The sequence below is a fragment of the Mchenga conophoros genome, linkage group LG23 (genome assembly GCF_057382185.1).
Source record: "Mchenga conophoros isolate Kocher_MC1m ecotype Shallow Benthic linkage group LG23, M_conophoros_male_GT1.1, whole genome shotgun sequence".
Lineage (NCBI taxonomy): Eukaryota > Metazoa > Chordata > Actinopteri > Cichliformes > Cichlidae > Mchenga > Mchenga conophoros.
In genome coordinates this window covers 14,735,033-14,807,121 of record NC_140547.1, presented here as the reverse complement: position 1 = coordinate 14,807,121, position 72,089 = coordinate 14,735,033, and the positions used below count along the sequence as shown (strand labels likewise).

Sequence of the window (72,089 nt, the reverse complement as noted above, 5' to 3'; positions counted from 1 at the left end):
TCATTTGAAGTTCAGGTTCGTCAAAATTTATTCCAAGTATAGAACTTTTTTTAAATGCTGGTAAAAAATGCTGGTAAAAATATATATATATATATATATATATATATATATATATATATATATATATATATATATATATATAAGAAAGAGGAGGGAGACGAGGAACCATCATGGAAGGACAGGCCCCTGCACGGTATGTACCACCGGCAGATAGAGGAGGTGGCTGATATCCAGAAATCCTACCAGTGGCTGGACAAAGCTGGACTGAAAGACAGCACAGAGGCACTAATCATGGCAGCACAAGAACAAGCTCTGAGCACAAGATCCATAGAGGCTGGGGTCTATCACACCAGGCAAGGCCCCGGGTGCAGGCTGTGTAAAGATGCCCCAGAGACAATCCAGCACATAACAGCAGGGTGCAAGATGCTAGCAGGCAAGGCATACATGGAACGCCATAACCAAGTGGCCGGCATAGTGTACAGGAACATCTGTGCCGAGTATAACCTGGAAGTCCCGAGGTCAAAATGGGAGATGCCCCCAAGGGTGGTGGAGAATGACCGAGCTAAGATCCTGTGGGACTTCCAGATACAGACGGACAAAATGGTGGTGGCTAACCAACCGGACATAGTGGTGGTAGACAAACAGAAGAAGACGGCCGTAGTGATCGATGTAGCGGTTCCGAATGACAGCAATATCAGGAAGAAGGAACACGAGAAGCTGGAGAAATACCAAGGGCTCAGAGAAGAGCTCGAGAGGATGTGGAGGGTGAAGGTAACGGTGGTCCCCGTGGTAATCGGAGCACTAGGTGCGGTGACTCCCAAGATAGGCGAGTGGCTCCAGCAGATCCCGGGAACAACATCGGAGATCTCTGTCCAGAAGAGCGCAGTCCTGGGAACAGCTAAGATACTGCGCAGGACCCTCAAGCTCCCAGGCCTCTGGTAGAGGACCCGAGCTTGAAGGATAAACCGCCCGCAGGGGCGTGCTGGGTGTTTTATATATAATGCCAGTTTGCATCCATTACAAGTTGGTTTGTCAAGGTAGCGAGCTTTTGGTGCTTAAAATGGTTAAGAAGAATAGGATATAGGAAGACATAGTCATTAGAAGAGCAGTAATTTTACAAAGAATGGAAATGTGATGGAAATGTTGGATTTGTGATGGTTTCTTGTTTCAGTCTGCTGCTATATTTTGTCTTCCAGGTGAAACAGATTACAAGAAATCCATATATCCACGAATTTACAAATGCGTATAAAAACACATATGTATACATATATACATGCCCATATTTATGCTGCAGACCCTACCATATCTATCAGCTAAGGTCCTTAAATGCAACACGAACCCTGGTTACAGGTAATTGATTCATATTTGGAATTTGTTCTTAATGATGCTCCTGTGCTAATGTGACGAGAATTAATCAAAGACGATGTGTTTGTCATCTGATCTTTAGCTTAACAGCCAATTAATAGTTGATATATTTATATCAGTAGGAGAACTTTACTCTCTGATGAATGAGTAGATCATAATTATTGGAGCCTTACATTTGTCCTGTGTGTATGCCAGCATGTGGTTGCATCCCCCTTCCCTTCATGGTGCAACGTTTGGGAGACAGATGGAAGACGGTCTCAGCAAAGGGAATACTAAAGATCTGAAAGCGTTTTAGGAACAATTAAAATCTTTGATGGTTTAATCTGTTCACATCAAAAGCACCAATCCCTCTGTTTGATTTTCTTTTGATGACACAGTATAAAACTGATTAAGCCAACGGTTAGCAAACACTTTTGTCAACCACAGACTGAGAAGAGAAATGCTATACAGTATACAACCATGGCGCAAACTAAACCATGTTGTAATCTGAAAAAAAAGATCATTTAATAGACAATAGATGCTTAAAACTAGAATTCCTTTAGCAATTTTCAAGTAGAAAGTCAACTTAAAGTACAGCACCATGGACTTAAAGTGATGTAAGTGTTTTCTTTTTTTTATTATGGATGCGTGGATGATCTTTTGGTTAAATGTTTGGCTTCACCGGACGGGTGGAAGAATTTTGAATGTTCACAACATCAGAGGATAAGGATCAGGAGCCTTATCAAACTGCCTAAGAAGCATTATTCTGACCTATTTCATTGCTGTCTTTGTGCATGTTCATTAGACAGTTAATCACAGGAGGGAGTACTTCATAGGCAAAGGGATTAGTTGAGTCAGGGAGGCTTTTTGACTTTCTGACAGAGCTCCACCAGGTCACACCTCCTCACTTTCCTCCAGAAACTTAGCCTTATTTGTTCCCGTGATACCCTCTCAATTTAACATTCTCCAGAAAAAGAATTCATTTACTCATTTCTAAATGAACAAGGCAGTCATTCTATACAGATATGAATGTGTCATTTTCTCCATGCGTGGATGCCGGTTTCAATGCAATCACATCGCTGTCATCAAATTACAGTCCAGTAAGAACTGTCAAACCAAAAGTGTTTTCACAGCTATTGTTTTGCGAATTTACTTTTCATAAAACATGTCTTTTCCTTTGTAATTTACACATTCTTTAGTTGAAGTCATATCAGATTCCTGCTTGTCTGCGTCAGATGACCTTAGACCACTGAGATTTGCACTTGTGCATTGCATGCGGTATGTTTACATTTGTCTAAAAGCAGTGTAAATTGAATTCTGCTGTATGTTCCCGACACTGACTACAAGTGTAAAGTGGTGTGTACAGAGATGTACATACCACTCCTCTGGGGCCCAACCCTCCCTCATTGTTCCATCAAGGCTCAGGATGATGGCTCTGAGAGCAGGAGGAAAATAATCAATAACTCACATGGCATCCTGCATCCAGGAAGACTCTGCTGTAAATTAACTTGACAACGGGGATGAAAAAGGAGAGAAAGCTCCTCTGGATATCTGTTTGTCTGCTCTCTTCCTCACAAGCGGCGGGGAAAGAACTACCAAACGGGGAGCAATTGAATGCAAAGTGCTCGTTTTCTCGCCGACTTTTCTGCAAGCGCAGCCTACCCCCCGACCCCTTGAGGCGAGACCAGCAGAAACCCGCATCAGATCAGAAGGTGACATATCAAAAACCATGTCACAAAAAAAGTCAGTAATGGTTGCCAAAGATGTGGCAGCAGTTCTAGTTTTCCACTGGGCTCTTTCTATTGCTCCCCTGTCTATTGGGGTTGTATGGTATCAGAGGGAAACGCACTCTCAGGCCTGCCATGTAGAAGCGGGATTTGATCTTGATGGCTTTGTGACAGTTTGGGATGAGGGATAGCGGTTAGTGCTGAACAAGAGACTCTGAGCTGATCAATGGGACTTTTCAGACAGGCCTATGTGCAGAGAAGTTATGGGATGGTACCTCTGTGCTGCTAGAAAGCTCCCTTTTCCACTTTCTCACTTGTTAATAACCACTCTATCTCTCTTCCTTCAGTTTTTAAGAGCACAAGAAGGCAACATACACAGGCAGCAAGTGACCTACTGTCCGCTTCTATTAAAAATTAAAAATAGGAAGCTTATGTTAATGACAGATGTAAAATAAAAGATCCTATCATTTAAAGAAGTAACATAGAGATATTAGTTGCATCATTATAAGAACAAAGGCTGTCACAGAAAGCATAGTTGGTCACGTTCAGTGGCTGGTGGTAGCTAGTAGCTAGCTGTAGTTTGGTTTAATTAGCTAACAGAAATTCAAACTGCTATGCTTCACAGTAGCATTTACCTGAAGCTTATTCGACAGTTGATAAATGATAACTTGATAAATATTTCCTGTTTTTAAGATTTCTTCCTAAATTTCATCAATACTTTACTGAAACAAACTGGTGCTTGGACACGTCTTTCACCCTCTGCTGGCAGTGGACAGATACAGTAGTGACCCTGTTTCATCCTCAACTGTGACTCATGAATAAATTACAATAGGAAGATGTTCTGTGACCAATAAATAAATGCATAAAAGTTCATATTTTCCATTTTTTTAATAAGATTGTGCCATCTTAGGAAATATTTGAAATAAAAAATGGGATATTCTTATTTTTAAGTCTACAACCAATTCTCTTGATATTAATTTTGCCACAAGGCAAAAAAAAAAAAAAAAGAAAAAAGAAAAAAATCAATTCTGCTAATATTTCTTTTTTGCCTGTAAGACAAAAAAAATGCTGTGACCAATGAAGTGCCATAGATAGATGACATATCAAATATGACACAATAAATCATGCTCATAAATTATTCAAATTTTCTATTTTCTCATAAACAGAAAAAAAAGAGTGTTCTGCCCTGTATGTGTCAGAGCACATACAGCGCTCTGTAAGTACCTGCATCATTTTACATTTTTTCATGAATTCTTTCATGCAACATACAGTGGGGCAAAAAAGTATTTAGTCAGCCACCGATTGTGCAAGTTCCCCCACTTAAAATGATGACAGAGGTCAGTAATTTGCACCAGAGGTACACTTCAACTGTGAGAGACAGAATGTGAAAAAAAAATCCATGAATCCACATGGTAGGATTTGTAAAGAATTTATTCGTAAATCAGGGTGGAAAATAAGTATTTGGTCACCTCAAACATGGAAAATCTCTGGCTCTCGCAGACCTGTAACGTCTTCTGTAAGAAGCTTTTCTGTCCCCCACTCGTTACCTGTATGAATGGCACCTGTTTGAACTCATCATCTGTATAAAAGACACCTGTCCACAGCCTCAAACAGTCAGGCTCCAAACTCCGCCATGGCCAAGACCAAAGAGCTTTCGAAGGACACCAGGAAAAGTATTGTAGACCTGCACCAGACTGGGAAGAGTGAATCTACAATAGGCAAGCAGCTTGGTGTGAAAAAATCAACTGTGGGAGCAATCATCAGAAAATGGAAGACATACAAGACCACTGATAATCTCCCTCGATCTGGGGCTCCACGCAAGATCTCATCCCGTGGGGTCAAAATGATCATGAGAACGGTGAGCAAAGATCCCAGAACCACACGGGGGGACCTGGTGAATGACCTGCAGAGAGCTGGGACCAAAGTAACAAAGGTCACCATCAGTAACACACTACAACGGCAGGGAATCAAATCCCGCAGTGCCAGACGTGTTCCGCTGCTGAAGCCAGTGCATGTCCAGGCCCGTCTGAAGTTTGCCAGAGAGCACATGGATGATACAGCAGAGGATTGGGAGAATGTCATGTGGTCAGATGGAACCAAAGTAGAACTTTTTGGTATAAACTCAACTCGTCGTGTTTGGAGGAAGAAGAATACTGAGTTGTATCCCAAGAACACCATACCTACTGTGAAGCATGGGGGTGGAAACATCATGCTATGGGGCTGTTTTTCTGCCAAGGGGACAGGACGACTGATCCGTGTTAAGGACAGAATGAATGGGGCCATGTATCGTGAGATTTTGAGCCACAACCTCCTTCCATCAGTGAGAACTTTGAAGATGAAACGAGGCTGGGTCTTCCAACATGACAATGATCCAAAACACACCGCCCGGGCAACAAAGGAGTGGCTCCGTAAGAAGCATTTGAAAGTCCTGGAGTGGCCTAGCCAGTCTCCAGACCTCAACCCCATAGAAAATCTGTGGCGGGAGTTGAAAGTCCGTGTTGCTCGGCGACAGCCCCAAAACATCACTGCTCTCGAGAAGATCTGCATGGAGGAATGGGCCAAAATACCAGCTACTGTGTGTGCAAACCTGGTAAAGACCTATAGTAAACGTTTGACCTCTGTTATTGCCAACAAAGGTTATGTTACAAAGTATTGAGTTGTATTTTTGTTATTGACCAAATACTTATTTTCCACCCTGATTTACGAATAAATTCTTTACAAATCCTACCATGTGGATTCATGGATTTTTTTTTCACATTCTGTCTCTCACAGTTGAAGTGTACCTCTGGTGCAAATTACTGACCTCTGTCATCATTTTAAGTGGGGGAACTTGCACAATCGGTGGCTGACTAAATACTTTTTTGCCCCACTGTACAGAATAACACAAATACCAATCTGCAGTTATGGAATTATGATCATATAAAATGACTGTTAGTACAAAAAATTATTTATTTCCATTGAAATGATGGCACCACCAGCAGGTGAAATTTCTGTATTCTGTTTACGTGGGAGAAGGTACTCTTTGAATTACGGCAAGGTTAGTCTTCCACATTAAGGTCACAGGCTTGCTCCTCAGAGATGAGGTGGTCTTAAAGGTCCCTCCTACCTGTTCACAACACCTAATCAAAGAGCCACAGACAAAGCCACAGATGAATGAACCACGTAGGGCACCCAACTCCAGTGCCATGAAGGCAGGTCAAAGAGGTGAATGGTCACCAAAAGAGAAAACGCGTTAAGGATCAAATGCCAGTGACCACGTGAAATCAAAGACAAAGACATACAGGAAGGCACCTTTTACCATTTAGAAGCATCTGCAGAGGAAGTGCAGGTTTCATTATGGATGTAATGGAGAGCGGGCCAAGGTCAGAAAGCAATCATCATTCTGACACCTCACCCAGCAGGCAGCGCTACTCCTCAGAGCACTGCCATGCAGCGCCGGGAGAGCCATCTTACACATAACAACAACAGACGATGGAGGCCAAAGGCAATGTCACAGGCCACCCTTCCATCGATAGCACTGCAAAGGACCCGTAAGAGAGCTTTCTCTTAGCAGAAAATAGAGTCTGTCAGCGTGCAAAATTCTGGGGCTTCGTGTCAGAGATCTCAGTCCAGTAAGTTATTTTAGGTGCAGATATTTGTTGGCTTGACATACTGTACATCTGAACTAGCTGAAGAAGCAGCGAGTCAAGAATAAGTGCCTCTTTTATATAACCACATCAGAGCTCGGCATATGGCAGGGCCTGTGGTGGTGTAAAGTGAAGACAGGAGGCAGAAGAGTGCAAGCCTTGTCCCAGGCATGAGCTGACATCCCTGTAGAGGAGCCCTGTAATTAGCAAGGCTAATGAAGAATAGGGCCGAGACTAATGTCCCCGCTGACCTCTGAGCCCTGTTGGCAGGGCGAGAGGGTGGACTTCAACAGAGAAGAACATGATACTATGCTATAGCCATTAACCCTGACCCAGCACTCCCCTCAGGCTTACATCTGGTGCAGGACTGGATCGGTACCAAGTCTCAGTGGGCAACAAGACTGAATACTTGGGTCCACAGGTAATGAATTGCCAGATAGGTCCTATTATATCTCATCTGCTCCAGTTCACTAACTGTAAATTCAACCTTTAGAAGACAGTGTGTTATTACCAGGTTGTGCTTTTCATGCCGCTGCTGTTGACTTAAAAACGCAATTCAAAAGTCCATCCGAGGCATCCTCAAGAGTGCTTGTTTAAAGTCTGCACACCGTGGGTATTCCATCATTATAAAAACTGCTGTTGTCTGTTTTGCACAGCATGGGTCCTCACACTGTGATTACATACTGGAGGAAGACACCTGTCACATGGAGCTGTTACTAGCTGTTACTAGCTGTCATGGCTTCTTACAGATTGGTTGCTGCTCATATGAATGCGTGGAGAAAAACTTACGACAAAGTGATTCTTGAAAAGTATTATTTTGTCTTTGTGAATCAGAAACAAAATGACAAATTCTAAAGAGGCAAAGCAATTACGGGGGTTTCACATCATCCCAAGTTTTTGGTTGAGGCTGTAATGTTGCTTGATTGATGATGAGATACAGAAGCTATACAATGCTGAATGAAAGGGCTGTCCTATATTATACATTCCCATTACATTAGTTGTGGTGATGCATTTAAACAACAGCAAAGCAACATGACTGACACCAGACACCATTACAAACAAAAGTCCCAGCTGATGTGTTTCAAGCTTTCCATCTAGAAGAAAGATAAACTTTGAACAGTGTAAAATAATTCTAGTAGGAAGCAGTATAAAGTCGTGATAGTTATTATGAGAACACCTACCATCGAAAAACATATGAAAAAGTTAATATTTTAATCTTACATAATGTTGCAATAGTCCATTTACTCCATGGAAAAACCTCTCATTTTGACCCCATCTTTAAAATTTTCGTTTTTTTCAAAGAAGAAGGTGATATTCACTCATTCCATGTTTTATTTTGGACTTCCCTTATACACATAGGACCTAAACATATTGGAGTTTTAATTTATCAATAATGCAGTAATAATCGTTTCTTATTGTGTAATAATGTCTGCACAGGCAATTGGCTGTGTGCACTGCCCATGTCTGTATAGATTCACTGCTAATTGGGTAACAGCAAAAGAAAGCAAAGTACTTTAAAAACTGTTGCCCACTTTTTCACACCATTGCACACAATTTCAAAGAAACCGTCTAAAAAGTTGCACAACATTTTCAGGTTTTAACATTCTCCAGATGTGTGCACATTCATATATATATATATATATATATATATATATATATATGGAGAGAGAGAGAGAGAGATACCAGACAAAAAATATCATGCTATGTTTAAAAAAAAAGGTTAATCTCTGATTTAATAAGGTTATTTGCTTTAAAATATTCTAACAAACAGTAAGAGAATTAAAAGAAAATGGTATTATTAAAATTGAGTTTAAAAGTGTGCACACTTTTCCCATTTTTAACCTTTTGCTATTGAATATAATGAATTTAAAGAGGTTTTTTGTGGTTATTGTTATAATTACAGCTGCACTTTAAAGTCTTTAAACAGCGGCATTATGGGAAAGAAAAAATATTGGAGGATAATGAAGTTTGAAATAGAAATACATATAATGTGAAATAAGGCTAAAAAACACACTAGCTTTGTCTGTATGTCTGATTGATTAGACCAAGTTGAAGAAAAGGACGGATAAATATTGTATAAACGAATTTATTGTGTAATGTGAGCAATCAAATTAATTAAGGGGTCCACAGCTGTTGGAGGCGAATAAGGCCATAAATTTTTCAGTGCTACCACTTCTCCCTAAGATTTTACAATAAATATTTCTGGAGGTCTTGGATGAATTTTTCATGGCTGAGTGGGGGAGATGAAAGGCGAATGAGGGATCCAGGGGACGGGAGCTCTCTGCTGCTGACACACCACAGAGAGGTGCATCGGCTCCAATCTTTATCAATGAAACCCAACCGGCAGTATTGCTTTAATTACCCTCCTTTGTCAAGCATTCCACTATCAATAAAGAAAGGCTGGGCCACGCGGACGGCTAAAGGAGGAGCAGGAGGGGGAGGAAGAGGATGAGAGGGGGTGATATCATGAGTTCCTCTTGTTTTCTTGCCCTCCCACTTTAAGAGAGGAAATGATGTAACTGAGCAGTGATTGAACAGATAAACCTAGACCACCTCATCATGCCACTGCAATACAACTGCAACCTTTTTGTTTTGGTGAGATTTCCTTGCGGTCATTTAAATCCCAGCAGTGTGGTGTCAAAAACAGCAGCAACAACTTTAATTCAAGTCACAATCATTTATTTATCTATGATATCTTTACAGGAGACAAATCAATAAAGCATGCAATTGCCATATATAGTATACTGCTGTATACTCACTGTATACTTTATACCATAAATGAGTAACAGATGCCATTGATTTTCATGCTGTTGTCTAGGCATGAGGTATAGCCTGGATGAATAAATCAGAACTGGGCACAACTTGTATCTTCCCCCTCATTTGGTATTCAGCGAGGCTCCAGAGGTAACTAATTCAGGGGAGACATCTGTTTGGTGGGCAATACACCAGCAATATTCCACCTGGAATCGCATCCATAAACAGCATCCTCATTTTCCCCCTGAACTAAAATACGCAGAGCAGCATGTGGCGGTAGTGGCAACAGTGTAGATTATATCCATGTATGCCCAGGGTATGACACTTATACCAGGTTTTTTAAAAAAACAACAAAAAAACCATAGATTTTGAACATCTTTATGTGGAAGTAAAGGGGATGTCTGGTATCCAAGAACAGCAATTGGTGTTATTTATTATCATAAGTAACTACATTACAAATAGTACAGTACCTGCTGGAAATATGTTAAATCTTGTAGACTTTAGGTCATGAATATTTTTTCATAGTTTGAGCTTGGTGTCTTAGTCCCTGTTATGGGAAACTGCATTATTTGCTTACTTGGGGCTAAGTACGTGTTAGCAAACAATAGCCCTTTGTATGAGGCTATCAAGGAGAGAAACGTTAGCATTTTTTAGAGGCAACTTGAGTGAAAGATTCTTCAGTTATCTAGACTGCATATAAAAGATAGACAGAGCTGCCATGATAGCACCCTTTCATTTGTGGACAACCATGAGGCTTGGTTAGCAAGGTTCATCCATAAACTCTATGGTCACATCAAACAGATATAGATAAGTGCTAATTAGTGCTAAAAGGGTAACATTCAGTGCTAGAATGATACAAGTTCTGTAATCAGAAGTGAAGTAAATGTTGGATGGGCTATCACGGTTAACCCCAGTGTGAGCCTTTTAATCGTAGGGCAAAAATAATACAAACAAGAGGTCCAGATTAGTGACTCTTTTCCCAAGGTGATGCACGTCAGATAGCTAGCAGTGCCTTCCTATTATTCAAAGCAACCATACCCCTCACTAATGTATAGCTTTGAGTCTCAATAAAATTTAACTAGGTGACCCAGGATATATGCATGTTGATTTGGTAAAGTTGGACATTTTAACATGGGAGACTATGGAGATTAACTCCTTTTTGGAGCAAGCCTCAAGCGGCCATAGCAGTAAATTAATGCTCTCTGTGTGAAGTTTGGATTTCCGAATACTTTCTAACACATACCAGTGTATGGAAATTATATGCCAATAAGGTGTTCTGTGTTCTACTTGCAATGGTGTTTTCTCTCCTATTAATAGAAAAGAAAGCAGGCTTACAGGCAGCTTCTTTCAGTAGCGAGGAGGACCGATTGTTTAATTCTGTTATATTCTCACCAATCAATGCATTCACTTCAAAGCGATGGGAAACACTTGCATCCAAAGTAGATTGATCAGTTCTAATACAAGTCATTAACATACAAGTTGTTAACAAGTGAGGCCTCTGTACTGTATCTAGGAATCAAGAGAGTCATCGATAAAGCCAATTTAAGACTTTTAGCGTCTTAAAAGCGTGAGTACGCACTCCTCCACTCCACAACAGGATCAACCACTGTTAAACCGTTTTCTTCCTCTCTCGCTCTCCGTTTTTCTGTCTGTCCTTCGCTCACTCACTCAGCCTCAGCCACTTAGCTTGAAGCCTGTACTACTGCATGAGACCACTGGTATACTTTACTGATGTTAAATTTATAAGCCAAACTGAGGGGAAAGTATTAAACAACCTTGTGAATAGCCGGGGTGTGCTTTAACCGAGGCGGCGTATCTTTTTCATCAACAAAAATAACTCTTCAAAGGCAGTAAAAGCATGCTTAGAAAGTAAAAGGCCATTTTAGCAGACGAGTCCAGCAGTGGGAGGAGTGAAAACAGAAACAATTTAGTTCCTGATAGCCCCCCACACCCCCACTCCAGTCCTCCCTCCACTCCCTGCCATCCACAAACCCTGACCGCAGCACTAGCAACGCGGCACATATCCCACCCCTTAAAAAGCTAAATCAAGGCTTTGAAAAACATACAGTGTCTTTAATAATTCAAGCATTGGTGGGTTTGAATAGCCTCTTTAGCATGGAAATATACAGACTCCTGATATAAGATCAGTCCCTCAGGGGGCTCCCTCACCATCTTACTGCATTGCGCCCTTTCTTAACTGCAACTACCTGTCTGATTACATTAAACAGAAAAATGTAAGATACGGGATTGTACGGAGTGTACCAGCAGTTTGAAAAATATATATTTTTAATGGGTGTACATAATTTTTTTTAAAGGAAAGCATTCTGAACTTGTATAACACTCTGAATGCATGAATCAAGCTCAAAGTTTTGCAGTAAGGCAATTATTGCAGTTGACTAGCATTTTTACTGGGGTTGTGGACTAACACAGGATTGTAAATATTTAACTATCTTTGCACCCAATGCACATTCATATTTCATCAGGTTTCTCTCAGTTTATTCTCAAAGCAAAGTGTTGGACTGCATAATTATTTCAGTTTAGCCATTTTTTTCAACCTATTACTTCTATAAATACAGGAATTTGAGTTAAAGCTCCTCAGAGGGCTAATTTAAGAAAAGCATGCATTAATTAATACAACCTAGATGGAAAGGAAGAAATCCCTAAGTAAGTAAGCTGTTGGCAGATATCAAGGATGAGTTTTGCCTTCAAAGGAAATGGGGATGGATTTGAGAGGATGCAGAGGTTTAATCAATACTGTTGACTCTGGAGGTTGGCAGGTGTGGTTGGTGTGTAACTCTCAACAGAAGCATTTCCATCATCCAGGAAGAAAAACTCAACGTGGCCACTGCGGAAATCTACTCCCAACTTCCTAAGCCCCTCGGATGCCATTCAAAGTGTTTAATCTTAGTGTTTAATTTTGCCATTTTGCTGTGCGAAAACACGGTAAACTTGTTTATTCATATTCATTTTTGTCTTTGTCTTTACTGCAGTCACGTCAGGGTACAGACGAGCATGTGACCTTAAACCTTTTGTTGCACGCTTCCATTTGTGTGTATGTCCATTCTCACATCCGATGTGTGGAATAATGAAATAAATATCGAACTCTTAAATATTTTAGTGCATTCTAGGAGTAAAGTGGAAGTGTTTTTCTGACAGACCTTGCCTGCATCCCCACGCCCCCTCCTCTCTATTTCTCTTCACAAATGCATTGTGTGCACCGGCCGGCCCAATCCATCATTCAGCGTCTGGCGGGAGAAAAAGCACTTTCCCAGGGTGGGTGTTTTCTAGTTCTGCCAGCGCTGCTGTTTCAGTGGGCACCCCTGAGACCTCGCTGATGGACACTCTGGTCATCACTGGCAGGGTGCTTTGGGACTCTCTTCAACCTCGCATCCCTCCCTCTGCTTTCCCCCCTAGTCCCCCTTCTCTCTCTACCTCAGCCTGTTCCACTCACCTCGTGTTTTCACCAGCACCTTCCTTTGTCCCAGCAGTGTTGTGCACTCCCTTTTTGACAATGATGACTATTGTACCTGTCTGAATTCTCTCTTGCAAAGTGGTTCGGCCTTCAGAGACCAGCCACACTTTGTTCGAGGGCTCGGGCCTCTCAGGATGAGATTTTGACCGCATGAAAACAAATAAGCTATAATAATGTTAGCGGGGAGGTAAAGAACCCCATTTCACCACGTAATTGAAGTACTGTTTAATCAATCATTGCGTTTAAGTAGATGGTTCCATTCTGGAGGGATTCTCAGTGGTACAGCCGAGGTTCTGTACTCAACATCTCTCTCTCAGTGTCTCCCGTTCAGCCTCATTTTGCATCACAACCAGGCAGAATGCATAAAAAGAAGGTTTTGTGCATGCATGTGCTCAGAACAATTATGTAGAAATAAATCTATTCAAATTGAAGTCTGCTCCAGTTTTACTCCGACAAACTGAGATTTGATTTCCAAAATGCTCACTCGTCTCTTCTACACAAAGAAGCCAGCGGGGAGAGGGTGCAATCGCTGGAGAAAAGTGGGCTGGAAGGCAAATCTAGGTGATGCGTATGTTAGAGTGCCCCTGGGTCTTCCATGGGTAGGTAGGATCTGACAAAAGAGATCTGTACAGCAAAAAAATCCTCCACTCTGCTAGAGCATGGGAAATTAAGCCCAGATAAAGATTCTCTCTTAAACATACTCCCTTCTCTCTTTTCATCCCTCTTTTTCCCCCCTCCCTCTGCAGTGGCAGAAGAAATTACCCATTGTACCATTAGATAAACCCAAACAGCCCTCTCCGTAAGACCTCCAGTTCCTTGTGCAGTCCCAGCTTGGCGTCCCTCGGGTGTTTGTTCAAAAGGAAAACTCCGCGGTGCCTCCGGGGGATGTTTAACTCATTGCAGTGGCAAGTATTTAGAGAAAACTCAACAAGTTTGAGGCTGTCAAAGCTAGAATCCAACTGTCAGGCTGAATTATGTCTCCAAGGCGTCTGATGTGAGGTAATGACCAATTGCATCATTTTGACAAACCCACCATCGATGAGAACTAGGGCAGACGGCGATTGCTTTTGCACAAGTGTTTCATTTGAATTTGAACTGCTGCTGCTAAGTGCATTAAATGATGCTGATTAACTAAGATTACGGCTGCAGCAGGGATGTGATTTCTGTTTTGATACGGAGCATAAATTGAGGCAGAGCAAACAGTTTTTTGAGTGGCTGATGAATAATTGAAAGTCAGCAGAGGGTACATCAATAAAGTGGTAATGAGGCGTATTTGTGTGAAATTTCTAATTCTCAAACTCTGTCCCTCTTCTAGCAGTCTAGTACTTCCATTATTACTGCTACTGTAACTGCTGCTACAGCAAATTATGACTGCTTATTGTTAGTGTTGTTATTAATTGCTACCTGTCTCTCGTGTCCGTGAGGTATTTTTAAAAAACATTCTATGTTTTCATATCTTTTCAAGACTAACCCAAAATAAATTGCAATAATTTAAATATCTTATGCAAGGTAGCTGTTTCTTCCATAATTAACTATCTCACATTTTCATTATCACAAATTAATTATTTCACCGTGCCATGGATATTATTCATCAAATGTAGGATATTTTGGACCTTAACCACTAATTCCCACTATTCCCAAACACTGTTTCATGCCCTGTGCCCATTTCTACCCCCCCAAAATAATGGTGCCGACTGTGGTTGCATACCTGCAATGATGCGTATCTATTTAAATAAATCCAAAATATATCCTGAATCCTACTTTGGTATCAGTTTTTCATCATATCGGTTGTCATGTCATGTTACTATCTCATCCTAAAACAGAATATTTCCAAACCCCAGCCTACACCCTCACCCCTATTGTTACTATCATTAATTGACACATGGTTCCTGTCGTGTCATGCAGCCATTTTATCCAGTGCTGAATTATTCTTGAACCTTGTCCTAGACTCTCTAACATATCCCTAAATCTGACAAGTGATGTCTCAGTAGAGGTATTTTTTCATGCCCAGTACCTGTTTCACCCCCAAATAGAAGAAATTTTAGTTCTTAACCAGGGTTAGTATTATGATTGTAATCATGATTTTTGTCATGTCATACACCCATTTTTTTTTTATCATGACTTCTCCCAGTCTTCTATCCTGTTATTATTAGTAATAATATTTTTTAAAGCTTATAACAGAGCTGTTTTGTCATGCCGTTTAACTATCTTAATCAAAAACAGAGCTGCCACATTGCTTCAGCTATTTGAGCTGAACTTGTGCCGATTCAGATGCATTTTGTCCTTTGATATTGTCCGGTATATAATTTGTGTTCATGTAATTTAAAAGCTAATCCAGGAGTGAGTATTGAAAGCTAGCCTAGGCAGTAAATGCTGCAGCATTTCTTGTTCATGCAACATAATTCTGTCAATAAAGATATTTTCTAAAATATATAAATTGCAGATATCTTATTTTCACATACACCAAAGCTATTTTGTTGTTATAGATTTCATTCAAAACAGATTCTATCCTAAACCCGGCCCATATTACTATATTTGTAGTAGCAATAATAGTAGCATCAGTACAATTAAACCTGTTTCTTTTTCAGTTTACACAACCATTTCATTCAGACTACATTTCTTTATTGTAACCCTAAGTCTGGCTTAAGGGTTAAGGAGCTATTACAAAATTAAAATAGACACTAACCTTTAGGTACACAAAGCACTTCAGATTCTCTGTGTTACGTCTGACTGGCAGGCTTTCAAAAAGTGAGCCTGTGGTGCCCTCTATCTTTGAGTGAAAGTAGAAAAGAAAGGATTACTGGTCAAATGGAAGCAATTATTTCTTGACAGTTTAATTCGGTTGCAGTCATTTGCACTTCACTTAAATTTTTATGACAAGCAGGCACTAATCTACGATTAATATTAAACCGAATAAGAGATTATTTTCCCCACAAAGAGGTTTCTATGTATAACTATGTATAACTGATGCTGAATAATTTGCTTTGAGAAAATGACAAAAGCAACACTTTGAATGTTTTTATTTACAACAGTGTCTACGGGTCACTTTCTTTGGAGTAAAACTGTTCCTTTGTTCTGCCTTTTTCTAACACAGTTGTGGCATGTTGTGTCCACCTGGAGTACTGTTGACCTTCTGCGAGGCAGCTAGCTAGTTAAAGAAGTCCATTTTCAAGGCTGTTCTTGCTCATATCAAAACTCCATTATAGATTTTACCTCCAGGGGAACCCAGGGCTCACAAGGTCCTTGGCAATTTTACCTGAGGAAGAAGCTAAAAGGATTTGAATCTCCAAGGATGGGTGAGGAGGAGGAGGGTGTGAGGACGAGAGTGAGGGTGGGATGCGCACCCCAGGACCCGAGCCCCTAATCTTTCTCTGCCAAGCAGGGAGCAAAGCAGAGCAAAAATGGAGATTTGGAGATGGTTCAGTGACACTGAACCCTGAACATCAGGGCCTCCAGAATTGGTGGAGGAGGCAGACAAACCTTGGAAAAACAAGAGGTGGAAAAGAAGAGCTGAGAGATTGTTGTCGAGGGATTGCCAGGGGAGCTGGTTTCTGCTCCCAGAAACAGAGCATCCAATACATTTAACATATATGAAAGAACAACAGCTCTCTCCTCACACCATCCTTAAGTATGTGTACTAACAAGACAGATGGAGGCCAAAGATGCAGACAGATCACATCAGGACATCTGTCACTTTATGGCAACAGCCTCCTTAATAAGTGACAAGGCTTCCTCACCCGTGGGCAGATGATGGGGGGAGGCGGGGGTTAGTGTCTGAGCAGTGGCTGTGCAAAGCAGCCGTCAAAGTCATGCAGTGCCCCCTTTTTTTTTAAACAACTTGTTCCAATTACAGCCAATCACATGCGATATGTGCCCTTGATTATCATCCTGGGCAATAGACATCAAAGCTGCCTTCTATGGGTGCTGACATGTGGCTGTGCAGTAATTAGTGGACTTCACTGGAGAGAGTTTCATCACCAAATGTTTTCAATATACTGAATGTCTTAATTTGCAGGGAGGAGGGGGGATAGAGGGGTGCATTCATGTTGGGAGAGAATAATGCCCCACAGAAATAATTAAAGCATAATTACAGCTCATCAGCTGTGCAAGTGCTCACAAAGTGCCGTCGCTGAAGATCTGCCGCTTTCCTCGGGCTATCAGACAAGGAGCAGGCCACATTCACATCCAAAACTCACAGCACAGCCCCAGTTGGACCAAATAGATCCTTGTGTCTTATTACCAGAAATACCACCAGGAAAATGACATAACAACCCAAATTCAAATTAATTTATCTTGCTGTTACACTGGTGCTTATTATCCTCAATAAACACCTGCTATTGCTGAGAATATGTTGTCTGCCAAGGACAAACCAGGCAGCATGCATCAAACCAGGAAGCCCAGAATGCATAGCAGGTCGTTAAAGCAATAACTTGTCTCCTCGGCTGACGTGTCAAACTCTATGCTCTGTGCAAGACGGAGATGCACAGATTGAGGAGCCAGTCAACCTTTTAAATTGACATCATGTTAGCTCTGTCCCCAGGATGAAGCATGGCTATGTCCCGTGATGACCACTTCATACAAATATGGCTGGCAGTGCAGTCATGTAAGGAGCAAAGTGCACGCTAAGTGTTTGTGACGAGTACTAAGGCCATTGCTTGATCCCAAGGAAGTAATGAAGGCGGGACTGTAGGCCATGTGTTTTCTCCATCCACCTGATGGCAGACTTATAACAACCCGGGTGTCAGGCCGACTTAAAGTCATGCATCCTCTCTCTGCTGCTGCGCTCAGAGTTATCGTGACATATGTTTACCCCTCCCAGCCCAGAGCTGAGGATCCAAATGGCACAATGGTTGCCTTCAAGTCTGCTCTGATGATGTTACCCGCCCTCTATGTAAATCTGTGTTCATGTGTGAGTGTGTTTGTTTGCATGTGTGCATGATCTGTACGAATGCCAGGATAAAAACAGATCGCCCTCTAGAGGTGAAATACATGCAGAATGAACCATAAAATCACCATAATGATGCTGCTTCAAAAAAGAACATAATGGTAAACTGAAACTCTGCTGTTAAAATGAAAATTTACATATAACACATAATATGTTGTAATAACATGTTTATTATACATTATTTACATACATTTTTAAGTTTTTAGTATATGCATCATAACATAATAAGTCGATGAGCACACCAAGAAACAGTTAAATCACAAATCACAACAATAGTCACCCCAAGAACCTTTATATTGTAAGGAAAATGCCCTACAATAATAAAGAGAGAACCCCAACATTCAGAAAACCCCCTATGAGCAAGCACTTGGTGACAGTGGAAAGGAAAAACTCAATTTTAACAGGAAGAAAACTCCAGCAGAACCAGGCTCAGGAAGGGGCGGCCATCTGCCATAATCGGTTGAGGGTGAGGCGAGTAAGACAGGACAAAAGACAAACTATGGTAGCGAGCAAGGAATGAATAATAACTAATGATTTAATGCAGAATGTGGTATTAACACAGAAGAAAAACTCATTGCGGCACACCATTAGAAGCAGCCGATGCCTTCTGTTTACTAAATCCAAATTAGGACGTGGTTCCACAGAAGTGGGGCCTGAAAGCTGAACTGAAAATATGTGTTAATTTACCTGTTATTGGTTTAGTTAAATAAATGCATTCAGCTTATATCTAATTACCTGTTATGGCATCAAACATTCAGGAACTTTTTGTAAAGAATGTTGTATAGTACATATATGACAAATGCAAGAAAAACAAAACGCCCCTTTGTCATCATGTAATAACCCCTTAGTGATTCACTATATCTATATTATATCATTCAAGAGCATGCTGTTAAACAGTGTCACCAGTTAGTAAAGGTATTAACTGGGACAGTGACCAGCTTTCAGCAAGAACCTGTGTTGTTTTCTGTTTCAATCAGTTTTGATTAGTGATACAATGCTTCACATTGGTATCGATATTAATACTGATATTGGTATCAGTCCATTACATGACAAAATTACAAGTTTGGATATCAGAAGTAAAACGGTATAATCAAACAAAGATCAGGGTAATCAAAGATAATCAAATAAACTTTGAATGCACTAATGGAAGCTGCATCTCAGGCACAGAATATAAATGATGCTTGGAGCACAGATGTCTAACTCATAAACCATAAATAAAAGCTGGATGTTACACAGAGAGATTTTCTGATTACTTGAAGCCTCAAAGACAGTATCTCTATCATTATGTTTTAAAGTCAGGTGTGATTAAATGGTAAATGGCCTGTATTTATATAGCGCTTTACTCAGTCCCTAAGGACCCCAAAGCGCTTTACACAACATTCAGTCATCCACCCATTCACACACACTGGTGATGGCAAGCTACATTGCAGCCACAGCTGCCCTGGGACGCACTGACAGAGGCGAGACTGCCGGACACTGGTGCCACCGGGCCCTCTGACCACCACCAGCAACAGGTGAAGTGTCTTGCCCAAGGACACGACGAAGGAGACTGTCGAAGCCGGGGCTCGAACCAGCAACCTTCCGATTACAAGACGAACTGCCAACTCTTTGAGGGCTTTGAGGGCCCCACTGCATGGTCATAGGCCTGCACTAAACCCTACTTTACCATCTTGGGAATCATAATTTACAAATTAAAAATAATGCTGGATTGAGTAAGAGTTGAAACTAGTGACTGAGACCATGAACTCATCAGGATACTATTTACTTTACTGTACAGTCAGCCTGTGTTGGTCATTAGAAAGAACATTTGTTTAGGGCACTTTCACGTTGCTATCACTTTTCAGACCCAAACGATGCAATCATGTTTATTTCTATTTTCACAGTCTATAGTTGTGTCCACACACAACTATATCAACAGCTTAGCTCTTTAAGGGAGGGGGGAAACAATGTATTGATTGTGTATTTGCATTTGCAGATGTTCAAGGTTGTGATATCAGTACCAACAGACATGAAAAGGGGGGTGTCGAGCCAGCTGTAGTATAAATAAACCTTCATATATCAACATATATCCACAATGGGATGCTTCCTCATCTGAAGGTTTTTTTTTTAATATTTTTAGTTATATTGTAGGAGGCTATATTTTTGGATTTATATTCCATATACTACCCTGTAGCATTGCCCTGCTTTCATGACTTTTTGGAACTGACACAAGTTGCACATCTTAAGTAGAAAGCAAAATTAGGCAATTAATTTTGTATGCCTTAAACATGAGAGTCGTGCCTTATTGGTGCTCTAGAAAGACAAGCTGAATGTCAGGAAAAATAAAACTTAAAAATATAACATGTATAAGATAAAACTGCATATTAATATAAAATAATAAAATGGGCATGGAGCATTGTCATCGTAGCACAATGATCTGTGGCAGTGTGACATGATATAGTTCTGTGATATAAGAAGGTCTGTTTAACAGAGATGCTGAACTCATTTAGCTGGACCACCTACAATCCTATTTAATTTCAACTGGACTGGACCAGGAAAATACTGAATGATGACTTCTAAAGTTTGTTTTTAACCCTCTTAATCAGGGGCGCCACTAAGGGGGGCCCAAAACATGCTGGCCCTACCAGTGCCGCCCAGTTACACAATTTAGAGATGATAAATGACACAGTTTTTGTTATTTATTAGTAAATTAAGTGCAAATCACTACAGTTTAATTTAACTGGTCCATGTTATTGTCTGATAAACATCTTAGAATAATAAGATAAGATGGATGTTTGAAAGCATATCCAATGTAGTAAATACTACTTGGAAAACAAAAACACACGTAGGAACAAATTATTTCCACAAGGGGGCAACACTACACAAGAAATGTATTATTATGTAGTTTCAGAAAGTCTTCCACATTTACAATGTTTCTTTATAGTATGAAGTGTATCACGTTTGACACCAAATTAAATATTACAGATAGATAGATAGATAGATAGATAGATAGATAGATAGATAGATAGATAGATAGATAGATAGATAGATAGATAGATAGATAGATCTATTTCATTACAGTTTTTTCTGAATGCTTAAACACTAACTGTGATTCCTGTAGCACAATCTCTAAAACTATTCAGACTTATAGCAAAACCACTCACTGAGTTTGCAAAACTAAAAGCACAAAAACTGCTTTGCACTCAGTTTGCAATTTTGTAACACACACTTTGCAAAACTGTAGGCACAATTCACTGCACAACACTCAATTACCAAATTTCCAACACACTCCTAGCAAAAGTATACACATGTATGGCTATCATTAACACTAATTTGCCAACTGTCTGGCACACTTTCACATGTGAAAACTTTTTTAGATAATTAGTTCACTTTGCAATCAGCCTAAGCACTATAATACAGGTAAGCTGTGTGTGCGGAGTACAATGGAGGGAGCAGAAAGAGTGAGAAGTAGAGGAGGCCGAGGAAGAGGACGTGGAGGTGAAGAAGTAGGCTGAAGAGGACGACAAGGACAAGGAGGAGCAAGAGGTTGACGAGGAGGGGGCAGAGGAAGATGAGGAGGGGGGAGAGGAAGGGTAGGAAGAGTAAGAAATAGAATTGCTGATGACATCAGAGCTACAATAGTGGACCATGTAATCAACCGTGGAATGACCCTGAGGGTAGCTGGCCAACGGGTCCAGCCTAACTCGAGCCGCTACACTGTAGCAAGTACCATAAGGACATCTTGAAATGAGAATCGGTTAGTACAGTCACTTCGCACAAAGATTTGTAGCACTGCCATATGCCAATGAGAAACACACCAATACCATTGATGTAAAAATACGGAAATTGTTATTTTACAGAATTGCTAGATGACCAGATGCTGGGGCAGAGGAAGCATGTTCACTGCAGACCAAGTAACCCATATAGTCATTATGGCGATTGCAAATAATCCTATACTTGGAAATGAACACTTGTGTTTGTTTTGATGTGTGTGAATAAACACCAGTACTTGAAGTTTGGATTCCTCTATGCTTATGGATCTATGACAGAAGTAGCTCAAACTGACATAGCCTACCTTGTGCACAGAGGAAGCAAAAGCCAGATGTGTTTTGTATTCATACCATCAGTGTGCAGTTGGCGCATTGTGTGCTTAGTAGATGATGGCTTGTGTGTACTGTTTGATACGGAAACACCATTTTTACGAAGGTGTGAAGAGTTAATCTAGCTGTGTTTGCTTTTGCAAGAGAACTACAATGTTTTGATGATTGGGTGACAGGTTTTCTTATTTGTGTGAAGAGTTTTGCAAAATTAGCCAATAGTTACAATAAATGTGCTTACAGTTTTTACCGAATGCCTAAACCCTAACTGTGATTCCTGTAGCACAATTTCTAAAACTAGTCAGACTTATAGCAAAACCACTCACTGAGTGTGCAAAACTAAAAGCACAAAAACTGCTTTGCACTCAGTTTGCAATTTTGTAACACACACTTTGCAAGACTGTAGGCACAATTCACTGCACAACACTCAATTTCCAAATTTCCAACACACTCCTAGCAAAAGTATACACATGTATGGCTATCATTAACACTAATTTGCCAACTGTCTGGCACACTTTCACATGTGAAAACTTTCTTAGATAATTAGTTCACTTTGCAATCAGCCTAAGCACTATAATACAGGTAAGCTGTGTGTGCGGAGTACAATGGAGGGAGCAGAAAGAGTGAGAAGTAGAGGAGGCCGAGGAAGAGGACGTGGAGGTGAAGAAGTAGGATGAAGAGGACGACAAGGACAAGGAGGAGCAAGAGGAAGACGAGGAGGGGGCAGAGGAAGCATGTTCACTGCAGACCACGTAACCCATATAGTCATTATGGCGATTGCAAATAATCCTATACTTGGAAATAAACACTTGTGTTTGTTTTGATGTGTTTGACTAAACACCAGTACTTGAAGTTTGGATCCCTCCATGCTTATGGATCTATGACAGAAGTATGAGCTCAAACTGACATAGCCTACCTTGTGCACAGGGAAGGCAAACGCCAGATGTGTTTTGTATTCATACCATCGGTGTGCAGTTGGCGCATTGTGTGCTTAGTAGATGATGGCTTGTGTGTACTGTTTGATACGGAAACACCACTTTTACGAAGGTGTGAAGAGTTAATCTAGCTGTGTTTGCTTTTGCAAGAGAACTACAATGTTTTGATGATTGGGTGACAGGTTTTCTTATTTGTGTGAAGAGTTTTGCAAAATTAGCCAATAGTTACAAAAAATGTGCTTAAGCAATCAGAAAAAACTGTAAGCAATCAGAAAAAACTGTAATTTCATCCTGGATAGCTTTGGCATGTTCTTCCTGTTATGAATCCTCTCCACCTTAGCTTCCTCCCACAGTCCAAAAATATGTCTATTAGGTTAAATGCTCATTCTAAATGGGCTGTAGGTATGAATTTGAATGTGTGAGACTCTTTCTGTGTTGACCCTGCAATAAACTGGTGATGAATGTAGTACAGGGGTGGCCAATTCCAGGCCTCGAGGGCCGGTGTCCTGCAGGTTTTAGTTCTCACCTTGTGTCAACACACCTGAATCACATGATTAGTTCGTTACCAGGCCTCTGGAGAACTTCAGGACATGTTGAGGAGCTAAATTAGCCATTTAAATCAGCTGTGTTGGTTCAAGGACACATATAAAACTTGCAGGGACACCGGCCCTCGAGGCCTGGAGTTGCCCACCCCTGATGTAGTACATAGGCATTACTGGTTTTAACAGAAACTCTGTTAAAAAGCAGAAGGTTGTCAGGTAAAATGTGACTGTTGCATTTTTTCATGTAGCCCAGGTGTGTGCAGGTGTCTGGTAAAACAACATGTCAGCAGTTTTCTTACTGGTGGATGAGGAGAAAAACCTGTTCTGGCTAAGCAAAGAACAAACAAACAAAAAGAACAATGAGATATGAGACATCAAGGCTTTCACAACACAAATATACAGAATAATTTCACATTTTTGTGCATAAAAGTATTGCAGTGCAATTTTATTATAATTTCTAGCATTTCATAATAGCAATAATAACTGTATAGCATTCCTTTATTATGTAACATAGCGCATTTTAGAAACAGGTTTACAAAGTGCTGTGCAGAAAAACACAGAAAACACAATGTAAGTACACAAAAAATACATGAGAAATATACTGATCAGAACAGTACAACATAACTAGACATAACAGTTAAAGTAAAAACAATAATTAAACAAAGCATCTTTGTGATTTGGCTGAAAGGAATATGGTGTCTATTGATTAAAAAAGAAAAAAAAAGATTAAAGACTGAAGCAGTAGCAAAAGAGGTTAATGGAAATTTCAACATATAGGTGTACATCTTCAAAATGCACGATAAGCCTAAAGAAGGTGGAATACGCTTAATGAGAATATACAGTTAATTGTGGTTTATTGGTTAGTGGTAGTACATGAGGAGGGTGAATAACAGTGAAGGTAAAGACTCAGCTTGTTGTGCATGAGAAGTGAGGTTCCTGACACTAACAGTTTTGAAATGTTTATAATAACAATATAGATGAAGTTGAGATTTTTAAAGGATTCAAATCACATCCTCATTTACAGTCTCCATGATAGATTTGGTTTTGTAGTTTTAAGCACATCTCTGTAATTGTAACTGAAATGCATTGAAAAAAATCCAAAAAGCGATGCCACTTCCCATAAACGGCACCCTGTTATCGCTCGTACAGATTCGATTTGAAAGTAGAGATAAAGTGCTTGATAAAAACAGTAAAACCAGTGAGCTCTGTTTATTATCCAGGAAAATGACAACATTGCTTCTGGAAAGAGATGCTTCTGTTAACTTTAAGTATTAAATATAAAATGTTTGTTAAAAGGGAAAACAGCAAAAACAACAGAAAATAAATAAGGCACACACAAAAACAAAGAAACTAACGTTATCTGATTAAAGTGCTGCCATTTTTGAGAAATAATACTTTTTTTGTGAGAGTTACATGAAAAGATTGATAGAACGTATTCATGCTAAATATAGAGCTACAGTTAGCTGAGCTCAACATTAAAGATTAAAAATACAGAGAAACCACTTTATTTTGTTCAACAAACAAGCTGAATACTGTATGCTACTTATTTAACTTTAAATATGCATGGATTTAATTTCATGGTCAGTTCACAGATTGTAGCGGTTTCCCCATTTTTCCAATCTTTTTGCTAAGCTACGCTAAGCTAATCATCTCCAGGTTGCAGCTTTATACTTCATTGTCAGATCTGGCTGGAGATACATGCAGGCATCAATCCTTTTAATCTCACTCTTTACACAAAATACTCATAATAAAGTTAATCTTAAAAAAACTAACAAATTAAGTCACAGCAGTAAAAGGGGTACACTTTCAATAATATATTTTTTCCCATTAATCTACTATAGATGTTTGTGAATACTATGATTAAGAAGTATAAGGTGTTTGAGGTGCTGCTATGCATTTACAGTAACTAAAAATAAAAGGAAAGGGGAAAAAATCAAGACAAGACACAAGCCATGACATTTCCAGTGGTACCAACCCTGTATTTGCTATGTTTACTGTGTATAACCCTAAAAGCCCAACATGTGCACTAGCTGTTTTCTAGCACTAATGCACTTAAAAAACAAAGACTTGAGAGAAAATGGCCAACATTTGATGTCATATAGGATGTAACTACCGTCCATCACTTAAACATTTACATCCATTAGCAAAAGAAACACTGGTTTCCTGATTGATGCTCTCTTTTACTTCAATTGGAAGTGAGTCAAAGAGATGATCCTCCACAATCAGGCAGCTCCTGCGAAGGAGGGAACACTGACCGAGCTGAGCTGGGAGACGCTCCAGACAGTTTCCCTTCAATTCCAGATGTGTGAGCTGAGAAAGTTGGCCAATTTTCTCTGGAACAGAGGAGATACAGTTGTGGCCAAAGCATAAAGTCCTTAGTTTGGTGCATTTGAACAGTTGCTTGGGAAGTGCCTCGACTTTGTTACCGGTAATGGCAAAGTATAGGAGGTTCTGGAGAAAGCCCACCTCTGGTGGGATTACCACTATAGAATTATGGCTAACATCGAGGTGCCGCAACTTGAGAAGTGTGAATAATGGTGAAGGCAGAGATTCCAGCTTGTTGTGTGAGAGATAGAGCGACTCCAGGTTTTTAACATGGCTGATTGACAGTGGAATAGTGATGATCTTATTGTGCCAAAGTTTGAGACACGTTAGTCTTTTCAGGTGCTGAAAGCTGATGACCTCTTCAATGGTGCGAATGTTGTTGGATTTGAGATCAAGTTCCTGAAGGTTGTTCAAACTGAAGATGGCGTGAGGGATTCGTTCCAGTTCACAGTTATGCAGTTCCAGTTCTGCAAGGTTCATCATTTTCTTCAAACTGTTCAGCACTAAGAGCTTTGTACCATCATTATGAATAACCAACTTTAACAGATGTGGTGACAGATCGGTTATGTTTGTAGGGATCTTTGTCAGGTTGCTTTTGAGGTGCAGAATCTTTAGGTGCCTGAGATCTCGCAGAGACTCAAGTCCAATCAGTTTGTTGTTTTCGGAGTTCAGGTTACCCACCAAATAGAGTTCCCTTAAATTTTTCAACATGTATACCCAGCTAGGAATCTCTGCAACATCTGTGAATTTGACATGAAGGCATCGGAGGTGATCACGAAGGAAAATGAAAGCTGTCTGCTCAACTTTGGCAGGACAGTGGTAGAAGTGCAGGTCCTGAAGGTTTATCATTTGTGAGATCTTCGCTGTTATTTTGGCTTCTGGGATTAATTCTAGTTTCAGAATTTCCAAGTCAGTGAGATCAAACACAGCATCCGGAACTCCAGATAGCATGAAAAGATGAAGTTCCAACTTATCTTGAGGATTGCGCGTCACATGCTGGCGTAACTTGTCAAAGGTCCATTCATGGTTCAGGCTGATTTCGCGAAGTTTATTCTCACTCACCTCAGAGAGAAAAACCCCAAAACGCTTTGAATACAGCTGGTCGTATTGATCAACCATGTGGAGGAGGAATGCAAAGTCATTTTTAACATCAGGAATGTCACTGAAGCTGCTCTCCTCTCTGACCTTTTCAAAGGAATACTCTTTGAGTGGTCGCCGAAAAAGCCAGAACAGTGTGTATATGCAGATCACGCCATAAACGCATATGAGAGCAATATAACTAACAAGGAGCTTGTTTAACATAAATGCCATGTTATGTGTACAATGGAACTTGGTATATCCAGTCAAATGCTTTATTTCAGGCTCACACACATGGTCAAAATCTATATAAGCAACAAACGTCATTGTGTAGCACAGGATCAGAATAAATTTCACAGTTTTGATAACTGTCTGTATGGCATAGAGTCTATAAATCAAATCACTGTCTTCCACATGAGCACGGAATTTCCGAACTTTCTCAAACAGGGCCTTCGCTTGCTCGCCATCTTTCTTGTCCAGTATAGTCATGGAGGGAATTTCACTCACAAGCTTTTCAGCAGAAAAGGTAACCCCAGATTTAGTCAGCACCGGAGCGGACTGGTTCGGACTTCCCTCCTCGCTACTTGTGGACAGATGTTTCAGGAGAGAGGAGGCCCTGGCCAGCCTCTGCTTGTTCTCTGACGAATCCTCGCACGCAGTCTCAGACAGAGCTTTGGTAGTCCAAGGTGATTCAAAACACTTTCCCAGTATGGAAACAAAATGTTCTACTTTTGAGCTTGTTTTGGGGTATTTGAACCAGAAGTTGCTACTGACCATCAACACAATAGTGTGAATTAGGGCAAGGTATGGGAAATATTTTGAATACCAAGGTAGGGCGACATGGTAGCACATCTGGTTGACAAAAACATACTGCTGAAAATCCAGCTTGGTCCTGACGCCTGTAGGATAGGGCTGTCCGATGGTAGCTGGCTGTGTGAAGTGAATGGTAGGCGTGACGCTATCGGGAGGCCTTTTAGCCATGAGAGGAGCAGCTTGCTCCCCAATGGCACTCTCTTTGTTCCAAAAGCCATTGGTTGGCTCTGGTGCTTCAGGTTCCAAGAAACCCCCGGACCGCTCTGGAGTTTGCTCCAGAATGGGAAGACAAACCACTTGGTCCTTAGTTAACTGCATCGTTCCAGAAAATATGGCCAACATCAACATGACAATACCAAGATAATCCATGAAGACATCCCACCATGGCTTCAGTATTCTGTAAGTTGGCTGGATGTCATTCAGGGAGGCTACTTCTGTGAGCGTGAACATTCCTGCAACAGAAAACAACTTTAGTAAGAAAATGTGCATAGAATTATATAACAGTTGATGTTTTTGTACTGAATTGTTTTCACATAATGTCTCGGTCCATAATAAACCCACACATGAAGGAGTCTTAGATGTACCTTGTAAGCTGTTTACAGATATCCTCATCCCAATGGTACTCTGTAAAAGCGTTCCCTGACTTAAAGAATTAAAGAAATTGGGGAGGTGACATGTTGTAGATGTCACGCTGTAATGGACAATTGCAATTTAACTGGTCCAAGTGCAACCTTCTAACCGTTAATCCTGCCTTTTGTTCACCTACATTAAATTGACTCCACTGCAATCACATTTATTCTCGTAAAGCTGGATCCATTAGGGGTTTAGTGAAAAAATGCACAGCTAGTATCCCTGTCTCAAATTTCAGCTACAGCTACATTTCTCAGGAACATTTAGAGCAGACTCAGAGAAGACAGCCTCTTGGGATTGTAGCTTTAGAGAGGAGCCAACACTTGAACTGACACATGATCTGAGATGTCAGTGTGCAAAACAAACGGTGCTGTCTGCAGAGCAGCTAAGCATCTATTGCGTCTCTTTTCTGTGCCTGGTTTTCTCTGCACTTTACTCCGTGACACTGTCATAGTGGCTCTAGAGAGGCTCAACATGCTGAATACTGTTTGAGCACTGAAAACACGTGATACACAAACAGCTGCTTCGGTGTTGCTATTTAAAGAAAAAAAAAAACTAAATATAATCGTTTACCCCTACGAATAAATCTGTTGTGGTTAAAGCATGAAGGTCACTGTTTTCCATGGGGCTGCAGAGCAGGCTGAGACCGGCTCCAGCAGCAAGACGCATCCATGCACTCAAAACAAGGGGTGGGGGATGTACGTGACGCCTTTAAACGCAGCACAAAAAATCTTCGGCTGCAGAAAATCACCTTCACATTAAAACAGTACACTCCGTGCAGGTTTAATTCTCTGTCCAGCTCCACTAAATTTTATAACACCATACAGCCTGCTAACGTTATTGAGCCAACGCACTGCGGCTACATTTAAAGACCTTAGATGATTTACACTCAAAACAGCCGCATACTCACCTTCAGGGAGTCTGATCCGGTTTTGCGGATGCCAGCAGTACCGAACAACGCCTCTTCTCACTTGCCATGTTTCCCTGATGAGATGAATCCGTCCATTCTTCGCACTAGTTCAACCGTGGGCCTGCCGGCAGAGCTGTAAGCAGCTTATCTGACTACCCCTACTCGGCTTCAGATGGTACGGTCCTCTGCCTCTGACTGGGCGAAACAGCCCGGCACGGCAGCACCAGCTGCTGGAGGTGAACACCGTTTGTTTGATATGCTCGTTCACCGGGGCCGGACCACCTCAGGACTTTGCACCAGGTCCGCGAAACTGTGCATTTTTTATGCGCAGGTGAAATCTTCCCTAATATTGCGCATGTTTTCTGTTCCACATCAGGACCTGATACGACGGCACAGAGCGTTTTGAAGCCCTTGTTTCAATTGACAGCAAGTGCAGGATGACCCACTGAAGTTAGGGACCGTGGCAAAAGTGCAAATGCCACATTTAAAACTGGTTTACCAGAAAAGTGCAAGAAAACACTCAATTTTCTGATTGTCAGCCTTCACTTTCAAACGGGAACATGCGAGCCCTTTTTTATTACACCTTTTAATTAATAAAAAAATCTTTACTGACAGCTGCAACCAAGCCCCCTTTGTTTACAAAGGCACATTGCATTCACCAAAAGGAAAAAACATGTGACCACATCTTGTAATTACAGCTTACAATTTATGGGTAGAAGATTTCATGGGCTTGTAATTACTAAATACCATGTGATAACTGTGAGATAAGATTTCTTTCATTTTCCTTTTTTTGTAGATGCAAAGCATTTTCATAATTGCTGAATCAAATAACATTACTTTAAAAAATCTTACTGAGCTTGGATGTTTTTCCGAGATAACCATCGAAATTATTTTGTAGACACTTCATACCAAATACATATTTTTTTTATCCGAGGCCCTGTGCAATTTCAATAATAATCTTCTTTACAGTTATTAATCCTCAACAGCCAGCAGGTGATGCTTCATCCAACAACACAGTTGAATACAGGACATTGTCCTTTGTGCTGTTTCCTCTTTTAGACGCTTTAGATTTTGCATCACTGGTCAGTAAACCAATAAAATCAAAACTGTATTGCATTTTATTTGCAATATTCTGACATTTAAAAATTCCAAATGACATTTTTTTAAAAACTCAAATTTTATTGGTCAATGACATAAAAATACTGTTCATGAAAATGCATATTTCTTACGCTGCATATTTTTTGCTCACACTTAGAGACAAAGACAAAGACCAGTGTGACATCATCCTTCAGGCTTTTAATGCACTTTAAAATGACAGCTTCCTACAATAGAGAACTGTTTAATTCTAGTTTCATTCTAAGTTTCTAGATTCTATGTATATTCCATAAGAACTTTCCTCTTTTCCTGTGATCCATGTGAAGTAACAGTCTCTTAGATCTAAATATATACAGTACAGCCTAAGGCTACTGGCCTACACATAAATGTGTGGTCATGAATGTGAAGATTTACATTCAGTCATGACGCAGTGACTGGAAATAGGCTTTGCAGAAAGGCTTTAACAATATGGGAAATAAGCTTCTTCCTTCTCCACAGATAAAAGAGAAAAATCAATATCACTTTATGTATATAAAGCTAGAGGCAGCAGAGAGTTATTTTATCAGAGACTTCAGGGAGAAAGAGCTGACCTGGCTGTATCAGTGACTACTGATTAATAGACAGATGTGAGACTAAAATAAAACTTTTCTTAAAACTTTTAGAAAGAAAAGGAACACTTTCTCATAACGCGGAACTCTCTCTTTAAGATTGAGTAGTGGCCGTATAAAGTGTCCCTGCAGCAGCCACACTCAATGTGACAATAGATGAATATGTCATTTTCCTTCAGTTAATAAAACAAAAGAACAAAAAGATATCTCTAGCATGTTTATAATGCTTAAATATAACAATGACTTCATATTAAACAAATGCTCTGAATTGATAGACAGAACAAACAGCAGGCACTACGGCTACAGTAAGGCATCTCACTCAGCCTTCATTTGATCCCTGACATCTGAAGGCAGAGTTTCAAACAGTGTCTCCTCAACTATAAGGCCACTGCGCTTCAAAGCGCGACAGAAAGCAAGCTCCTGTGGCAGGAACTCAAAGTGGTTGCCTTTGAGCTCCAGGTAGGTCAGAAGAGCTAGATAGGATATTTTTGGCGAGAGTTTGGACAGCGAGTTCTTGCCAAGCTTTAGCGTTTTCAGCTTTTTGCAAAAGAACAGTTCATCTGGTAGATTTTCAATTTTGTTGCAAGAGACAGAAAGGTACTGCAGGCTCTGAAGAACTCCGATTTCTGGAGGAATGAAACGGATGTCATTGTTGGATAGGTCCAGGTAGCGCAGCTTGTTGCACAAGAACAGGTGTGAGGGCAATATCTCAATCTTGTTGTGGCTGAAGTAGAGGTGCTCTAAGCTGCCGAGTTTTTTGATATGCTCTGGGATGTACATGATGCTGTTGTACCAGAGTTTGAGGCAAGTGAGCTTCCGCAGATGCTGGAAGCTGACAATTTCCTCTATCGAACGAAGGTTATTCTCTTTCAGGTCAAGCTTTTGCAGACTTGTTAGGCTAAAGACTGCATGCGGAATGCGCTCCAGATCACAGCGTACTAGCTCCAGCTCTATTAGATTGGTCATCTTTTTCAGGTTGTTGAGCATTACTAGCTTAGTGCCATCGTTGTGTAAATAGAGTTGCTGCAGATGGCTGGAAACATCCACAATCGACTGGGGTATCTTGGTTAAGCTGCTCTTAAGGGAGAGTATTTTGAGACACTTCATTTCCCGCAGAGACTCAAGAACTATATTCTTGGAGGCATCAGAGCTGAGGGACCCAGTAAGATAGAGCTCCTCTAAATTTCGCAGGCCATACATCCAGTTTGGAAGTTCTCTGTTGTCATCGAACTTCACACGAAGCACTTTCAGGTTCTCTTTGAGGAAGGACGTAGCAGTTGTGTGCAACTTTAAAGAGCACTGGTAAAGAGACAGCTCCTGAAGATCTTGCAGCTGTGAGATTGAGGCAGGGATGGTGACATTGTTGATTAGTTCCAGCTTGAGTGACTGCAGCTCTGTCAGTTCAAAGACAGTGTCGGGTAAACCAGAGAACATGAACAGCTGTAGTTCAAGTTTGTTGTTGGAGTTGGTCTGGAGTCTCTGACGCAGTTTCTCTGCAGTCCACTCATGGTTGAGACTGAGCTGTTTCAGTTTGTTCTCACTGACTTCGGAGAGAAAAACTGCAAATCGTTTGGAATACAGTGGGTCATACTGATCAATCATGTGAAGCATGAAAGCAAAGTCATTCTTGACATCTGGGATGTCACTGATGCCCGTTTCCTGTCGCACATACTCGAATGAGTATTCTTTCAGTGAGCGGTAAAACAGCCAGTAGGAGGTGTAGAGGCTTGTTAATCCATAGACAGACACCAAGAACAGGTAACAGCAAGACAACTTAGAAAAGAGATGAGCCATGGTGTGATTGCATTCAAAGACTTTGTAGCCTGTCATGTTCTGGATCTCCTCGATACCGTTGCAACGTACTGTGTTATTTACGTTATTTACTAGAGCGCTGTTATAAGCAATGATCACAAGGAATTTAAACACCTTGAATACAGTCTGGCAAACATACATGAGGTAAAGGATATCTCCTTCCTCAACATGCAAACGGAACTTCTTCACCTTTTCGAACAGAGCTTTCGCTTGTTCACCCTCCTTTTTATCAAGAACACTTGCTGATGGCTGGTCAACAACAATCTTTTCGGCAATAGAACGCAGGGACTGCGTCTTCTCGAGGCTGCCTTCCCCCGGAGACATAGGAATGTTAGACCTAGAAGCGGTGCCCTTTTTATGATCCTGTTCTTCTGGATTTTCTCCAGACACTTCCGACAAAGCTCGTGTGGTCCAGGGAGAGTCGAAGCACTTGCCAAGCATAGAGATAAAATGCTCTATTTTAGAGCTTGAGCCAGGGAATTTGAACCAGAAGTTGCTACACACCATGAAAACTAAAGTGTGCATGAGCACCAAATAGGGAAAGTATTTGGCATACCAATGCAAGGCATTCTCATAGCACATTTGGTTGATGAAACTGTACTGTTGAAGATCTAGATTGGTCTTCAGGCCTGTTGGTACAGTTGAGGTGTTGGACTGCAGATGTAATGGTGACTTCAACCCTACTTCACTGCTGTTGTCTGAAGGCAATGATATTCTCTGAGGAAGGCATATAATTTTATCGTGCATTACCTAAAATGAAATAAAAAAATATATATATATATTAGAAAGAAGAAATGCATAATAAGGCTCAGTCAGACACAGAAATGAGTGTTTTTCAGATTTCATGCAATGAAGGGTCCACAGTTAAGCTTTTGTTAACTTAAAGGTGAGCCTTCGAAGGAACTACCAATGAAAGCAAAGGACACTGCTGATTGACGTGTGATAAATACCATTAGAACACTAGAATGTCCCCTAGCAATCAACCGTCAGGTACAATCAATGAGCAACAAGCCTTTGTGGCTTAAAGTGCTAAATTGTTTCTCAGTTACGTTTCAAGGGTAATTTGCTTTCCCGAAAATAATTCACAAGAACATTTATAATGAGCACATTTTGACATTTATATCCTTGCAGGTTTCAGCAAACCAGCCATAGGGCCAAAACTGGTAACCCCGGAAACGGAGGATTAATCATAGGGTGGCTACAGTTGTCAAACTGCCTATTGGGTCTGTTGTAACCTAAACCATGATCTTTTATAACCTATGCAAACCTAAACTCGGTAGTTTTAATGGCTGAGCAAGAAAACATTTCTCAAGAGTTAAAATATTTTATGCAAGAAATAAAATAGTGGTGCCAACCCTCGACTCAAGGACATATGATCCTAAGACAGCATCATATGTTTGTCCTGAAGCAAGTATTACAGTATTTTTTTTGCAGGGAATATGTGTTGAATTAGAACATGCACTGCCTCAACCCAGGAGATATTACGCAATTAAGTAGTTTAGAGCATAATGGTCACTGTGATTGCTTTCCAGATCTGATAAGCCTTCAGTATCATAGATCTTTTCCTCAAACTGAATGTCCCATATCACGTGAAATAACAAAATGCTACCCTGCATCTTCCATGTTTTGCTGGCTGTTACTGGTCTGAATGTTCGCATGGATAAACACTGCTTCTCCAGAAAAAGAGAAGCAAAGTCTTTATGGCATTTCCCATCTTTGATTAGACAGGAATCGATGTCTGATCAAAACACCACACTCACTCCATTAGCTTGAATAACATAAGGAGGTCAAAACGAGTCAGTATTGACTGCTAAAGGTTGAACTATTTGTTAAAAATCAGACACATTTGCACTGTAAGGAGAGCCCTCTTCTGACTGCACCTGTAACACAGATACAAAAAATCCAGTACATCCCAGATACACTGCTGTTTTGATTTCTGTTTTTCTACCATTTAGCCTTGCTACTTTGTGCATTTTCACTAAGAGAGAGCCGTGCATGGATTTCAGTAAGCCACAAAAAGTTACCACATTATTACAGTGCATATAAAGCATTCTCTCATTAACTTTACTTGGGTGCTCTACGTAACCTGATTGCATGTAAACACACTGAGCGCTATCCACCAAATGGCATCAGTAAAAAACAAATGCCTTAGGCGTTTACTTGTAATGTAAATAATGAAAAACAGCTGCTTGACTAAGAGATGCTAATGACAGGAAATGGGGCTCAGAAGAGGAGATGTTATGTGGACTCTGTTTACCTGTTTAAAACTCAGATTCTCGACCCATTTTAGTGAGAAGTGAGGACATAAAATTAATCACTATAGTAAGCAATGCAGTTGCGCTGCAGATATCACAGACAGCAATGCAAAGTCAAGTCAGTGAAAGTCTCTGAAGACTGACTGATTGATCTGCAGAATTTTAAAAACTCAAACTATACAGTAAGTGACGAGATTTCTGTGTCAGGCAGCGTAATACGTTTACATAACTGACTTATAAACTAAACTTGGCTACAAAAAGAATTGTTCACTCAATTTACAACCAATCAGATCACGTCCAAACACTGTAATGGTGAGAATGGGAAACAATGGCAGCTTCCAGCCTGATAAATTTCCTGTTAACATTTTTCTTAAACTGTTTTGGTATCATTTCCAGGATTTACACTAAAGAGTTGTTCAACATTAAAAAAAAAGTCCCTATTTCACACAGAGAGTGAAGTCAAGTAGCGCCTCACAGGAGTTAGGAGTCTTCTGTTTACTAAAAGTGGCTGGGCGGTTAAAGTTTCCACTGGTACACTCCTGATGGGCTGAATGCCTCCCTTGCTTTACACAGGCTGGGTTGTAAAAGCACATAATTAGTGCTTTTTTGAGCTGGTTCCAAAGCAGAAAGCAAAGCAGTAATGTTGCCATCTGGGAGAGTATAGACTTTCTCTGAGTCTAATTATTGTTAAATTTAATGAGAAAACTGTAGAAAAACTTCTCTTATCACATAAACAGAATGTTTGAATCCAAACTTGTGGGTTACTGTGTATTAGCTACACTTCCATTAGTCTCTTTCTTCAAGTAAATACATCACGGTGAGTCAGTCTTACTGACCTGAAGAGTACATCCAAAGACGCCAATCATGAGCATCATTACAGACAGATAGTCAGTGAACACATCCCACCACGGCTTCAGGACTCTGAACGCTGTCTGCTGTTCAGAAAACTGCCGGAATTCCATCACAGGAATCATGGTGCCTGTTACAAAACAATGGAAAAGAACACCACATAACTCTTAGAGAGTACAATTGGGAAATGTATTAGCCTCAGAGAGAACAATGACATTATTAAATTCACAGGGGATTCCTTTTTAAAGCCACTCACCACCAGTGACTTTTATGATGCATCTTACATCCCTTTTGTTGTTGTTGTTTGAACTCTGTCACATCTTTAATGTTTGGCTAACCATTTTAATTTGGCTTTTGAGTATTCTGCTTTTTGCTTATCAGTCAAAGCAGTTACTTTCCTTTCAAAGCTGCCAAAAATGTTCATTTCTTAGGTTCCATTAAAGCTCCCAAACATTTTTACCAAATATCAAGCCATTTTTCCATTGTTTTCTTTTTAGCCTTGAAATATCAAAGCTTTCAACAATATTCCAGGACCAAGCCCACAGGCCTGGGCATTCATGTCATCATAAAGTAGGGTGGAGAAACTGTTAAAGGACACAATATGTGGACTGCAGCCCAACGTTGTGGGGTAATCAAGGCAATCTACAAACTTGGTCCACATCAAGGGACTGAAACATTAAATGTCAAGGATTTGTGGTAACATAACTGGGTGTGGAGGCTTCCTTCAAAGTCATTATACTTTGACTAACATTTCAATTAACAATGTTAACACTTCACATTAGCTTAATACAAAAATACTGAAGTAAAATTACCAATTTAAACAATCTGCATTCACTAAAAGAAGATTAACCACTAAATAAAAGTATCTGGATATAGATGAGTTTCTTTTGTGCTTCCAGTGTTAACTATTGGCCATACCGGTATGGTATTGGTCCAGAATTTCACAATCAAAACCCTGTATTTTCCTACTTCCCACAATCCAGATAGACTAGTTTTGAACCCTGAACTTTCTCTCTTTGCCCAAACCTCATCTCAAGTGGAACTCTGACATTGTGCAAATGCCCATCTCAAATGTAATTTATTAAGAGCCATTCTATACATTGGACTATAAACATTACTCATTCTGACAAGTGTTTAGACATGAATTTCACAGTCCAAAAGCCCACTGGTTTTGCAGAGTCGGTTCACACCTGGCAACACGATGACTAACAAAACTGATCATAACCAATCACAGCACTTAGCTTGTATACACAACAGCAAGTTGTTGGAGCTATTAATCTCTTTACAGGCTATTTAAAGATTAATTTTGTTAAAACCAGTAGCATGAAAAAGAGCAGTCCCTCACACTGTCATTATGTGGTCACCTTCTTTAAAGTACTGCAGCTGCAGGATCCTGTTTCCAGTGTCTGTCTGGCAGTAGCTTGGTTACACTGTCATTTAAACTGAAGAGGCATGTGACAAACACTCTCCACACTGATTTCTGTAGTAAAACATTCCAGTGTGAACTATATAGTACATAGCATGTCTCTACAACCGGAAAATGACTGAACGATCTAAATAGTCGTCAGATTATAAAGTGCAACATTTGATCATATGCAGCTCCACAGTGGTAAATAGCTACGGTCAATAAAACCTTGTCTTGCATTATTAATAAGTTTAGCCGTAAGGTATTCTTGAACATGTTGCTAAAAGACTGAAGCTTTTAGAGACGTCATGTTTTTCATAGTTCAATTAAGGTTTTTCACCTGGAGTGTCTTTATCGATTCTTCCATTTCACAATCATAACAACAGGAAGGAGTGAGAGAAGCTCTTCAGGAGATGTTTATACGAAACCGTGGCAGGCTTTAAAGGGTCGGTTAGGTCACACAGCAAAAATTATCTTTTCTCACTTAGCTCCAAATAACAATGCAAATAAGTGTAAGTTTCAGTGTTTTGAGATATCCATCTCAATGGAATTTTGTTTATTGCATTTTTTTTTATTTGTCTTTAAAGAATTCTAGCAGCTACATTTTTAACTCTGGTTTGGCCACATTTCTACTCATAAAGAAGTTTATGATGTTGACAATTTAATCGATGCTAAATTTACTCAAGTACTGCATGTAAGTAGCTTCTAGAGTCAGCGTAATATGAAACTGTCATTTATACTATGTCGCTATTTGTGGAGGAGTTTTAGAATTCCTGTTTCAGATCCATGGCGTTCTGGCTGGACTGCAAACTGGTAGAAGACTGATTCCATCTTATTGCTGTTTTATTGCCATCTTGCCACAATAAAGTCACTTTGAAGACTGCAACTTATTAAATTTCTGTTTACGTGTAAGGACTCTGGTTCCGGGATACTGAACAAGCTGAAGTCATCCTACTAACAAATGTATAATCCAGCAAACAGAGTGTTAGAATAGTCTAATGTGCTTGATACGAATGCACGGACAACTTTCTCAGAGTCAGTTTGAGATAAGAAACTTCTGATCTATATTTTTAAAGTGATAGAAAGCAGTTCTAGTGACTGTCAAAACTAAGACCATTCACCAAAACAGATTCCTGACTTGCTCGCTGTATTTCAGAGCAAGGGATGATAAATATGAACACATTTTCTGTCTGACTTTTTTGGACCACCAGCAAATATTACCGTCTGGTCTGTGTACAGTTCTAAAAAGTTTCGAGACATCCAACAATTAATGTCATCGGTTCAGCTCATTAATTTGTGAAGAGAGGTTAGATCATCAAAGTAAACCATGTACAACTGTGTATCATCTGTGTAAGTATGATAGAATATATTAGGATTCTTTATGAAAGCACCAACTGGGAGTATGTAAAAGTTAAAGAGTTATCGACCAAGAACAGACCCCTGATGGACCTGCATGTGTGTGTGCAGAAACACAATGACATCATTCCCCGCAAACAACAAACTGAATGTGTGTAAAACCAGCAGCACATCCCTAATTTTATAATATGAATTTCAGGGATGAATTTCACTGCTGTCCTAAAAGAAAAAGTTTGGCCTAAACAAATGTATTTACAAGTAAATTCAACTCAGCTGATAACAAGTAATTTGATGATCATTTGAAAACATGTAATTTGATGTAACTAATTTCTTAATAAATTATTTTACATAAGCACTGAATTTTATGGTGTTTTGGGTTTGTTTTTTTTCTAGACCCTGAGGGCCTCCATAGTTTAATGGGGTGGGGGGAGGGTTGAAAGGGCTTCTGTGAAGCCTACACTGTGTTAGGTAAAGGAAAAATACTGTCTTGGTACTGGATGAGTCAGCCATTGAATTGAACTGACCAGGCCATATCCTTGTCCCTTCCTGACAGGAAACTTGTCTGAATCCCAGATATCCAAAAACAGACATGTTTGGAACACACCCAGCCACAGGCATACAACAAGTCCTGTCTCATTAAGGACATGGGGGGAAAAAACCCGCCCGCACTGCGGGACTGGATTTCTCTTTTCTAAGGAGCTACTTTCAAGTCTTTAGACTTTAATGTAAAACGGAAGCGCCGGGAAAACCTTAAAACGTTTTTAGTGGAGATTCAGTGGTGCTCTCTTACAGCGGTGATGTCCACTTTCCTGTAGGCAGATTGCTCTGTAGCATATTCAGACCCTATTTATATAACCGGGACGTAAAGTAACGGTAATCGGGATAACTTGTAATTTGAGAGGCGCTCCGCCGAATATAACTGCGTTATTGTAGCTCCGCTGCGCGTTTGGACAGTGAAAATCCGTCTATCGCGTCGGTTCAACATCACTGACAGTGTTAACGGTAAATATTTACCTTCTCTGAGATGCGAGCTGGACTCGAAGATCTGAGTTGTCGGGTTTCAAGCGATGAAGTCTCCGATCATGATGTGCGTGGCCGCCTTTTCTCCTCTGCCTCTGACCGCCAACCTTCCTAGATCCTCTGCCAGAGCATGCAGGCATGTATACTGTGAGCCACAGGGGCGTGGACATCTCAGGAAACCCCAGCAGATGTTTGTAATGCATGGAAACTGCAGCTGGCTGCTAGTATTGATGACAATAGTACTAACATTAAGGCTTATTAAAAATGTATGCCTTTATTTGACTTTCAATACAGCTGAAAAGTAAAATTCCTTTATTAAAACTCATCAGTATACTCTCAGAGTATCGGTCTCAAACAGTCAAGTTTTTTTTTCTTTACTCAACTGATTTGATCAGTCTTTTGTTGGATGTTTGTTACATTGCAGATCACAATTAAACAAAGTGTGTTTACAGCAACAACATTAAACTGTTCACGCAAGAGCAAATATGCCAAATTTAATTGATCAAAAATGAGATATGTTTTAACACGGGCCTTTCTAATGAATGCATGGTAAGTATGTAAGTAACATAATATAAGGACTGGCAGTAAAGTTTTTTTTTTTAAACTCCATAAAGTATTAAATGAAAGGTGCTCAGTATGCAAAAAAAAAAAAAAAAAAAAAAAATCCTTAAAGATGCAAAAACTTTACTTTATGATTCTACTTTATTTCCATCTGAAATGTAAGTATAGCAACAAAACTGAGGCGACAGTACAAATACATCAAATCCATCCCCCCCAACTGATGAGAAAATGTTGAACGTTTAAATTAACCTTGTTGCACTAAAATCAAGCTGAACAGCAGCAGCAGTTTCATCATTTGCCTTGAGATTCACTTTAAAAGTGCAGTCTCATATTGATTCTTTTATTTTTTTTGTTTGAGAGGTTCTTTGTAGGACATCAGATCAGGAACCAAATTGCTATTCATGCCGTAGGCTAAAAGGGACGGTAGACTTAAAGTGAGAGGAGTTAAAACAGCTCTTTTCAGGCACAGGGTGAACTGAGGAACTCTGAGTCATGCAGCCGTGTAACAGCCCACGGTTGCTTTACTCTGTTGCCCTTGAATAATTTAACAGTATTTTTATGCTAACTAATACGTGCAGGCCCATGCTCCTGACTGGTGCTTGCATATGGCCATCATCCTGCCTTCCTCACCTGTCTGCTCCTTATGAATTATACCTGCTGCCAGTTTCATTGGTCTGGTGCCTGGTAACATGCTGTTAATCAGGGCAGCTGTGATTTAAAATAAAAAGTCTGACCCATGCCTTTGTTGTTTACCGTTTTATTCCACTGCACTGCACCGCCTCCACCACCTCCCTACAAAATTCAAATAAAGTACTTAACTCTAACCCTTTTCATTCTGTTATTTAAAGTCACTCCTCCTCCCCTCCTCCCAGTGAGCTGAGGTCGTAACAAGAGGACTCCAAGAACAAAAACATGAATTTGAGGAAATGAGCACAACGGATCCCCATTATGTAAAAGCAGTGTAAAAATGAACCAGTTTGCCTTTGAAAAGCAATTAAGTAAAACACAGATTAGTGAAAGTATTTAAAAGTTCTGTAGCTTCCACCACTGAATTCCACTTTAGGAATTAGAGACTCTTTGTGCTATACTTCTGTTATCTTGCAGGAAAGCTTTTAAGTTGTTTTGAACACTGTTAGCTTTTGTGGCTGTTGCAGACATCAACTAACAAGTATTACAAATACTGCCTCTGTTTCCTGCTGCACAGACTGATAGTGCAGTTCGAGTGAGCTGTTACTATAATGTAAAATATTAGAGTGCCATTAAGACATCGCCTCGTACTTCCCACTGCCATCAATTTTAGTCCAGCAGCACTTCCACTGCATCTTAGAACTTAAAGAGCAGATGCTACCCGATACCATCTTCTTGAAGGCTAATCTATTCACTTAGTGAATCACTTTGCAGCTTCCAAACCAGTATACACCAGTAATATTTTAATTGTTTTGTATTTTCAAGCACATACTCTTCTCAGTTTAGGTCCAGTTAATGCAGTGTAAAACAATTGGCATGATCTATGAGATAGATCATTTATCACGAGGGAATACATAGCTCAGAATAGTTTTAATTTTCATTACTTGAGGTGTTTTGTGTAGTTTATATCAGTGAGAGTACTGTTTGCATATCCACATAACCAATATGACGCTTTTTCATCATCCACTGTGAAATGTTGGTTTCTCTAAAGTGCTTGGCCTTCTTCCAGTCCTTGTGTATTGACACTAATGCTTTAGGACCTCTATAGATCTTTTTTGACAGGAGCTTTTATGGTTGGAACTTTCTGTTCTTTATTTTATAAAATTACATCTGTGATGAAGTTTCTTTTCTCTCTTTCTCTGGGAACAAAGCTTGATATAGTGATGTTGTGATGGTGTCCTAACATTTGATTTGTTTTTCAGCTCTATGCAGTGTCCCCTTAGAAACATTCAGTGTAGCCATGATTTAAAGTCGAGAAAGCCCCTCTTTGGTTAGAATAACATTACGACTTTTATCACTTTGACTTATTTCTGGTGCCACCTTTCCCACTCTCCCACTGCTACTTAACAAGAATTGCTATGTTGGAAACTTGAAGCACAGCCATATTTGGGTGAACAAAGGCTGCAAGTTTATTTACCTGACGATTTGATCTAATCCACGTCCACATTTCATCTGAAAGCTGTTTCCATGGAAGCATACAGCTCAGACAACCTTACCCTTGTACAAAGGAGTTTGGTTGCTAAATAAAAAATATTGCAAATTTGGAATTTATTTAAATCTGGGAAAAAAAGTTACTACATTTTTAATGAGGTCATTTAGCATATTTAGTTCTACACAAACTTTTTGTATTTTGAAATTTGAATTGGCAGAATTTATTCAAAATGCAATGAAGGAATAAAAAAATGGAAATATATTTGCACATCTTTCTTTTGATAATTTGGTTATGTATTCCTGATTAAATGTAATCCATTTGAAGACAACTCAGTCTATGGGTTTATTAGGAAAGAAATAGTTGGAAATAAATCCATGAAAATCAGTGGGGTTGAGATTTAAAAGTGATGTAACACAAAGTTTACTGTAACTGTAAAAATCATATAAAGCAATAAAAATCTGATCCGAAGGCAACGTGCTGTTGAAAGTGCTTTCTTGGCAGGTTTCTCAGAAAGGCGGTCAGATATTTAATGTCTTCAAATATCCCTACGGACATATGATTGAAAATTCAATAGGGATAAGCCAGAGAAAAGCTCTGGCAAGGCATCCCATATTCCTCTGTGTTTTCCTACCTTGATTTAATATAAAATATAGAAAATAATGTTGTTTTTCCAAATAATAACAGCAGTAAATAAACACTCATTTACTAAAATTTACAGAATTAAAGTATTACAGCCCTCATTATTTTATATTTTCCTAGGAAAATGTAAAATAGGTGCACAGGTTTAGTTGAACATCTGCAAACATACAAAGAAATACAGAATGTAAGGCAAAAACTGCATTTGTACAAATTTAATGAGCTTAAAAGTCTATATATGGTATGACCACGTTTATTCTTCATCATAGCCTGACCTCTTAGACAAGCTTTCCGGTAATTTCCTCAGGAATAGTTCTCCAGGCTTCTTGCAGGACATTCAGAGCTCTTGTTTCGATGTTAGCTACATTTTGTTCCACTTTCTGTCCAGATGATCATAGACTGCTTCAATAATGTGAGGTCCTGGATCCAGGGTGGCCAACCCATGCCTGATTGTCTTCAGTTGTATGGTTTTCTATCTATGTATGCTTTTAGTGCATTGGCAGCGTGTTTGGGACCATTTTCATAAGGACCAAATTAAACTACTGCCAATCAGATGCTTTCCAGATAGTACTGCATGGTCGATGCTCAAAATGCCAACAATTTTGACAAGATCCAGAAGACCACTGGCTGACATGTAGCCCCAAACTGCATTTATTGTCCAATTCACCCAGAAATGTTCGATAACCTTGTTTCCAAATACAACCCTGCATATCTTGTTACACATTGCCACGGTGTCAGTCGTGGCACAGACTCATAAACAATCCACCCAGGACTGTTTAATTGGATGTGGTGGCTGTTTTGTTAAACGTGACATTAACAGCATCAACTGGCTTATAGATGCCGACTCATTTAATAATGAACTAATGGACAGAGTAAAAAAAGTGACCGCAAAGACTACTTAGGTGAAATCATTATTTGTTACCCCACACGTGACACAAACGTCACCTCACAGGCCTGTGTGGTAGTAAAGTGCTGCCTTCACGTCCGTTACGTAAACAAATAATTGAAGACGAAACGTGAACTTAGGAGTTTTAACGGTCCTCATGCTGTTAAGTGTTAAGTGACTTTCGTTGGATTTCTAAAAATTAAATAAAGTGTGTATTGCTTTTCCTCATGAGTCGAGCCATTTACTCATATCACTAAGTGTCGCTAAGAGTTAAAACTCGCAAATTTCCGGTAGCTTTAAACGCAGCAGCAGTGACGTCTCCTCCTCCTCCTGACCGCTGGACCTGTTTGTAAGTGTTAAGTAAGTTCTGATCGCAGAGCCAGTGCCTTAACGTCTACGACTGCATGGTATGTGATGTGTGAAGAAGGGCTGATAGCATTGGTTGTCAGCAGAGGGTTATATAGCAAGGCGAAGCTAACGGAGCAGCTAATCCCTAAATCAGCATTTTTGCTACCGTTAGCTTCAGCTAGCTGGTGCTGTGTATTCATCTGCAGCCCACGATAGCACATGACTCAGATGTTTCACTGAGAACATCCACGTTTATGTCAGCCAGCAGAGCTGCATAAACCGACTGAGGGAAAATCAGCAGGTGAAACCGGTTCATGGGTTTTCAGCGTCTCCCTACCGGATAATATCTCCCCGGTATTGCCCAGCAGTACCCGTGATGGGACAGTGGGCTGAAGTGAAGAACATCTGCGCCACCTACTGTTGCAGCTGTAGGCAGTTAGTTTTTTTATTGCAATGTATTGACCATAGTGCAGAAAATATCAAAGCCCTAAGTTGAAAGTTTGAAAATGAACTTTAAGAAGAATGTAAAGATCCGAGATAACCACGCAGATGTCTTGCTAAACTTAATGTGTATGAAACAAATGCAAAAGAGCAAGTGTTTTTAAAATTGTCCTTTTATTAATTTTGTTATGAATGTATTGAATTGATTTGTTAAAGAATAATTCTCCTGTTACAAATTTAAAAAGTATTACATTGAGTGCATTAATAGTTGTTACCACATTTGAAGATTGCCCGATCCAGTTACAGATAATTAATCTTATAATTAAATCTGTCTTGCCACATTTTTGGCTGCACTTCTTTGCATTGAAATCCCGAGGTTATTTTTTTCTTTTTAAAGTGATCTGATGAAAGTAAATTCACCAAAAGGCACAAAGCAAAAACAGCGTTTAACAGTTAATTTGCCAGACTACATTCTTCAGTTTGGGGTGTCGGTGATAACTGATGTCTTGTTTAAAAAATAAAAGAAGAAAAAAGCAGGACTTTGTCCTTTACTAGAACGATAAAACCACAGTTCATCCATGCGGAGGCATCTAACTCAGCACAAAGTCATAGTCACAGCAGCAAAGGTATTGCACAAAGCTACAGGTTATACTGGGAAAGCAGAAGTAAACTATCTCACTTTCTTTTAATTGCCTTTCTTTTTGTGCAGCATGAGCATTGCACGACAGGTCCTGAACTGCTCCAGGTTTACATGTCGATCAGCTCACGTAACCTGCAGAAAGACATTTACTACTTCACAGGTAACAGCACTTTAAAAAGATTTGAACTGAGCCACAGAGGGTATGTGATATGTGGTTGTTAATCGGCAGGATGCACTGATTGAACTGATTTGTTAGCGATGTTTGTAGATGTATAACTGGAGAAGCTACACAGCCACCGAGCAAAGTCCTGAAACGTTGATGTTTTCTCAAGATCGAGCTAGTTAACGATTATTTTACCACCACCCCAATTTCTTCTATGTTGGGTGACTGGAAATGATTAAGTAGTGGAACCTGTCATACTGTTTTGTATTTTGTTGCAGCACGTAATGATGTCACGGCACACACATGCCAAAAGAATTGAAGGACTGGACAAGAACGTCTGGTGAGTAAAGCATTTGTATGTCTTTGTAAGAGACGGCAGGAGTTCTGTTAACAGACCACTTTTGTACCACTTTCAAATATGAAAATATGCCCTTTGTTTGCCCGTTGGTCAGAAATATGTACTAATTTCTGTTGTTTCTAGTGAAGCTTTATTCCTGTGTTACTTTAGGGTGGCTTTCACGGCACTGGCAGCCGACCCATCTGTTGTTAACCTGGGCCAGGGCTTTCCAGACATTCCTCCACCTTCTTATGTCAAGGAAGCGCTAGCGAAGGCCGCATCAGTTGACAGGATGAACCAGTACACCAGAGGCTTTGTATGTCTTTGTGGATCACAATCTGCAGAGTTTCGTGTGTTAAAACTCCCATACCATCTTAATGAATACTGCATTATTATGGTTTTTCTGTTCTTTCACTTATGCTCTGTGTTTATTGAAAAGGGGCATCCATCATTGGTGAAGGCCCTCTCTCAGGTGTATGGGAAGGCCTATGGACGTCAGATTGATCCCTTAAAAGAAATTCTGGTCACGGTTGGTGGTTATGGTTCCTTATTTAGCGCCATCCAAGCTCTAGTGGAAGAAGGGGATGAGGTGAGGACTTCGCTCCCGTGCTTCATATTCACAAACGTTCATATTTACATCCATAAATGTTCTCCCAGCGCATTCACTGTGTAATTTCCCTTCTTCCAGGTCATCATTATTGAACCTTTCTTTGATTGTTATGTACCTATGGTTCGTATGGCCGGGGGCAAGCCTGTGTTGATACCGCTAAGACTTGTAAGTATGGCCATGTGTTTAGTTTGCATCCCCAAATACAACTTAAAACAACCTGCAAAAAAGAATATAACCTATTCTGTACAACATATAATTAAACTATTAACATGAGAAAAGAGAAAATTCACTGTTAGAAAGATGTGCTGTGCTGTAAAGAGTTCATCTGAATTCAGTGCATGGAGCACTGTCTACCTGCTGCTCCGGCCTGAGGATGTTAGCAGATGTCAGTACCTTTAACACAAATCAACATTTCAGAAGTCTGGAAAGAAGACGATCACAAGCGCTGACTGGTTTCTGGACCCAGATGAGCTCGCAGGTAAATTCAACTCTAAGACAAAGGCCATCATCATCAACACTCCCAACAATCCCATTGGAAAGGTAAGCACACAGCTAAGTTATCTGTCACTGTGTTTGAAAAAGCCACTGAGACGATGACCGTTGCTCTGACCAGTTCGTTCCTGTCTTCTTCCTGCAGGTTTTCACCAAAGACGAGTTGCAGATGATCGCAGACCTCTGCATTAAACATGACACTCTGTGCTTCAGTGATGAGGTTTATGAGTGGCTCGTCTACAGGGGACACCAGCATGTCAAAATTGGTATGTGTATTGGTCAACAGGCATTTCTCCAGCTACAAACATGAAATGTAGTTAGGAGCGACGGCCATGTCCAGCTCGAAGAACGTAATCAAGATTGTGCATCAAAATGACGTTTTTTCACAAACTGGCGCCTGCTCCTATGTGTTTTTAAATTATTAATTCTACCTTTATGACTGTGAACCAAATTGTTGAAGCACATAATTACTTTTTACTTTGTATTTGACATTTCAACATTGTTTTCTCTCTGCAGCAACTCTGCCTGGAATGTGGGATAGAACTGTTACTATTGGCAGTGCAGGAAAGACGTTTAGTGTGACTGGATGGAAGGTAAGTCGTGTTAAGCCATGTTATTATTTAACGATGACTTATTTAATCACTAATCTGACCTTGTTGTGACATTTGTATCTTCTAGCTTGGTTGGTCTATTGGACCTGAGCAGTTGATGAAGCATCTTCAGACAGTCATGCAGAATTCCCTGTACACCTGTCCCACACCTCTGCAGGCGAGTCCACCAAACATCCCAGTTATGCTGGCTCTTGATTGTACTTCAGTTCTAAAGTTGTTTTTCTTGTCAGGAGGCAGTGGCACAAGGTTTACTCCTAAACTATGAGCTGATGGATCAGCCTGAGTGTTATTTCACTTCACTGGCAGATGAACTTGAAGGAAAGAGGGACCGCCTGGCTGCCATTGTGGAGGAGGCTGGCATGACTCCCGTAATCCCAGAGGGAGGCTACTTCATGCTCGTGGATGTCACAGCTCTTAGTGAGTTACTGCAATTTTAAACTGACATCGCAAAACACTTAGTTATATGTGACTTGTGTTTCTTACAGTTTGGTATTGTGTTCTAACTTCAGCTGGGTCTAGTTAACAATTTTCTGTTTTCATATTTATACTGTGTGCTTTGGGGTGGCTGTAGCTCAGGAGGTAGAGCAGTTCTTCTGCTAACTGGAAGGATGGTGCTTCAATTCCTGGCTGCGCCAGTCTGTATGCCAAACATGTGAATTTTAGATATAAAGAACCTCTATAGGAAAAAGTGTCTGTATGAATAGGTGTGGATGGGTAAATGAGGCTAGTTGTATAAAGCACTTTGAGTATCCAGGCAGAGCAGAAAAGTGCCTTATAAGAACCAGTCCATTTACCATTTCCTTTAACTCAAAAAAGAAAGTAATCTCAACCAACGGTTGCTATTGATGTAACAAAGACAGTTATATCATTAACCCTAAAAAATATCTTCCCCCAAAGGAGTTTTTAATATGCAGTGAGCTCAGTGAGTGACTCAAACGAAACTTCACACAACGAATGTCATGTACACCGTTTGTTTTTTGGTGTCCCCAAGTGACCAGAAAATCTATTACTGCAAGTTTGATAAAGTATGCATATGCAGGGATCGACGGGTGCTTGAAACCCTTAAAAATGCTTGAATTTTAATGTTGTCTTTTCAAGGTTTGAAAAGTGCTTGAATTTCAGATGTGGTGCTTAAAAGTACTTGAAACTGTATTTCATTTACCACAAAAAAACTGACCGAATAGTTTTCTTATCAGTTAGAGAAATAAAATAAGTCACAAAGTCTAAAAGTAAAATTTCTCCGCCTGGGCTGCCTAGCACCTCTCCATGTCAGTCTGTTTCAATGTGTGACCCCGCCCCTCCCCCTGGACAGTCGGGGATGAGTGCGCTAACGTGCCTGGAGATTGCTGTTTAAATGAGTGTTTGATGGAAACGACAATGGCGGAGTTTGCTCTCTCGAGTCACATGATAGGTTAGTCCTAGTAAATAATTTTTGAGAATGTGTACATAACACATGCAAATTTTCAAAACTATTACTATTATTTTGCTAGCTATCAAACTTGCTGGAGAAATGATTGAAATGCACTGAGTGTGATGCAGTACGTCAGCGCTGTTATGGCAGTTAGTTATGGCATGGTGATTTATGGAATATGCTGTGAATTTAGCTAACATTACTTAGTAGTAACAGTAATGTGAGTTCACTCAAGTAAAAGGTTTAAACATTAGTCCGATACTTAATTAACCAACTTAAGGCTTAAGGAAATAATGTAATAAGAGGGACTGATCCATATGGGCACAAAGAATAGCCACTTTTTTTGTGCTACCAAATTTCCCTGGTGGTGCATTTTTCTATGTTTTAACAAACGGGAACAAAGGACATTTTTAAATAACATTTTTGATAGGTTTGTAGCTTGAACCCATCCGCTGGAACGTTAAAGGCAATATAATTACACTGCAAAGCAAGACACAAGTAGGCAAGCTTCTTCATGTTTCTCGTGCACGGGAGAGAACCGGACAGGCACCGTTCCTTCGCTTGACCCCAGTTGCTCTCGTCCGTTCTCCCGTACCACTGTTCTTTTATTGAGGTTACATGAATATGCATAAGTTCATTAACATATGACGTCTACATACACACAAAGAGTACCTTGCCTGTGTGTGTGTGTGTGTGTGTGTGTGTGTGTGTGTGTGTGTGTGTGTGTGTGGACTGCTGATCAAAGGGTCAAACATCCTTGGTCAGGAAGAGGGTAGCCTCCCCCTCACCCTAGATGGTTCATCCTAGATAACACGGTGAGGAAGTCCTGCAGTTCATCTAAACAAAGAGCACTTAGACTAGAACAGACGCAACTACGTTAATCCTACCATAAAACAATAAGACACGGTATGACCTCTCATGCTCCCAAAGTGCTGTCTAATACACACAAAGTTTGCAGACTATCAAGGATCAAAACCTCTACCAATCTACAACTAATTACAAAACTCTAAGCATATATAAGTAAATATTTCTAAGCATAAATGACAATCAACAATACAAATCTAACAATTTTTTGTTTTAATTTTTACATGGCCTTACTGAGGTGATGCTAAGTTAAACATGCATTCTTTTTTTGGTAATGTGCTGGAAAAGCTTGAAAATGGACATTGAAAGTGCTTAAAAAGTGCTTGAATTTGACCCTGTAAAATGCGTATGACCCCTGCATATGTAGACCGTCATGTGGATAACTTATGAATACTAGATCGAACAGATTCCCATGCCTGTGTGACAAAACCAGCCCAAACGCCATCCCATGAATTAGCCGGTAGGCATAGTTGGTAAGGCCAGACAGGTACAGTGGTTGGAGAGTATTACAACATGTTTTGTGTGTACTTGATCACCTGCAATCAGTTAAGTGAGATTTGAGTATAAATATATTATTCATTAAATGTAATTTTCATAAGAAATAGGCTGGAAAAACCCCCAAGCTGCAGCAACTAGGGCTGAACGATATATCGCATTTGCGATAATATCGCGACATGATCAAGTGCAATTTTCTAACCGCAAAGGCTGCGATTATACTCTGGACATGTCCAAATTCATGGGCTGCATCCTCCTGAGGCCGCATCCTCCTGAGGCTGCATTTGTAGACCGATTACGTCACAGCGACGCGCCGAAGGCTGTCCAAATTACTACCATATCCCAGAATTCATAGCGCGGCCCAGCCAAACTCCAGTTTCCAGCAATGGCGGCCGCTACTAAGTTTTAAAATTACTCATACTAATCTTTCTGGGTCACAAAAAAAACTTTTAACATATTTTCAGGCGAGAAAGTAGTTGTGTAAACTAGGGCTGGGCCATATTATACCGTTCACGGTAATACCGGTATAATGTTAGGCAACGATAGGAAAATGAAATATCGCGATAGAATGGGAGTAAAACGCGCATGCGCAGTGCCTTTGTTTTCATACGCACATGGCCGATTGTTGAGTGAAACAGATGAACCAGAATTGGTTTGTAAAAATGGTGCAACTTCCGTGATGTGGAACTGGTTTGGTGTTTGTCCGTCAGATACACAACAAAGCACATTTTTTTGCAGAACATGCAAGCGGCCGTTGTTATTGTCATATTTGTCGGACTAAGATGCTCTTAAATGTGGGAGTAATCTGGGTCCTAAACTCCGTATTCTTCAGGTCAAACAACACTGCAGCATCACTTAGAGTTAAAAACTGTCTAAATTCTTTCATCTTTAATAAAACGATCAGCATTGCTGCTTTACCAGATGTAACTATAAAGTTTAACTTCCAGGCATCCATGAAAACAAAAGTTATTACATTTAACGGAGTTAGAAGTTAGCAGGAAGCTAGCGGAAGTTAGCTCGCTAGTTTCGCTAGTTACCTAAGCATGATATTGCATGTTCTGACTGAGAGATTTCTGAAAAAAAAAATCAAACGTACAGCTCTGCTATCACTTCCAACATAAATGAAGACAGGAAACTAAACAGCAGTGACGTTTGTAGGGTTACTGAAGTTGGGCTAGCTGGTATATAATGATGTGCTACGTGATCGCTAGCGACACAGCTATGTTAGCATAACATAAACAGTGAAGCTGGAGGACCAACACTAACACTTTTCCACTTATAAAAGTTAACGTGAAGGTTCTTCATGGTTAGAGACAAATGCAATCGCATGGCAGGATGCTGTAAACGGACCAAACTTCAGTCAGGAGAACAACTGAGACAATCCATCCACAATACGAGGTTAGTCATTAATATACTGCAGCAACATGGGAATAGAGCAGCTGCCAGAGAATTCAACATTAATGAATCAATGGTACAGAAGTGGAGGAAGCAAGAAGAATGAGTTTAATAAAGTTTGATTTATCGGACTGCTTTGTTTCGCTTAATGTGCCTTATAATCCTGTGCACCTTATGGTCCGAAAAATACGTACTGCACACTACAGTTTAATGTTGCAAAGCACCTCTTTTTAACTTCAGTGGATATTATACATGGTTATGCTCAGGATATGTCAGCCCATTTCTACTGGAAATGCCTTTTGGTTAAACTTTCAGCAAGGAATTTGCATTTGCACTGTTAAATTTTTATAAAGCTTTAATGTACATAAAAACCAGCTTCTTGTTTAAGTGAAAATAAATGGAAGGTTGTCTTTTTGCGCTAGTAATGTTGTGGAGTTGTATTTTGTCTCGCATCAATTATATCGTCGGTTATATCGTTATCGCAAATTTTCAAATATATATCGTGATAAATATTTTTGGCCATATCGCCCTGCTCTAGTGTAAACATCAAATATCTGCTCGGTTTATCAAGATATCCCATATTTGCAAAAGTGCTTCGACGTTTTCAGAGGCGTCTGCTACCCACCAGCTCGACAGCTAGCCGGGAGCTCGAGGGTTACTGATGCGGCCGAGAACGGCACAACTCCCGGCACATCATTTTCAGATCACCGCGGAGTTTCGCTGCTCGGGTTAAACGTAATATATAAGTCACTTAGACAACCTAAAAATGTTATTGTTGGGCTTTTTTCAGTGTTTTGTTTGTTCGTGAGTAAATCGGTTTGGCTGAGATTAAAGTTATTAGATTAGATAAAATAAAACTTTATTAATCCCCCGGGTGGGTTCCTCCTTGGTTTTCACACAGCTGACTAAACGTCAAACAGAAAACTTATTAAACAGAAGTATGAGACAGTCGAGAATTTACACCAGTGTCTGGTTATATTTTAGATAGCAAGAAGCAGACGGCCGAGTTTATTAAACTCCACCGAGACAGCGGTGACGCTAATCAGAAGGCTAGACCGTCCAATTTCACGCCTTTAAATTTTAAAGGCGTGTTTGTGTGTGTGTTTATACAATTGCTATTATGTTTGCACTTTATGTGTAATGTTACTGACTGCAGAGATCAGTAAGATGTGTGTATTTTTTATTTATTAGTTTTATTTATTTAATATTATTTTTTAATTGAATGACTGTCTAGTAGTTCACAGATGTCGAAAAACTGAGTGTGGTAAAGCCACATTGCTTGTCTTTGTTTAATAATACAGAAGACAAAGACCTTAAAAAATAATCGCATATCGCATCGCAATCGCAATATTGGGGCAAAAAATCGCAATTAGATTATTTTCCATAATCGTTCAGCCCTAGCAGCAACACCTCAAAAATAACCCAGTAAGGATCTGCTGACCTGACGACTGGTCAGTGAGACTGTTCCTTACCCTTAAAATGTATATCCCCCCTCTCTGTGTTCATTATAGATCAGGACCTTTCACATATGGATGAGGATGAAGCCTATGACTACAAGTTTGTGAAGTGGATGATTAAAGAAAAGGTAAATATTTCTTCATTCTACTATATTGGAAGCAACATGTTTTTAAAATGTTGGGTTTTTTTGTTGTTTTTTTAAATGGAAATATATATTTTACACAGAAACTAGCAGCCATTCCAGTTACAGCATTTGTTGGAGAAGAGTCTACGAAAGACTTTGAGAAATATATTCGCCTTTGCTTCATTAAGGTAAACACACAAAGTGTCAATAAACACAGTACCTCTAAAATTATCCAGTGAAGATGAATCTTGGCTGAGGTGCAGTTTTTATTTTTCCTCCGTTTCTCTTTAACAGCAAGATAGTACTCTCGACGCAGCGCGGAGCATCTTGAAGAGCTGGACGAAGGTTTAACGGGAGGTGCTTCGGAAGACTTCTACACTAACTGGAAATTAGCCAAATGTATTAGAAGAGTTGAATATAGAGTACATAATTTGAACTGTACAGTGTGTTAGGAGAAAGGAAACCCAAATATTGAATAGATGAAAAAACCTTAGTCAGTCATTCTGTTTTTGGCTGTTATTTGTAGAGGGTTAAATCGTGAAACACAACAGAACAGGAAGAAAGAATCTGCTGTAACTGTGCCTTTTCTGTGTCCTTTCCACTAAAGTCTTTCCACTAAAACTATGGGACTGGTTTGTTAAAACTTTATTGTTATCAAATGTTTTGTAAAATTTTAGTGCTAATCATTGGATTAACAGCAATCTGCTGGTACCAAACATCCATAAAGGTTTAAGACTCCTTTTAAAAAGTACAGTTATTAAATGTATTGACAAGGATGCTGAAGATGTAGCTCCCAGGCAGGAGGAAATGGGAACGATATCAAAGGAAGGAGATACATGAATATAGTGAATGAGGACGTGCAGAGGGGTTGATTTATTAGAAGTGGATGTTAGGGATGGAGTGAGCTGAAGGCCGATGATGCACTGTGGCGATCCCTAAAGGGAGCATCCCAAAGAAGCTTGAGAATTAATGTATTGACAAAATTTGGTGTTATTTTGTTTTCTGTTTCTCTGCTTAAATCATTTGATTTGTTCTCATTGGTGCAGTTTGTTTTGCAGTGCAGGCATGCTCACTGTGAAAAAGAACACATTAAGACATTACTAAAAAATAAATAAATAAAATACAGTTAAAAGCTTTATGGAATACATAGAATTCAGTTAACTAAAGTACAGTAAAACCACTCAGAGGGAAAACCAGTTAAATTTTTTGAACCCGTACCAACATCAGCTTTAATGATCCAGGAACAACACCAACACAGGGATACGTTCTTACCTTTTACTCCTAGTTTTGGATGTGAGATAACATTTGAGGACTGTTTTCAACTGTTGGATTAGAAATTCTTTTTGTAATGTATGGGAACAAGTGAATCTCTAAATAATCCTGGCCAAAAACAAAAGGTCTCATACAGCATTGTGATACCACTTGCCTTTGGCATCACAACCATTCAGGTGAGTTCATAACTATCTAGGAGCCAGAAAGAAAAAAGAAGTCCAATTAGGACTCCCTCTTAGTGAAGCTTTTAGTGAAGTCTTATAAGATTTTTTTTTGCAGTCATTTTCTCATTTCAGCGTAATGGACTGAGATTTTAATTTTGTAAAAACGGACAGAAATGAGATTGCATGTCAAACTGCTATTCATGCCACGTGACTGTAATCGTGTTGCTAGCCGTGTAGCTGTGTTACGTGGCTGCTAAGCTACAACTTCAGCCCTCAATTGACAAAAGTTCAGTGTCAGCTTGAATACTTATAAAAATGTGACGTCCTGTGTCGTTTTAAAGCTGTTAATGCAGAGACCGTGTACGCAAACTTATATAAAATGCTTAAAAAAATTTCCGGGATCCCCATGAATGCAACATTTATTGCCATGCTCCTCAGCACCAAAACGAATTGCACTCAAATGCACTTGGGGAAAACACCTGCTCAGCCACCACCTTTATCCTACTCTATAATCCGCTTTCAACATTTTTACTCACCCCTCTTTTCTTTCTCTACTTATTTCTCAACAACCAGTCCTTTCTCATCTCTGCTTCCTGCCTTTATTACATCCTCTTAGCTAACACCAACAACAATCCCATTCCCTCATATTCTAGTTCTTCTACATTTTTTTTGTCTACCCTTACATCATATCTTTGGCTCTAGTAGTGTCACCTTCTGCTATGACATGGAACTACATCAACTTGACAACAAATACTTCCTGGTCATTGCAACCCCAACAGGTTCACTTTTTTCCTTTCATTTACAACTGCTTTTAATTCCATTTTTCATTCTTTAGCAGTTGAAATTACAAGTTACAGTGCGCTGGACCTGGATGTGAACCAGCAGGCTGCTTCACAAAAAGGATACCCCTGTAAGCGGGCAATACAGTTTTATACCACAACAAAAACAAGTATTCTTATGACTCTCTTCTTCTGGGTAGCGACGTGGAAGTCCTGCCATTTCCCCCTGGGGATCTTCTGCTCCACTCCATCCACGTGTAAGCTTGTCTGAATCTGTTCCTTTCCTGGAAAAAAGACAGAAAGAAAAACACCCCCTAGCCTAACCTGGATTATTAATATTATCTAGCAATTCTTAGCCTGCTATTTTCTGCTTTTTATCTTAAAAAAATAAATAAATATCAGCCTGACTCTAACTCCACATATGATATGTATGTAGGTATTGTTAAGGTTCAAAATATTGGGGATGGAGACGAGAAAAACCACAATAACAACACTGGTCCGGTCGGGTTGAGTCAAACGATGATTTAATGATCACACACGTGGGAGATGGACACTGATGCAGACAGCCTCAAAATCTCAAAATGGTGGAGCATTGCTCAAACTTTTATAGCCTCTGGTGCCTCCACCTTATCATACAAAGCCTAAACATTCACATGCTTTCTCTCACACAGCGCCTAAGCTACGACCTTGGCTCCCTGTTTATCTGCTCCTGCTGAAATGGGGCAGAAAACTCCAGCACACTCTGTTCTCTTCTACTCAGACAAATTAGATTTCTTATAACTCAGCAGTATAATGCATCATAAAACAATATCATTCATTCACAACAAGTCAGCAGTTTAATGTAATGCAAATCAGTTTAACTAATGCAATAGTTATCAGCTTCTTCTAATTCAGGAGAATAATGCAAACTAAAACTACATATTAATTCACAATCTTTAATTAGGGGTATAACATGGCATAAAATAATATTATAATCTAACAATTCCCCCTGATGAGGTCATTAGAATAATGACCTCACAAACACCCTGTAGCCCAGTGTGGCCGGGTTCATCTCTTCTCACTCCTGAGGTCCTTTGTCCCCCTGACGGGCAAACCATATGTAAGATGACCTCTGTGTTTGCGCAAGTCAGGTGCAAGACAAACTATTACTACAAGGATAGCAGGTCCAGATGACACTCCCCTGTTCTCCCACAGCTTTATTTGGTGTTCCCTTATACCATTCAGACGTAGACTAGAACCTCTGTCCGAAGAGCTCTTAACCTTTATTTTATTGCTGCAGCTACCAGTGTCATCCAGTTGCGTGATCCTCTGTTCTTCTTACTTCAACCTCAGGGGTTAGACAACCCTTCAGTCGTGACACAGATCAGGGGATTATTCTGCCCCTATTTCAAACAACGATCTGTGTATCCTCGGGTCCTGTGTCTCCCGTGTATCCTCCAGAAAAGAACAGGAAGGCGTCCCCCTTTTGCCCAAGAGCCCCTCGAACCTCGTTGGTCTGGTGTTTCCGGATTTCCGTCAACCCCTTCATGGTTATTGCTGTATTTATGGGATTCATCCTTTTGAAGTGACTAGCTGGAGCCCAAACGCCATGACCCTTGGACCCAGTTGGTGTCTCGGCAGTCACTGTATCTGTCTCTGCTGCGAAGGACCCTCGTATCTCTGTGGCCTCGTCTGGTGTCTGTTCCTTTCTCTGTAAGAGACAGAAAACCAAAACACCTCTCTTCCTAACCCTAATAATCTAATGTTGTTATCTACTGACCTTCTAGTGATTCAAAATTGGTCTAAAACATTCAGAATGTCCCAGGGACTTATTCTAATCATATCTTATGTGTGTGTAAGCGTGTTTGCATTTAGCCCTCTGCACTCAAGGCGTTTCCTACACTTTATCAGTCCGGACAGTCACGCCGAACGAAGCTTCTGACCTTCAAAAGGCCGAGTGCCAACTCGTTATAAGCATATTTGCAAGGTGTGTCTGAAAATTATTGAAACCCCTCTTTTTAACAAAAGACAAAGAAATTAACAAATCTTCTAAGCGCTATTCAGTTCATTTCAATGAGTAATGATTAAACATGAAAGTGATAGTTTATGCTTTTTTACTGATTCTCTAAAAGGTCCGTCTTCTCGGACCGCTATTAGCTTAAGCTTTACCATTCCTAAATTATTAAAGACACAAATGAAGTTATAAATTGTTCAAATAATCCTTGTTTTATGTTAAAGCTCAACCTTCCCCCCCTTTTTTGACACATTCCAATGTGTCAAATCAACGGAGCTAGAACATTCAAAAAAAAAGTTAGGCAGCTACAAAGTTTCCCAGACTCTTAAGGTGATCCGCGTGTAACGTTCTGACTCAGGTATTTAATATTTTAATAACGTTTAATTAACTGCCACTATTTAAACTAACCTTAAAGACATAATTGAAGAAAAGATCACAAAGAATAACATGATATCAATGTTATGTAAGCGCGTGTGGCCTTCTATGCTCGAAGCCTTTCCCCTCAATAGATCAGTCAGACATTCGCGCTGACTGTAGCTTTTAACCCTTATTAACTTGAGCACAACTCTACAATGAGCAACAAGTTGCAATATGTATGAAAATGATCATGGTTACACCTGCAATGAAAAATTATATCATTATCCTAACACCTGTAAATAGAAGATTCATCAAAAGTTATAACAATCACAGGAACACAGATGTTAGTATAAGGTCAAAAGCTTCAATAAATGATCATCGATGCAATGCTTGTTGCATGATTCTCATACAATAATAATGCTGACATTGAAATAACAGTAAAACACCCCCTTTTCTCCCGTTTCACTTGACACCTAAACGTTTATAAATGCCTCTTTTATTCTTGATTTTATTTCCCCCTTTTCTCCCCTTACTGACCACAGCAGGGGGATCTTAGTTTTGAATCAGCCATGAATCCAGCTCACCTGATTCATCAGTGAGCTCCACCATCACTGGCGTCTGACAGGGTGGCGCTGCATATTCTTCCTTTAATGTCACTATTTTCAACCTGTTAATTAGAGTGTTTAAACCTGAAGTCGACTACGTCCACAACAAGTCAATACAGCTGTAAATGTGGCCAATTATCAATCTATTACCAATCAATAACAACAGATAACTTCTATTTTATGCATGCTTTTAATCAACCACTCACCCAGAGGATCTCCAATCCCAGGAAATGCCTTCTCCTCCTTTAATGAGTCTGTCCTCCTTCCATGCCCTGGTCACTGGTCCATCCAGAGCCATATGATCTCAAATATACATACGACAAGCCAAACCACACCTTGGTCACACCAACCCCTTTCCACCCCCAAGTTGTCCAATGCCATCCTAGTATGGACTGTCAAATGTGGCTTTAACGCTGACTGTTCTGACAATCCATTTTATAACGTTCCTGGTCAGATTTGCCAATCTCTGCACCAGAGTTTTAAACGTTTCGCCATTTTCATTAGGTTTTATTTAGTTTCGACTCCAGATTTTCAATTTTTTGCCAGTTGTAATTAGTTTTTACCAATTCTTTGCTAGTTTGGTCTAGTTTTTATTTTCTGAAAATCCTTAGTTTCAATTTAGTTTTATTTGTGTTTTGCAAAAGTTAAGTGTAACAAACTCTCAGTTCCATCATATCAATCATGCTCTTCTGCTTATCCTTGGGTGTTGAGACTAATAGCTATTAATTCTTGCCGCACCGAGTGTTCCTAATTTTGGTTGAAGTCAATTGATAACCTTTTCCATGCGATTGTTTCACACCTTTATTTAGATGTCCCAGTCCTGTTATCTCGGGATACATCACGCTGCCTTATCTGGGGTTAGCTGTTTTCTTGGAATGCGAGTTAAGTGGGTGAGCTCTTCAAAGAGGGGGAGTGTGCTCCCCCTGATGAGGTCTTCTAGGTAAGCTAGGTTAACCTTCTTGTGTGAGCTTTTCAAGTGCACTTTTAAGGTTTGTGGGATTTTTTTTTATTTTTTTATAAATGTCCCTCAAGACCCCCTGATGGCCCAGTAATTCATTTTTTGCGCACTGTAGTACACATTTAGTTTTTTGCTTGTAGCTCTCATACTCTACTTGCCACTCCTCTAAGTCCTGATGTTTCTTAGAGAGGACAACAGTACCTTTAAAATTATGTCACATGTGTGGGGGTGTGGCCTTGCCAATTGTTTTTCCCACCTTTTCAAAATGGCTGGCGTGCCCACAAGCACATTTTATGGAAGAGAGAAAGGTAAGCTTGATATTTACATTTAAAATGTTTTGTTAAACTCAGATTCTTATTTTATTCAAAAAATAAACATCTAGTAAATAATTTCAGGGGTCTTTAAGAATTAGGCTCATTTACTTTCACAGGGAACATGACTAATTTATTAATGTGTGCTCTACACATTGGGACTTTATATTTATATTTATTTCACTTTTTCCTAATACCCAACTTTTGACCAAGGCGGAGAGAATTCTTAACACAATTATTAAGGGAGATTCAAACATAGATTTTTCAAAATATGAGAGGGTCAGGACCCACTAGAAGCCACACAAAGATTATCGAGATGCAGTGGCAGATGTAATAGAGAAAGACACAGGGCCACCTGAAATCTGTCATCCTATCTGGTGCAAAACCAACATGTAGTAGAATCTGGAATTTTGATTTTGAGTTAAAACTAAAATATGGGTAAAATGCAGAAATCTTTTCCAGTAAAGTAAAAAATAAGAGTCACAATTATAGCTGAATCCATGACACCTAATTGTTTCTACGAGATCACGTCGTTGCTGAGAGTTATCAGTGATCTCAATGTGTGAAAAGAACTCACAGTATCTGGGGTTTAAGCTCCTCTTAGCTGAGAAACCTGGGACAAACATGTGAACAAGACCTGAATAATACCAGTAATGAAGACTTCTCTCCAAAGATCAATAAAAGGAAGCCCCAATCTGATGAGAGTCTAGCAAAATATGGTTCACTCCACTTGCCTGAAATGGTTAGCAGTCCAAGGCATTTCAGTTGTAGAATGATTGGGTACAACAATGAAACAGATGTGAGATGAGGGAAGTGCCAAATGTTCCTTTGTGTCTCCAAATAAAATCAGTACTTCCTCAGATATCCTAAATAAATTGACTTTTGTGAAATAGAAAGTTCAGTGCCATCACTTATTCCTAAACCAATAGTTTACAGCTAGTGAAGTGTCAGTGACTTCTGGGTTGGTCCCTGATCTTCATCTTATGAGATTGTTATTTTAATAACACTTGATTCATTTAAAAGAAAAAAGAAAAAAAAAAGAAAAAAGAAAAAACGAAAATATTTTCTCCCTGTTTTTTCTTATTCTCTGGGTCTCAGGAGGACATTACGTCCCTCTCCACTACAAGACTCTTGTTATGTCTACAAAACAGTCATATTAAAATCATCCTCAATTCTATTCTGGCGCTGTCTCCCGACTTTTCCTGACCTGATTCTGCGCGTGGACGGAGCAGCAACACAGACGACTCGACTAACGTACTACCTTAATTTCACTACAGCAGGGCACGCACACATCAATGCAACCAAACACATTTTGCTATAAATCCAGTTAATTTTAGTTAGTTTTGTGAACATTCAGTACAGTTTTAGTTAGTATTCCTTTTTGTTTTGATTTTACCGTTAACGCAAATTCTTTCCACTTCTACTTTTCGTTATTTCATTTGTTGTCTTTAATAATAATAATCTCCTCTGCACCCTTGAATAAACACCATTAACATGATCAACCTTTTGCTGCTTGTTTTTTCACCATCTTATTGAATCAAATACTTCATGCTTATGTGGTTTACGACATTATATTTATCTAAATCTCCACTTTGTGTCTAAATGTTTGAAGAATTTTTGAGGGTCAAATTTTGAGAATTTGACCATAGTGAAAGTTATGGCGTTATCACCCCCTTTGGGGATTACCTTTTTCCAGTTTTGATGATATTCCTCCCCGTTCTTTATTTTTTTTGCAAGTACCCCTCTTCGGTGGCGAGAAACCGTTGGTGTGATCAAGCGGGTGCTGTAAAAACAAAAGCTCAGGACAGAACAGTCACCAGTCATGTACTTCATTCAAAATTAACAAATATCAAGCTTCATATTGATCCTCTGAGTGTAATGGTACATTTTAATTTGCACTTCTCAAAACTAAAAACAATATTTTCTTTATTTTACTCTTGTTCTTGTGCAGCACCACCCCTCAGCACATGCCCCTGTTATTTTATCTTACTTTTAAAATGTTGACTACTTCAAGAAAGCGCCCAAAAGACGGGGACCAGTGTTTATCATTACATATCTCCATTTTGAGTGTGGCTGTCTATCATTCCCCTCTTATTCATAGACCTCGGTGGAGGGTTTTTTGTTTGTTTTTTCTTTATTTCTCTAAAATTAATTCACTCTCTACATTGACCCACTATGGTTAATAATAACATGCTCAGTCATGAGTGGGATCAAACCTTTTCTTCACTTTAGCATTTAATATTCCCAACAATATAATGTGATACCTTAATTAAAACACAACTACTAAAACACAATTTCCTTAATGCAAACATCAGTAGCTCAAAATTAGCAACCAAAGGGTTCAGTCTACAGTTCACACTGCTGTGAAGCTACAGCTCTTTAGTCTCTGTCATTCTTCTGTTCTTGCAGACAAAACAAAGCAAAACAAAACATCCACCCTTCTTTTACAGGCTGGGTGAATTGTCTGTGGACATTTAATAATCCTAAAGTCGGCACCGTTTTTGTCTCAGTACCAAGTCAGTTAAAACTTTTAGTCGTCAGTCCGTCACAGTCCAGTCACATGCATACATTCACACACATTCATACCAGATATTGCTGATAATGGAGTCTCACGCGCAACCTATTCGAGGCTCCATCACCAGCAAGATGACGTCATCATTTTAAAGGAAACAGCTCCTTGTTTGTTTTTCCTTCTTTGGACTGGATTGACTCGCTGCAATCCTTTTAGGCTTCAGGATCAGTGTCCCATATAAGTGAATTTTCTCCCAAGCTCATTATAATCATGGAGAAAAATACTTCGCGACTGTTTTCAGTAAGAATATTTTATAACACTTTAAAATTCACTCTCTCAGGCCTGGATTAAGGAGCCGATTTGTTAAATCAGGAGCTCACAAAATACCAAAATATCACCACCGGTGGATCACACCTCTCAGATGTTCTTATCTCAGTGCACTGTAACGAAAGCAAAAACAAACGTAACCAATAAAACACTCATATAATAACAGATACTGGGGCCCATTACAAACATGCCCAAGCATAAAACCATCCTTTTCTCTCTCAGAGAAAGAAAACAATCCAAACCTCACTGATAGAATCAACCTAGTATCAAACAAAACCCAAAGATCAACCAGAACTCCTTTTTGCACCAACAAAACATGTTGGATTTACTTGACTCAATAGTGGACACTAGTTACACACCAACTCTTTACTTTGGCAAAAACGTAAACAACTAAGTTGAATCAACACAACCTTTTCATAATCTCTTCGAAATAAAACTCACACCATTCATTCATCATTTTCGCTCTGTACCACTGCTCCTTGTTAGACTGTGTGAAGCACAGTAAACAATTCAGTGGAGGCTTTGAGCCATAAACAGACATCACGCACAGACATTGTTTTCATTATCAAAGTGCTTCAGACCATGTCCTCTAAATCTACACAAATGCCCTCTGCGTGGCATGAAATACATTTAAGCAATAAATAATCAATCAGTTCTTGCTGTTGTAACCAACTCCGTATTTGGATGTTTGTGTGCAGCATTTGTTAGTAAAGCATTCTTCATTGCATCAGCGTGTGTGTGTGTGGATCACTTCTCAGTTCATTGAATCAACATTTTAATTTGTGTGTGTGTGTGTGTCATTTCTCCCTCAATCAACGAGTGCATATGTTCATATGTATGTTTCTTTTCACTCTGAGTCGGTGCATGTAGATGTGTGTGTTTGTGTGGGTGTTTGTGTTCATCACTTTCCTGTTGTAGTGTTCTGGGTAAACCACGGCCTGAAGCGTGCCCTGGGTCCTGCCCTCCTCCTTTTCAGTCTGTTTGCATCCATTGGTGCTGCTGCTCAGAGTTCTGTCCATACTGGTTCTGGCACCAATTGAGGCAGTCCTTTTCTCCAGTGTCCAGCATCTTCTCCTTATTTCGCTCCTCCTTAACTTGACCCTTTTGCTTCGGTCTTCCTTCAGGGTTTTGATACGCAGCTCAATTGTCTGGATGTCCGTTTGTTGCTTGCAGAAGTGCGACTGCTGTCCGTTTGTTTGCAGGTGGAACGGCTGACATCCAGAAGGTGTATAGGAGAGTCTGCAGCTTCCACCTCCCCAGTGGAAGACCTCAATCTTTGTTCTGTTAGTTTAACACAGGCCTCAAGGCTCTCTGGGATCCCTGCTTGCACTTTCAAGCCCACGGCTCAGGTCGTAGTCGTGGTCCCATTCCAGGGGAATGGAGTCCATGGTTGTTTGGGTGTCTCGGCCCGAGCGTTCAGTCCGGAGCTGGGCAGCCCAGGACGCTGAACGATCGGAGGACGGCAGAGGCGACAGGAAGCCATCCCCCTAACGTTTGCTCCATAGCAGACCGGACAAATCACACTGCTCATCTAGCTCCAGGATGCTCCGGCCTGATTTCAAGTCCGGTGTCTTGGACTCCAAGCCTGATGGGTTCGATTTTCAGCTAGCTCCTCCTGGGCCATGCTCAGTTTCTGCTCTGATGCCTCGAGGTCTTATTGAGGGCAGAAACCTCAGAGTCTTTCCCGTAGAAATCAGATTAAAGTCCATTGATGTTTTCCTTGCTTTGCTCCACGGCCTTTTGCGGCTCTGCTGTTCGGCTCTTCTCAGAGGTCAGCTCCTGGCCGAGCCCCGACACCTGTGCCTTCAGCTTATTTTCTCCTGGTGTTTTGTCCATTCTGAGGTGCCTCCTGACCTCAGTTACTCCTCCTGTCTCTGGCACGCCCTTTTTGCTGCCCGATGGTCATTGTTGGTCCGTCACTGTCCTGCACAGTTTTAATGCAGAGTGGTTAAGGTCAGCATGGTTTTGCTCGGCCTCACTTTTCATCTGGGCTTAATGGGCGTCTCGTCACAGCTCTGTCAGCTGAAGCTGTCTTTTTCCATATGGCAAGAGTGTGAAGAGTGTGTGAGAGGGGTGTGTCCGATCAGGCACAATGCTGGTGGCTTTGCGAGTGCCTCGTTTTCCAAATCCAGATGTTTATTTGTCACGTACACAGCAACAGAGAGAACAGTCTGTTGTTGGGATGGCTGAGGTCTTTCACGATCTTCCTGGTCTTGGTCCAGCACCGCCTGCTGTAGATTGAGTGCAGGTCAGGGAGCTCGGAGCGGATGGTGCGCTCAGCTGATTGCACAACCCTCTGTAGAGCTTGTCTGTCCGGCATGGTGCTGTTCCCGAACCAGACAGTGATATAGCTGCTCAGGATGCTCTCAATAATTCCTTTATATAAGGTGGTCAGAATCGGTGGTGGGAGCCGGGCCTTTCTCAGTCTTCTCAGAAAGAAAAGACGCTGACGGAAATCTCCCCGTGTAGTGAAACGGGCCTTGGATTTAACTCTCTCCGTCTCTGCTGCCTGAGATCGTTTTCCTGCAGCACTGTTGACAGTTTCAAGTTGTTGTGGGTCCAGCTGCTTTAGCATTTGGTCAGAGTCACATCGAAGATGGTAAAGGAGAGAGCAAAGATGGTAGAGGGGAGAGCAGGAGTCCAGGGTCAGCCTCGGCTTTTCCGGGCCGACAAAGCAGCCTGTAATCAAGCATAAAGAGAAAAAACAAAACAAAACAAAAACAAAAACAAACGAACAGGAAAATCATGTTGTATTGGCTGTGTTACTCAGAGAGGGGAAAAACAACGGGACCAGGCCCTGTGTCAGCCTTCTCTCCCCCTTTTTTTGTTTTTTCTCACCATATAATCCTCTCATAACCCACCAAGCTGACAGGACAACACAGGTACATGTTAAAATTCTTAAGATCATGTTTAAAGCACAAAAATGGAATTTTCTTTCATTCAGTAATCACTTGTATTAATCAATCAGAAGAAAACATGTCACAATTTGACTTTTATTAACCACTAAATTTGTCGTGTTATCACTGGTTGTGATTTTTTTTTTTTTGAAGTTAAGTTGTTGTCCTGCAACCCAGAGGGTTTATTTGTTAGTAGTGGATAAACTTTATTGTGTAACGGCGGGTGTATGTTAAGCTTCACTGCTTTAAAGTTGCTGGAAAATCTTCACATGTTCATGGGTGTAAGCTGTTTCTTCATTGCGTGTATGTGCGTTTGTACATGGGCTAATTTAACGTTTTTTCTCAAACGAGGCATTTCTCTAGCACGTGCCTCTCTCTCACATTTCTCTGCTTGTGTGTGTTTTTATTTCACCTTTTTGTTGTGATGCTCCAGGCGCCTTCCCAACCTCCACAAGTCTGTTGGCCGCAATTTTATGTGTTAAAACTTCTCTTAATTTCTCCTTTAATTCTCTGCTAGCTGCTGTCTTTTCCACAGCTGCTGATTCTTGCTGAGTTTGGTTTCCATTACTATAATTTTGCTTCGGCCGCCGTGCTTGTGGGGGCAGTTGGTCCAGCCCCATAGCCACCTGTATCAACACACTGAGAGATTTATTTAATATCATTTTCATCACTGTTAAATAGACTAGCAGGCAAGACGCCCACCTTTGCACTGCAGACTACATGCCAGTCTCCCAACACACTCCTCTCTGAGTTTCAGCTTTAAAACCCAACCTCATTCACACCCTAGTCATTCAAAACCTTATTTGTAGTATCATAATCAGCAAAATCAGCGTTTTAATTACAGGCATGTATCATTGTTTGCAAATCAAAATTATAAAACTCAAAAACACGCTAAACAGCAACAAAAGTCCTCTGTGCGTGTCACCGCTCATTTGCATGTTCACACACCGTCTAAAAATAGCTCGCAGCGCTGCAGCTGCACGTCACACAGAGTCTCACACCAAGCTCAGGCAAAACTCTATTATTTTATATTACAAAAGACGTCTTGTATTTACAATCACTGACAGGCCTGACAGATTCAGCACCTAACAAATTTCGACAAATTTAAAATAACGGGTCTCACCGAAGAAAGTCCAACTTTTTTGTAGTCAATCAAACAGTATCTGTTACTTCTGGGAACAGTTTCTGACCTAACTTCTAAAGAGCGCCTATACAATTTCGACAAATTTAAAATAACGGGTCTCACCGAAGAAAGTCTCACTTTTTTGTAATCAATCAAACAGTATCTGTTACTTCTGGGAACAGTTTCTGACCTAACTTCTAAATCCCTAACTCAATTTAACTTTGTCCAAACAAGCACATGACACCGTTTTAAACGATGAGGAGACTCGGTAACTCCTAGCTTATTTCAGGATGCCCTGTACCCCACAGATAAGCCAAACTGAACTAACCCTGTTCGCCGACAGGTCAAGACCGCGCGTCCACGGCCAGGAGGGGGCGTAACCCCCGGGCTATGTGCTTCTTAGCAGACTTCTGGGCTGCCGTCCTATAATAATTTTCACCTAACCGATTTTGAGAAATTTTACCATAACGGGTCTCACCGAAGAAAGATAACTTTTTTACGACCAATTAAACAGTCTCTGTTACTTCTGGGAACAGTTTCTGACCTAATTTGTAAAACTATTAACCAGTCTCTGTTACTTCTGGGAACAGTTTCTGTCCTAATTTCCCTACCAAACTACCTGAGCCTTCAGCTCAATATCCAGGGACTCAAACCCAACATTCTCTGTTACTTCTGGGAACAGTTTCATATTTCTTCAACTTCATTAAATACTCTTAAGCAACTTTAACTGCATAACACACGGTGATTCTCATCAAAATCAAAACAGACACTCTACCAGTAATTTCAGTGAGTAGACTTTAATTTAGTCATATCCAATTTGGCACATTTTGGAAATAATTCAACAGGTAGTGCCTTACCTTTAGATAAGCCGGCTTTTGTCCACTCAAATCAGACCACTGGCTCGTGCCTGTCCGTTCGACAACCTCGGACCGTCCAAACTTTTAAATTCCACCCCAATACCACAGGACGAGCCCCCAAAATGTTAAGGTTCAAAATATTGGGGATGGAGACAAGAGAAAAACCACAATAACAACACTGGTCCGGTCGGGTTGAGTCAAACGATGATTTAATGATCACACACGTGGGAGATGGACACTGATGCAGACAGCCTCAAAATCTCAAAATGGTGGAGCATTGCTCAAACTTTTATAGCCTCTGGTGCCTCCACCTTATCATAAAAGCCTAAACATTCACATGCTTTCTCTCACACAGCGCCTAAGCTACGACCTTGGCTCCCTGTTTATCTGCTCCTGCTGAAATGGGGCAGAAAACTCCAGCACACTCTGTTCTCTTCTACTCAGACAAATTAGATTTCTTATAACTCAGCAGTATAATGCATCATAAAACAATATCATTCATTCACAACAAGTCAGCAGTTTAATGTAATGCAAATCAGTTTAACTAATGCAATAGTTATCAGCTTCTTCTAATTCAGGAGAATAATGCAAACTAAAACTACATATTAATTCACAATCTTTAATTAGGGGTATAACATGGCATAAAATAATATTATAATCTAACATCTTTTGGATGTGAGATAACATTTGAGGACTGTTTTCAACTGTTGGATTAGAAATTCTTTTTGTAATGTATGGGAACAAGTGAATCTCTAAATAATCCTGGCCAAAAACAAAAGGTCTCATACAGCATTGTGATACCACTTGCCTTTGGCATCACAACCATTCAGGTGAGTTCATAACTATCTAGGAGCCAGAAAGAAAAAAGAAGTCCAATTAGGACTCCCTCTTAGTGAAGCTTTTAGTGAAGTCTTATAAGATTTTTTTTGCAGTCATTTTCTCATTTCAGCGTAATGGACTGAGATTTTAATTTTGTAAAAACGGACAGAAATGAGATTGCATGTCAAACTGCTATTCATGCCACGTGACTGTAATCGTGTTGCTAGCCGTGTAGCTGTGTTACGTGGCTGCTAAGCTACAACTTCAGCCCTCAATTGACAAAAGTTCAGTGTCAGCTTGAATACTTATAAAAATGTGACGTCCTGTGTCGTTTTAAAGCTGTTAATGCAGAGACCGTGTACGCAAACTTATATAAAATGCTTAAAAAAATTTCCGGGATCCCCATGAATGCAACATTTATTGCCATGCTCCTCAGCACCAAAACGAATTGCACTCAAATGCACTTGGGGAAAACACCTGCTCAGCCACCACCTTTATCCTACTCTATAATCCGCTTTCAACATTTTTACTCACCCCTCTTTTCTTTCTCTACTTATTTCTCAACAACCAGTCCTTTCTCATCTCTGCTTCCTGCCTTTATTACATCCTCTTAGCTAACACCAACAACAATCCCATTCCCTCATATTCTAGTTCTTCTACATTTTTTTTGTCTACCCTTACATCATATCTTTGGCTCTAGTAGTGTCACCTTCTGCTATGACATAGAACTACATCAACTTGACAACAAATACTTCCTGGTCATTGCAACCCCAACAGGTTCACTTTTTTCCTTTCATTTACAACTGCTTTTAATTCCATTTTTCATTCTTTAGCAGTTGAAATTACAAGTTACAGTGCGCTGGACCTGGATGTGAACCAGCAGGCTGCTTCACAAAAAGGATACCCCTGTAAGCGGGCAATACAGTTTTATACCACAACAAAAACAAGTATTCTTATGACTCTCTTCTTCTTCGTGGAAGTCCTGCCATTTCCCCCTGGGGATCTTCTGCTCCACTCCATCCACGTGTAAGCTTGTCTGAATCTGTTCCTTTCCTGGAAAAAAGACAGAAAGAAAAACACCCCCTAGCCTAACCTGGATTATTAATATTATCTAGCAATTCTTAGCCTGCTATTTTCTGCTTTTTATCTTAAAAAAAATAAATAAATAAATATCAGCCTGACTCTAACTCCACATATGATATGTATGTAGGTATGTATGTTTTCAGTGGTTTCATTTATACTGACACCTCTATTTTATGTATTTAAGTTTCACCAGTTGTTACTTTAGTACCCTTGCTGTGTATGATGCACTCTTGAGTATGTTTGGTGACTCATAATGTGTAACGGTAATCTTCTGCACATGTATTGGGCTTGAGCTTCCTTATGCAGGTAATCTGAAGATGCCATTATAGCACACGTTTTTGAACAGGCTACCCATATACTGAAATGCTACAGGGTTTGAGTCCGTACCAGATCACTCCCCCCTGCGTTCTCCCTCCTGCCCTGTCTACTCTCTACTGTCCCTGTCCATAGCTATAAACGTACAGTTAAACAAAAAGGGGAAACTAATTATTAGAATTACCATTCAGATATTTTAACTTCTCAAAGGTGTAGTAATCATGACTTTCATGAAACAATTCCACGAAAAGATATAAGCATGCAATCATGTTAGTGATACAGCAAGAAATGTCACAGCTTAATTGTTTAAATAATAAAACAAGTGCTGTACATACATTGTTGATACAGCAAAAGTAGTTAAAAATGTGAAATATCTAAAGGCTGCTTGCAACATGGAAACTGTTACCAAAAATGCAATCCCTAGATAATGATGTAGTAATTTTGTATTAAAAGTAGTGGATAAATAGTTAAATAGATATCTATAGTAATTAGAGTAGTTAAGAAAATAATCAAGCTCAAATTTTTTTTATATATAATTAATAGTTAAATGACATGAATTTGATCATAGTTTAATCTATATATTTATTTATAACATTACAAGAAAATGAAGCACTGCTGTGAACCACTTGGGGGAGACAAAGTACATCAGACTGAAAGAAAAATCCACTTTTAATGTGATATTTAGTGTTTTGGATTCCCCTGTAACATGAGTGATGCAAGGGAAAAAATGGCTCAGTTAAAGAAATAAACCTGTCTTTGATTTTAAATTGATTGTTTTTAAAAACGACTTCTGCTTTTACAGGATGGAAATAACAGAGAGTTCAAAATGATTCATGATCTTTGAAGAGTGTTGGTATTTTTACTTATGTACTCTGGGATTTCCTGCTATAGTGTGAGGTTTTTGAGTGGGAGATGTTGCGTGTAAGCATGATTGGTCTGCATATAGTCATACTAATGAGTCTTTTTTAAGGGTCTTACTTAACAGAATGTTATAAGACTGGTCATTTATTTAACTAAAAGTATTTTGTATTTGTTGTTGAGTAAATGAAACCCTACTTCAAAAGTGTTTTTAATCACAGTTCTGGGCTTTTTTCTTTGGTAGAATGTGACCTGTTCTGTAGCGAACAGGCAAAACCTTGAATGTTATAATGTGAACCATCTTGTAAGAAGTCAAAATGCAAGTAAATTACTGAGTTTACCTAAATTATTGAATCTAACTGTCTAATAATCACACAACAATGAATTTCATCATTGTGGATACTAAACATTTGATGTACTCCAAATATTAGCTGCATAACCAATACACCCGGTGAGGAGGCTGCGGTATCTTTCCTTTAAATATTTGGAGTAGCATGATGGTACCTGGACAAATGATGGCATTCCATGCTTAAAACATGTCTCTGTGTGCTCTGCAAATTGTGCACCATAAATACTGAACTTAAAGCCATTTCCAGCTGTCGTAGCCAACAGGGCTGTGCCTGCATTTAATGTCGTGGAGGAATCATTATCTGATGAAATGCTTTTAATTGTAGCCTCAGAGTTAATAGTTAACGTTCCAAGCTACTTGGCATGAAATTGTGCTGTTGGTAGGGATGAAGGTGCTCTGTTCTGCTAGGCAAACAAGAGGGCTGTGATGAGCCTCCCCCCCTTCGACCTCTAGATTAACATCAACACACCGTGACTGTGTGAACCTTTCAGTGTATGTAGCTGATGATGTTATGGAAACTAGCAGCCAGTTTTTTACATAATCACACACAAAAAAATTACACCTGCCTCTTGAACAAAAGATCCCTTTCCTGTGCTTATACCCTCCTGTCACTGAGGCCTGACTCAGTGTCCACAGCCTCATGGTCATAAAATGTCAGCAGTAATTTGATCCCTGGGTCTGTGCTGCTTTACCCATGAAGAAATCATGAGGTTGTCCCTAATAACCTGCTGTGATTTGACTACAGTGAATAAAAGCTAAAAGGATTTAATGTGTTTGAAACTTGGCAACAGATGGCACATGTTTATCAGTAATATTAATTACTTAGACCACATGACTTTTCAAGTGATTTCGGGACAGTTTTTGCTAAAGTAAAGCAGGCACTACCAGCATGTTGATCATTTACTGTACAATGTGTATGTGTTGATCTATTAAATTCAGTTCTGTGTTTAGTTTGCTATGTAGCTATGTAACAGTATTTTTTGTATGTTTGTGTTACCTAAGACAAACCTAAGGCGATCCTTTGGTTCCTCTGTCACAGAAACTAGTACAAATGTACATTAGCATCGTAACACCAGTGTGTGAGGTGTAGTAAGATCAGTGCAAATAAATTAGATGGGTAACATCAGTATTCACTGCTCCACCAAATTTCTATTCTTGAATGAATGTATTAGTTACATTTTAACCAGGAATATCATCAGGTCTATAATAAAAATAAATATGAAATGGCCTGAAATAACATGAATGCACAGGCTTCTATTAAGTCAGGTAGCACAAACTCATTACCTTAACTGTATGTGCAACACTTAAGTGCATCAATATTCACCAAAGCAGGAGAAACATTG

The 72,089-nt window shown here is 39.9% G+C and overlaps 3 protein-coding genes across 8 annotated transcripts; 1 reads left to right on the top strand and 2 right to left on the bottom strand.

Annotated features, from left to right (window-relative positions):
* Positions 1-24,261: 24,261 nt before the first annotated feature.
* Positions 24,262-29,591, bottom strand: lrrc8db (leucine rich repeat containing 8 VRAC subunit Db). Of its 2 annotated transcripts, none has more exons than XM_085264485.1 (2): positions 29,177-29,591; positions 24,262-28,088 (listed from the first exon to the last, which is right to left on the bottom strand). In XM_085264485.1, the coding sequence occupies exon 2, from the start codon at positions 28,084-28,086 to the stop codon at positions 25,531-25,533; it is 2,556 nt and encodes an 851-aa protein (XP_085120611.1). In that variant the 5' UTR covers positions 28,087-28,088; positions 29,177-29,591; the 3' UTR covers positions 24,262-25,530. The 2 variants fall into 2 exon arrangements, with proteins under 2 accessions (XP_085120611.1, XP_085120610.1); XM_085264484.1 differs by lacking the exon at positions 29,177-29,591 and adding an exon at positions 28,221-29,031.
* A 771-nt stretch (positions 29,592-30,362) lies between these two features.
* lrrc8c (leucine rich repeat containing 8 VRAC subunit C) lies at positions 30,363-39,703 on the bottom strand. Its single transcript, XM_085264487.1, has 3 exons — positions 39,571-39,703; positions 35,783-35,925; positions 30,363-33,441 (listed from the first exon to the last, which is right to left on the bottom strand). The coding sequence occupies exons 2-3, from the start codon at positions 35,918-35,920 to the stop codon at positions 31,195-31,197; spliced, it is 2,385 nt and encodes a 794-aa protein (XP_085120613.1). The 5' UTR covers positions 35,921-35,925; positions 39,571-39,703; the 3' UTR covers positions 30,363-31,194.
* Positions 39,704-44,008: 4,305 nt separating this feature from the next.
* LOC146546877 (kynurenine--oxoglutarate transaminase 3-like) lies at positions 44,009-54,303 on the top strand. Of its 5 annotated transcripts, none has more exons than XM_085263633.1 (14): positions 44,009-44,138; positions 45,277-45,367; positions 45,649-45,710; positions 45,879-46,023; positions 46,147-46,296; positions 46,396-46,482; positions 46,735-46,857; positions 46,955-47,075; positions 47,326-47,402; positions 47,488-47,577; positions 47,651-47,837; positions 53,097-53,170; positions 53,269-53,355; positions 53,462-54,303. In XM_085263633.1, exons 2-14 carry the CDS (start codon positions 45,278-45,280, stop codon positions 53,516-53,518), a joined length of 1,350 nt encoding a protein of 449 aa, XP_085119759.1. In that variant the 5' UTR covers positions 44,009-44,138; position 45,277; the 3' UTR covers positions 53,519-54,303. The 5 variants fall into 5 exon arrangements, with proteins under 5 accessions (XP_085119759.1, XP_085119761.1, XP_085119760.1 ...); XM_085263635.1 differs by having other exon boundaries at positions 44,063-44,127; XM_085263634.1 differs by having other exon boundaries at positions 44,113-44,185.
* Positions 54,304-72,089: the final 17,786 nt, after the last annotated feature.

What these genes read in the sequence shown, in the direction of transcription:
- lrrc8db (XM_085264484.1), bottom strand. Translation starts at nt 28,248, where the DNA reads ATGAGGATATCTGTAAACAGCTTACAAG. An exon ending in ATCTGTAAACAGCTTACAAG is followed by an intron (nt 28,089 to 28,220) that starts GTACATCTAAGA and finishes TTTCTGTTGCAG; the next exon opens with GAATGTTCACGCTCACAGAA.
- lrrc8c (XM_085264487.1), bottom strand. Translation starts at nt 35,920, where the DNA reads ATGATTCCTGTGATGGAATTCCGGCAGTTTTCTGAACAGCAGACAGCG. An exon ending in TCTTTGGATGTACTCTTCAG is followed by an intron (nt 33,442 to 35,782) that starts GTCAGTAAGACT and finishes ATTTCATTTTAG; the next exon opens with GTAATGCACGATAAAATTAT.
- LOC146546877 (XM_085263633.1), top strand. Translation starts at nt 45,278, where the DNA reads ATGAGCATTGCACGACAGGTCCTGAACTGCTCCAGGTTTACATGTCGA. An exon ending in GGACTGGACAAGAACGTCTG is followed by an intron (nt 45,711 to 45,878) that starts GTGAGTAAAGCA and finishes GTGTTACTTTAG; the next exon opens with GGTGGCTTTCACGGCACTGG. An exon ending in CGTGGATGTCACAGCTCTTA is followed by an intron (nt 47,838 to 53,096) that starts GTGAGTTACTGC and finishes TGTTCATTATAG; the next exon opens with ATCAGGACCTTTCACATATG.